This window comes from Zea mays, chromosome 4 (genome assembly GCF_902167145.1).
Source record: "Zea mays cultivar B73 chromosome 4, Zm-B73-REFERENCE-NAM-5.0, whole genome shotgun sequence".
In the NCBI taxonomy this organism is placed as follows: domain Eukaryota; kingdom Viridiplantae; phylum Streptophyta; class Magnoliopsida; order Poales; family Poaceae; genus Zea; species Zea mays.
This window is the reverse complement of record NC_050099.1, coordinates 197,878,880-197,949,472: the sequence shown is the minus strand read 5'-3', so window position 1 is coordinate 197,949,472 and position 70,593 is coordinate 197,878,880. Positions and strand designations below refer to the sequence as shown.

Below are 70,593 nucleotides of genomic sequence, written 5' to 3'. Positions count from 1 at the left end.
GGCGGCGCGAGGTCCGCACGGTGGCGCCATGGCCGACCAACGCCCCAAGCGGCACCTAGTGCGAGAGCTTCAAACGAACGGGTGCTACCCAAGCAGAGAGGTAAGACAAAGTACATGGATGGATTCTCACCTGCCGCGGATTTGTGAAGGAGCTTGGCCACGCCGTGATGCGGCCTTGTGGCCAAATCCAAAGACGGCGAGCAATACCGAGATCCCCCGCCATTGATTTGGCTGACTGAGGTCACGAGCATCTTCCTGGTGATCCAGAGATGATCTAAGGACTCTAGTGAAAGCTCGAGCGATTGCGCAGAGCACATAACGGTGGCGGCGGATCTTATTGTTTCAGTGCGCACATAGCTTCACGACGGGTACTACTTCTGCTATCGGCCCGATTGCTAATGGCGGGAGCGCAGGGTCTTCATTTATCTACTGGCACCGCATCTGTTACCGAGATCGCAGGGGAGAAGATAGGCCCCAGCCGGTAGCCATCACCGGAGGTTGCGCAGGGAAAATCGCGATTTCAGCAACGAGTTGGAGGGGATAAGTCTGACATCATGGCCCCACATGTCCGTGAGAGTAGGACCAGAGCGCGACATTGGAAACCGAGCAGTGGGTCCGTGATTTCCAGAGACTGGCCAGCACGCGGAGGCGAGGGACCTGGCCCCTGGGGCCCGCCTGTCAGCGCCCACCAACAGCAGCCGCGTTGGGTTGGATGGGCCAGCGACGCACGAGGAGAAAACAGGTAATGGGCCAGATTCAGCTTGGCGGCCCACACGACACAGTGACGCAGTGCACCTTACAGAGCGGTCCCACGTGGTCAGTGTTACGGTGCTTGGTGGGCTGTGGGGAAGAGTGGGGGTAGTTGGGCCGGGCGTGAAATTCGGCCCAAAGGGCACAGACTGAGATCTTTTTTTTCTTTTGATTTTCCAATTTCTATTTTAAATTCAAATCAATTTCAAGTTTGAATTCCAAACTTTTACATTTAGATGCACAAAATAAAACACTAGTATGAATGCAAATATATATATATTTATAAAATTATATATTTATTTTAATTATTTTATTCCTTTGTTTAGTTAAAGATGCAAATGTGACATGCACACATTTTATTTCATTTTTATGGAAGAATTTACTTTTGAGTATGTTATCAAATTTCAAGTTAACTAAAATTGATATCCATTACCTTACTTAGAAAAATAATATATTCTCTTTTAGCAAGAGTAACTTAATCTTGAATATATTTTTATTTAAGAGCATTCTTTAAATTTCATGAGAAGAATAACTCATCCTACTAGAGTGAAGATGTTTTTATCTTATGTTTACTCAATTTCTTAGTATTACTTCCTATAAAAGACACAGAAGAAATACAAGAACTCATAACTTATTTTTAGGGTTTACACATGTTATGTTGGCATTGCATACATTGTCTTTATTACATTATAGTAAATGTTTTTTCTGAGTTTATTTGTTTGTGTACAGGGAGGTATTATCTAGTGGATGCTGGCTATTCAATTTACGAAGGTTACTTGCCACCATATCGAAATCAGAGATATCACTTAGAAGATTTTCATCAAAGAGGAGCAGAAACTATGGAGGAAAAAATCAATTTCCACCACTCGAGTCTGCGAAATGTAGTTGAATGGGCTTTTGGACTTCTCAAATAAAGGTGGCATGTGCTACGAGAAGTCTCAATGTACGAAAGAAGCATGCAAGTGAAGATTGTAATTGCTTGTTTTGCTTTGCACAACTATTTGTTGGACCGAGGCCACATAGGATTATTAGGGAGTAGTTTGCATGGCCATGATGATTACGATGTGGCAGATTGGGTGAGTGTTAATGCAAATCAAGAAATGACATTAGTGAGAGATTGGGTCGCTGCTGGAATATCGTTGATGTAGTCAACAATTTTGTGATTCAACAAGTGTGGGTACTGTGATGTTCCTCAGTGGATGTAATGAAGTAGTTAAATGAATCTGATTTGTGTTGTAATGTATTGTGGTACTGAGTACTCTCTAGTACTGTGTTGTAATGTATTGTAGTATTGAAGTTGTTAGATCAATATTTTGCACCATTCGATGACTGTGTTGGTAATTCAACCGAATTGTGTTACATTACTCCTTGTATTTTCATTGGCGGCTCTCTTAACACAACCGCCAGTGGAAATAGCCCCGTTCCACTGGTGGTTGTGTTAAGTGAACCGCCAGTGGACATTTCCACTAGCGGTTCCTTAAGCCAACCACCAGTGTAAATAGCTTCTTTCCACTGGCGGTTGTGTTAAGTGAACCGCCAGTGGAAGTCGGCCCCACCTGCTTATTTTCACTTACACGCGGTAACTGAAACCGTCAGTAAAAATTTATGTGTACCCACTAGTAGAAAAAGGCTCAAAGCCTGCGGTGCGGTATATTTTTATAGGCGGATTCGGTTATCAACCGTCTGTGCTATTTTTAGTGGCGGTTTATTAAGAAAACCGCAACTAGAAATCGTATTTCTAGAGGCGGCTCCTTATGAAAACCGTCTGTAGAAATCCATGGATAGAGCTTATGTACCAGTGACCGCCAGCTTAGAGCTCTTTTTTACTAGTGACACAGGCTCAAACAAATCTCTAAAGCAGTCCCCAACCCCAGTGCTGAAGATCCACTTACAAAATATAAATAGAGTATTTCCTTTTACGCTTTATGCATGGTACTTATCAGATTCAAGCAGACATAAAAAAGATACGCAAATTGCATAACAAAACACACCGCTTAGATTTTCCAGAACTTTAATACAGACATTCCTTCATATAGGGACAATATGATTATTAGCTGCATTCGAGTATGACATATGGTGACTTTGTTCAAATGTACCTGAACCTGATACGGTATAACTCTGAATGTAATATATAACTACTGTTTTTAGCAAAATGTCCATTACAGTTCTAGGACATCCGTAGCAAAAATCGATGCCTTTTGCATGTATATATGTCCATATCTCATGCTACCAAAACAAACGCTTAAATGCTAATAACTACCTTGCAACTGTGGACTAAACTAAGATCTATATATCCCCATATTTTGGTATGATCATATTTCACGTCTTTGTCTAAACATCTGCGTTAAAAATTATGACGTTCAGTGTCAGATTTTACATCTACTGATATCCCCTATGTATGCAAAGCAGCAAAGGTACCATATTTACGCATACATCGTATCTATGATACCTTTTCATACTTTTACATGTATGGCCGCCGTTGATTAAAAATGTGAAACACACCATGGCACAACAACTTAAATATGTTCTGTATAAACTCATACACAATACATAATCTGACCACGCTTATCCATTCGCGACCCGGCCACGAGCTTGTGTACCCAACCAATTAGATTGAATAAGAATATATATATATATATATATATATATATATATATATATATATATATATATATATATATAGAGAGAGAGAGAGAGAGTGAGAGAGAGAGATAGACACACACTAGCAGTCGCAACTATAATATTATTGGATAGTTTACATACTTATTAATTACTATAGATACTATCAATTTGTGTGTGTTTTTAATGAGAAGAAAGATGGGTACTCTTGTCGGAGATAAGATCCTCGGTCCCTAGGACCCATCGGTCAGTGAGGGTACTTGAGAGAGGCATCTGGCAACCAGAGCCCATCGATCAGCAAGAGAAGAAGGGGAACGTCTACCCTGTAAGCACCCGCCTCGGACAAACCTCGAGGCATCGAGTCTAGGATTGAACATGGCGGAGCTAGACAGGGGGTCACACGAGATGCAGGTGTCGGCGTTTCGAGACCGGAGGGTCCCTAAGCCGACCAGTGAGTGTGCTGCGTGCCCCAGCCCAGATGGGTCGAGCGCGTGGGCGAGCGCGAAGGGGGGAGAGGCGAGGTGGCCGGAGATGGGCGTGAGAGAGGTGGAAGTCTCGCGGCCTTCGTGTTCGTCCCGCGCCCAGGTCGGGTGCGCTTGCAGTAGGGGGGTTACAAGCGTCCACGCGGGTGAGGGAAGCGAGCGGCCCCAAGAGAGCGCCTGTCTGAAAGGGAAATGTGCCCTTGGGCCATTTCTAAGTATTTTGGTGATTGAGTGCCAACTCAAGTGCTTAAATGTGAATTTATGCAATGGATGAATAAAGTGCAAATCAAGAGCAAAGGTATGTTTCTAAGTCTTAGTACATTGGTTTTGTGTACTAATATACTTGTCTAAGTATTGGAAACAGGAAGAAAAAGAAAGGGAAAGAGGTGGCTGTGTACAGCCAAGGGGCTGTTTCGGTCTGGGGCACCGGACTGTCCGGTGGTGCACCGGACAGTGTCCGGTGCGCTAGGCTGCCCAGGCCGAAGTAGCCGCTCTCGGGAATTCGCTGACGGCGTACGGCTAAAATTCACCGGACTGTCCGGTGTGCACCGGACTGTCCGGTGAGCCAACGGTCGGCTAGGGCCAACGGTCGGCCGCGGATTCTGCGCGCGACACGTGGCCAAGCCAACGGCCGGAAGGGGGCACCGGACTGTCCGGTGTGCACCGGACATGTCCGGTGCGCCAACGGCTCCCAGATCTGCAACGGTCGACTGCGCTGTTTAAGGAAGGAAATCGGGCACCGGACAGTGTCCGGTGTGCACCGGACTGTCCGGTGCGCCCGACGACAGAAGGCAAGATCAGCCTTCCAGATTTGCTCTCAACGGCTCCTAGCTGCCTTGGGGCTATAAAAGGGACCCCTAGGCGCATGGAGGAGGACCCCCAAGCAACCCTTGAGCATTCTTGATCATCCACACTCAGTCTTTGCGCATTCGTTTGTCATTTTAAGTGATTCGAGCTCCGTTTTAGTGAGAACTTTGAGATAGTCTTTTGAGCTCAATTCTTGGTCGTGTGTGTGCGCATTTTGCTGTGGATTTGTGTGTGTTGCTTCCCTCCCTTACTCCGTATTTCTTTGTGAATCTCAAGTGTAAGGGTGAGAGACTCCAAGTTGTGGAGATTCCTCGCAAACGGGATATTGAAAGGAAAAGCATAACACTGTGGTATTCAAGTTGATCATTGGATCACTTGAGAGGAGTTGAGTGCAACTCTCGTCCGTTGGGACGCCACAACGTGGAGTAGGCAAGTTTTGTACTTGGCCGAACCACGGGATAAATCACTGTGTCTTCTCTGTGTTGAACTCCTTGTGATTATCCTATTGTGCAAGATATTCTCTCTAGCCACTTGGCATTAACTGTGCTAACACTTAATCAAAGTTTTGTGGCTTAAGTTTTGAAGTTTACAGGATCACCTATTCACCCCCCCCCTCTAGGTGCTCTCAATTGGTATCAGAGCCGTTCTCTTCAAGAAAGGGACTAACCGCCCGAAGAGATGGATCCTAAGGGGAAGGGAATCGTGATCAACGACAAGGAAAAGGAGTCCTTCGTCAACGAGCCAAAAGATGACAAATCCAACGACTCTGGCTCGGGCCACAGACGTAAAGATGGGAAGAAGAAGAAGACAAGACGTATCAAGGAGATCGTCTACTACGACAGCGACGAGTCTACTTCTTCCGACAAGGACGACGACTACGACAAACAAAAGACGGTCAATTCAAACTTTTCATTTGATTATTCTCGTATTCCACATAGTTCGAATTCGCATTTGCTTTCCATTCCTCTTGGCAAACCTCCACACTTTGATGGGGAGGACTACGGATTTTGGAGTCACAAAATGCGTAGTCATTTATTCTCTCTCCATCCAAGCATATGGGAGATCGTAGAGAATGGAATGAAATTTGATAGCTCGGATAGCCCTATGTTTATTAATGAACAAATTCATAAAAATGCACAAGCTACTACTGTGTTGCTAGCCTCTTTGTGCAGGGACGAGTACAATAAGGTGAGCGGCTTGGACAATGCCAAGCAGATATGGGACACCCTCAAGATTTCTCACGAGGGGAACGACATCACCATGCTCACCAAAATGGAGTTGGTGGAGGGCGAGCTTGGAAGGTTTGCAATGATAAGGGGCGAGGAGCCAACCCAAACATACAACCGGCTCAAGACCCTTATCAACAAAATAAGGAGCTACGGAAGCACGCGATGGACGGATCACGACGTCGTCCGCCTAATGCTAAGGTCATTTACCGTTCTTGATCCTCATCTCGTGAACAATATTCGTGAGAATCCCAGGTACACGAAGATGACGCCCGAGGAGGTACTCGGAAAATTCGTAAGCGGGCGGATGATGATCAAGGAGGCAAGATACGTGGACGACGCCTTGAATGGACCGATCAACGAGCATCAACCTCTTGCTCTCAAGGCAACAAGAAGCAAGGAGGCGCTACCTAGCAAGGTGGCACAAATTGAGGCAGCCGGACTTAATGATGAAGAGATGGCTCTCATCATCAAACGCTTCAAGACGGTGCTAAAAGGTCACAAGGGGCAGCCAAGCAAGACCAAGACAAAAGGGAAGCGCTCATGCTTCAAGTGCGGTAAGATTGGTCATTTTATCGCTAACTGCCCCGATAACGATAGTGACCAGGAACAGGGGAACAAGAGGGAAAAGAAGAAGAATTACAAGAAGGCCAAGGGCGAGGCACACATCGGAAAGGAGTGGGATTCGGATTGCTCCTCCGACTCCGACAATGAAGGACTCGCCGCCACCGCCTTCAACAAGTCATCCCTCTTCCCCAACGAGCGTCACACATGCCTTATGGCAAGGGAGAAGAAAGTGAGTACTCGAGACTCCACTTATGCTTCTTCTAGTGATAATGAGTCTAGTGATGATGACATAGACTATTCATGCTTATTCAAGGGTTTAGATAGATCTAAGATAGACAAAATCAATGAATTGATTGATGCCTTGAATGATAAGAATGTGCTTTTAGAAAAGCAAGAAGATTTGTTGTATGAAGAACATGACAAATTTGTAGAAGCACAAAAATCACTTGCATTAGAGATTAAGAGAAATGAAATACTTTCGTGTGAGTTGTCTACATGTCATGATTCAATTGCTAGTTTAAAGAGCAAAAATGATGATTTAAATGCTAAACTAGAAAAATCTAGTAAATCAACATCTTGTGTAGAACATGTTGAGATTTGCACTAGGTGTAAAGATTTCGATGTTGATGCCTGTAGTGATCATTTAGTTTCAATTTCCAAACTAACTGAGGAATTGGCTAGTCTTAATGCCCAACTTAAGACTAGCAAGAATGAATTTGATAAACTAAAATTTGCAAGGGATGCCTACACGATCGGTAGACACCCCTCAATTAAGGATGGACTTGGCTTCAAGAGGGAAGCCAAGAACTTAACAAGCCATAAGACTCCCATTCCCGCTAAGGAGAAAGGGAAGGCCCCTATGGCTACTAGTGTTAAAAAGAACCATGCCTTTATGTATCATGATAAAAAAAATTCTAGAAATGCTTATGATTCTTATGCTATGACTGCTTCTAGTTCTCATGTTGTGCATGATAGAAATATTGGTAGAAGGAATGTTGTTCATAATATGCCTAGGAGAAATGTTCCTAGGAAAGTTAATGAGCCTTCTACAATATATCATGCTTTGAATGCCTCCTTTGCAATTTATAGAAAGGATAGAAAGGTAATTGCTAGAAAGTTAGGGGCAAAATGCAAGGGTGATAAAACTTGCATTTGGGTCCCTAAGGATATTTGCACTAACCTTGTAGGACCCAACAAGAGTTGGGTACCTAAGTCCCAAGCCTAAATTTGCCTTGCAGGTTTATGCATCCGGGGGTTCAAGCTGGATTATTGATAGCGGATGCACAAACCATATGACGGGGGAGAAGAAAATGTTCACCTCCTACGTCAAGAATAAGGATTCCCAAGATTCAATTATATTCGGTGATGGGAATCAAGGCAAGGTAAAAGGGTTAGGTAAAATTGCAATCTCAAATGAGCACTCAATTTCTAATGTGTTTTTAGTTGAGTCTTTGGGATATAATTTGCTATCTGTTAGTCAATTATGCAACATGGGGTATAACTGTCTATTTACAAATGTAGATGTGTCTGTCTTTAGAAGAAGTGATGGTTCACTAGCTTTTAAGGGTGTATTAGACGGCAAACTTTATTTAGTTGATTTTGCAAAAGAAGAGGTCGGTCTAGATGCATGCTTAATAGCTAAGACTAGCATAGGCTGGCTGTGGCATCATCGCTTAGCACATGTGGGGATGAAGAACCTTCGCAAGCTTCTAAAGGGAGAACACGTGATAGGTTTGACTAACGTGCATTTCGAAAAAGATAGACCTTGTGCAGCTTGTCAAGCAGGTAAACAAGTGGGAGGAGCGCATCACGGCAAGAATGTGATGACCACTTCAAGACCCCTGGAGCTGCTGCATATGGACCTCTTCGGACCTGTCGCCTATCTGAGCATAGGAGGGAGTAAGTATGGTTTAGTTATTGTTGATGACTTTTCCCGCTTCACTTGGGTGTTCTTTTTGCAGGATAAGTCTGAAACCCAAGGGACCCTCAAGCGCTTCCTCAGGAGAGCTCAAAATGAGTTTGAGCTCAAGGTGAAGAACATAAGGAGCGACAATGGGTCCGAGTTCAAGAATCTTCAAGTGGAGGAGTTCCTTGAGGAGGAAGGGATCAAGCACGAGTTCTCCGCTCCTTATACACCACAGCAAAATGGTGTGGTAGAGAGGAAGAACAGGACGCTAATCGACATGGCGAGGACTATGCTTGGAGAGTTCAAGACCCCCGAGCGGTTTTGGTCGGAAGCAGTGAACACGGCTTGCCACGCCATCAACAGGGTCTACCTTCACCGCCTCCTCAAGAAGACGTCATATGAGCTTCTAACCGGTAACAAACCCAATGTATCGTACTTTCGTGTATTTGGGAGCAAGTGCTACATTCTAGTGAAGAAGGGTAGAAATTCTAAATTTGCTCCCAAAGCTGTAGAAGGGTTTTTGTTAGGTTATGACTCAAATACAAAGGCGTATAGAGTCTTCAACAAATCATCGGGTTTGGTTGAAGTTTCTAGCGACGTTGTATTTGATGAGACTAATGGCTCTCCAAGAGAGCAAGTTGTTGATTGTGATGATGTAGATGAAGAAGATGTTCCGACGGCCGCTATACGAACCATGGCGATTGGAGAAGTGCGGCCACAGGAACAAGATGAACGAGATCAACCATCTTCCTCAACTATGGTGCTACCCCCAACTCAAGACGATGAACAGGTTCACCAACAGGAGGCGGATGATCAAGGGGGAGCACAAGATGATCATGTGATGGAGGAAGATGCGCAACCGGCACCTCCAGCCCAAGTTCGAGCGATGATTCAAAGGGATCATCCCGTCGACCAAATTCTGGGTGATATTAGCAAGGGAGTAACTACTCGATCTCGATTAGTTAATTTTTGTGAGCATTACTCCTTTGTCTCTTCTATTGAGCCTTTCAGGGTAGAGGAGGCCTTGCTAGATCCGGACTGGGTGTTGGCCATGCAGGAGGAGCTCAACAACTTCAAGAGAAATGAAGTTTGGACGCTGGTGCCTCGTCCGAAGCAAAATGTTGTGGGAACCAAGTGGGTGTTCCGCAACAAACAGGACGAGCATGGGGTGGTGACGAGAAACAAGGCTCGACTTGTGGCAAAAGGTTATGCCCAAGTCGCAGGTTTGGATTTCGAGGAGACTTTTGCTCCTGTGGCTAGGCTAGAGTCAATTCGAATCTTGCTAGCATATGCCGCTCACCATTCTTTCAGGTTGTACCAAATGGATGTGAAGAGCGCTTTCCTCAACGGGCCAATCAAGGAGGAGGTGTACGTGGAGCAACCCCCTGGCTTCGAGGATGAACGGTACCCCAACCACGTGTGTAAGCTCTCTAAGGCGCTCTATGGACTTAAGCAAGCCCCAAGAGCATGGTATGAATGCCTTAGAGATTTCTTAATTGCTAATGCTTTCAAGGTTGGGAAAGCCGATCCAACTCTTTTTACTAAGACTTGTAATGGTGATTTGTTTGTGTGCCAAATTTATGTCGATGACATAATATTTGGTTCTACTAACCAAAAGTCTTGTGAAGAGTTTAGCAGGGTGATGACGCAGAAATTCGAGATGTCGATGATGGGCGAGTTGAACTACTTCCTTGGGTTCCAAGTGAAGCAACTCAAGGACGGCACTTTCATCTCCCAAACGAAGTACACGCAAGACTTGCTAAAGAGGTTTGGGATGAAGGACGCCAAGCCCGCAAAGACGCCGATGGGAACCGACGGACACACAGACCTCAACAAAGGAGGTAAGTCTGTCGATCAAAAAGCATACCGGTCAATGATAGGGTCTTTACTTTATTTATGCGCTAGTAGACCGGATATTATGCTTAGCGTATGCATGTGTGCTAGATTTCAATCCGATCCTAAGGAGTGTCACTTAGTGGCGGTAAAGCGAATTCTTAGATATTTGGTTGCTACGCCTTGCTTCGGGCTCTGGTATCCAAAGGGGTCTACCTTTGACTTGGTTGGATACTCAGACTCCGACTATGCTGGATGTAAGGTCGATAGGAAGAGTACATCGGGGACGTGCCAATTCTTAGGAAGGTCCCTGGTGTCTTGGAATTCTAAGAAACAAACCTCCGTTGCCCTATCCACCGCTGAGGCCGAGTATGTTGCCGCAGGACAGTGTTGCGCGCAACTACTTTGGATGAGGCAAACCCTCTGGGACTTTGGCTACAATCTGAGCAAAGTCCCACTCCTATGTGATAATGAGAGTGCTATCCGCATGGCGGAAAATCCTGTTGAACACAGCCGCACAAAGCACATAGACATCCGGCATCACTTTCTGAGAGACCACCAGCAAAAGGGAGATATCGAAGTGTTTCATGTTAGCACCGAGAACCAGCTAGCCGATATCTTTACCAAGCCTCTAGATGAGAAGACCTTTTGCAGGCTGCGTAGTGAGCTAAATGTCTTAGATTCGCGGAACTTGGATTGAGTTGTAGCATACATGTGTTTATGCCTTTGATCAGGTTCATTCTGCATTTTGTTGCTTATTGTGGTGCTCAAGTTGTACAAACACTCCCTGGACCTCACAAGTCCGTTGCAAAGGGATGCACATGTTTAGGGGGAGATGTGTTACAACTTGACCCTTTGAGACTAACCATTTGCTTGAGTTTGCTTGATTTAGTCTCGAAGGTGGATTGAAAGGGAAAGGTGAACTTGGACCATGCAAGACTTCCACTGCACTCCGATGAGAGGGTAACTTATTCCAAGTTCAGCTCTATGATCTTATTGCCTTTGTACTCTTAATTGAAGATTTTGGTGAGGCAATGGGGTTAAAGGGCCAAGATTGATCCCGTTTTGGTGCTTGATGCCAAAGGGGGAGAAAATAAAGGCCAAAGCAATAAATGGATCAGCTACCACTTGAGAGATTTTGAAAATAGAAGAATAGAGTTTTTTGTTTTGTCAAAACTCTTTTATTATGTCTCTTGTTAAAAGTTGGCTTCTTGTGGGGAGAAGTGTTGATTATGGGAAATTTGGGGGAGTTTTTGAAATCTTTGATCAATCTCTTTTGGAATAACTCTCTTTATGCCTCAACATGTGTGTTTGATTTAGAGATAGAGATTTGAGTTTGATTTGCAAAAACAAACCAAGTGGTGGCAAAGGATGATCCATATATGCCAAAAATGAATCAAAAATAAATTTAAGTGTTATTTGAAGTGATTGTGCACTTGTTCTAGTTGCTTTATGTTGTGTTGGCATAAATCACCAAAAAGGGGGAGATTGAAAGGGAAATGTGCCCTTGGGCCATTTCTAAGTATTTTGGTGATTGAGTGCCAACTCAAGTGCTTAAATGTGAATTTATGCAATGGATGAATAAAGTGCAAATCAAGAGCAAAGGTATGTTTCTAAGTCTTAGTACATTGGTTTTGTGTACTAATATACTTGTCTAAGTATTGGAAACAGGAAGAAAAAGAAAGGGAAAGAGGTGGCTGTGTACAGCCAAGGGGCTGTTTCGGTCTGGGGCACCGGACTGTCCGGTGGTGCACCGGACAGTGTCCGGTGCGCCAGGCTGCCCAGGCCGAAGTAGCCGCTCTCGGGAATTCGCTGACGGCGTACGGCTAAAATTCACCGGACTGTCCGGTGTGCACCGGACTGTCCGGTGAGCCAACGGTCGGCTAGGGCCAACGGTCGGCCGCGGATTCTGCGCGCGACACGTGGCCAAGCCAACGGCCGGAAGGGGGCACCGGACTGTCCGGTGTGCACCGGACATGTCCGGTGCGCCAACGGCTCCCAGATCTGCAACGGTTGACTGCGCTGTTTAAGGAAGGAAATCGGGCACCGGACAGTGTCCGGTGTGCACCGGACTGTCCGGTGCGCCCGACGACAGAAGGCAAGATCAGCCTTCCAGATTTGCTCTCAACGGCTCCTAGCTGCCTTGGGGCTATAAAAGGGACCCCTAGGCGCATGGAGGAGGACCCCCAAGCAACCCTTGAGCATTCTTGATCATCCACACTCAGTCTTTGCGCATTCGTTTGTCATTTTAAGTGATTCGAGCTCCGTTTTAGTGAGAACTTTGAGATAGTCTTTTGAGCTCAATTCTTGGCCGTGTGTGTGCGCATTTTGCTGTGGATTTGTGTGTGTTGCTTCCCTCCCTTACTCCGTATTTCTTTGTGAATCTCAAGTGTAAGGGTGAGAGACTCCAAGTTGTGGAGATTCCTCGCAAACGGGATATTGAAAGGAAAAGCATAACACTGTGGTATTCAAGTTGATCATTGGATCACTTGAGAGGAGTTGAGTGCAACTCTCGTCCGTTGGGACGCCACAACGTGGAGTAGGCAAGTTTTGTACTTGGCCGAACCACGGGATAAATCACTGTGTCTTCTCTGTGTTGAACTCCTTGTGATTATCCTATTGTGCAAGATCTTCTCTCTAGCCACTTGGCATTAACTGTGCTAACACTTAATCAAAGTTTTGTGGCTTAAGTTTTGAAGTTTACAGGATCACCTATTCACCCCCCCCCCCTCTAGGTGCTCTCACTGTCCCGTCCTCGGTCCCGCGCGGCCAACCTTTTCTAAGAAGGCCCTGGTCCTTCCTTTTATAGTCGTAAGGAGAGGATCCAGGTGTACAATGGGGGTGTAGCAGAGTGCTACGTGTCTAGCGGAGGGAGAGCTAGTGCCCTAAGTACATGCCAATGTGGCAGCCGGAGAGATCTTGGCACCCTGCTGGTGTGATGGCGTGGCTATCGGAGGAGCAACGGAGCTTGGCGGAAGGACAGCTGTCGGAGCGGTCGAGTCCTTGCTGACGTCCACCTGCTTCCGTAAGAGAGCTGAGAGCCGCCGCCATCATAGAGCTTGGGAGGCGCCATCATTGCCTATCTGGCGTAGCTGGCCAGATGGGACACCGGTCTTGTTCTCTGCGGCCCGAGTCGGCTCAGGGTAGAGTGGTGATGGCGCTCCCTGTTGACGTGGCGGGCCCGCGCCCGAGGCCGGGCGACGTGGGGGCTCCTCCGAAGCTGGGGTCGAATCTGTCTTCCGTTGCCGAGGCCGAGTCCGAGCCCCTGGGTCGGGCGAGGCGGAAGTCGTTCGGCAGAGGCCAGGGCGGAGTCCGAGCCCTGGGGTCGGGCGAGGCGGAGTTCGTCGTCTTCCGGGGCCGAGCCCGAGTCCGAGCCCTGGGGTCGGGCGGAGCGGAGTTCGCCGTCTTCCGGGTCTTAGCCCGAGTCCGAGCCCTGGGGTCGGGCGGAGCGGAGTTCGCCGTCTTCCGGGTCTTAGCCCGAGTCCGAGCCCTGGGGTCGGGCGGAGCGGAGTTCGCCGTCTTCCGGGTCTTAGCCCGAGTCCGAGCCCTGGGGTCGGGCGGAGCGGAGTTCGCCGTCTTCCGGGTCTTAGCCCGAGTCCGAGCCCTGGGGTCGGGCGGAGCGGAGTTCGCCGTCTTCCGGGTCTTAGCCCGAGTCCGAGCCCTGGGGTCGGGCGGAGCGGAGTTCCCTATGGCGCCCCTGGCGAGGCCTGACTGCCTGTCAGACTCACTCTTTCGAGTGGCACCGCAGTCGGAGTGGCGCAGGCGGCGCTGTCCTTCTGTCAGACCGGTCAGTGGAGCAGCGGAGTGACAGCGGTCACTTCGGCTCTACCGGGGGGCGTGCGTCAGGATAGAGGTGTCAGGCCACCTTTGCGTTAAATGCCCCTGCAACTCGGTCAGTCGGTGCGGCGATTTAGTCAGGGTTGCTTCTTAGCGAAGCCAAGGCCTCGGGCGAGCCGGAGATGTGTTCGCCGTTAAAAGGGGGGCCTCGGGCGAGACGGAAGTCCCTCGAGGTCGGCTGCCCGAGTCCGAGGCTAGGCTCGGGTGAAGCGTGATCGAGTCACTCGTATGGACTGATCCCTGACTTAATCGCACCCATCAGGCCTCTGCAGCTTTATGCTGATGGGGGTTACCAGCTGAGAATTAGGCGTCTTGAGGGTACCCCTAATTATGGTCCCTGACAGTAGCCCCCGAGCCTCGAAGGGAGTGTTAGCACTCGCTTGGAGGCTTTCGTCGCACTTTTTTGCAAGGGGACCAGCCTTCCTCGGTTGCATTTCATTCCGGTGGGTGCGCGCGAGCGCACCCGCCGGGTGTAGCCTCCGAGGCCTCGGAGGAGTGGTTTCACTCCTTCAAGGTCTTAATGCCTTGCGTAACGCTTCGGCTGGTCTGGTCGTTCCCTCATGCGAACTGGCCGTAGCCCGGGTGCACGGTCGGGGCCCAAGTTCTCGGGCTGGTATGTTGACGCTGTCAACGGTTCGGCCGGAGCCGGGTTTGCGAGAGCAGCCCCCGAGCCTCCGCACAGGGCGAGAGGACGATCAGGGACAGACTCGACTTTTTGCATACGCCCCTACGTCGCCTTTCCGCAAGGAGGAGGGGGGAGTGCGCCATGTTACCCTCGATGGGCACCGAACATGGTGTCTCCGGTGAGCTGCAAGCGGGTAATCCGAGTGGACGTCCGTGCCCCGTTCGTTGGGGGTCGGCTAGGGGCCCAGAGGCATGCCCAAAAGTACCTGCGGGTGATCTGCCGGACCCGGTCCCCTGGCGACGGGGTCCGAGGGCTCGATGCCTCCCTCCGATGGGATTCCGTTACAAGATCGCTCCCGCTGGTCTCGGAAATGTCCTAGGGTACCTCGGGAGCGCAGCCCGAGCCTCGGTTATGTATCGAACGTACCCCTGGTCATCCCTCGCTCGGCGTCTGAGGCGACTGTGAACCCTTTGGGGGCCAGCCTTCGAACCTCTGATCAGTAATGGGCGCGGAGCCCGAGTAGCCTGAGGCGGCCATGGAGCCCTTCGGGGGGCCGACCTTCGAACCCCTGACCAGTAGTGGGTGTCGGGCCCACGCGATCTGAGGCGACTGTTGAACCCTTCGGAGGGCCAGCCTTCGAACCTCTGATCAGTAGGGGGGCTCGGAGCCCGGTTCCTTCACAGGGAAGGATCCTTTTCGGGGTATCCCCCTTTCCGGGTCCCTGTTGCAAGAGATAGAGAAAGAGGAAAAAGGGAAAAGGATACGAAATCGAACGACGTGGCGTACCTTTTTTGGCGCGGTTATTACGGCGAAGGCGAAGCGTCGTCCGCTTCTCCTGCCAGAAGCGCCGCCTGTCCTGCCGCGGAGTTAATGCGACGGGGCGAGTGGTTGGCGGGGCGGCCGTTGCGCGTGCGCGAGCCGTTCGAGGAACGGATCACGGGCGCACCGTCTTCACGTCGTGGGAGGAGGCTCTCTTGCTGTCCCTGGATGGGACGTGAGCCTGGCTGACGACGTGACTGCTGCTCCCGTCCGCCTGCCACCGTCATTACTGCCGGCCCACTTTCGGCCGCATTGACCGTCGCGCCAGGCTGGCGCCGCTGGGTCGTGCGCTGGGTCGCCTCGAGTCGCGGCATAGGCTCCGCAACCGAAGAGGCGCGACGGTGGCACAAGTGGTGGCGCGGTTGCTTGCATGCAGCAACAGGCGCGCTGGTTGCGTGACGCGTGGGCCCGGGCCTCCAGGCTGGCGTGTCAGAAGTCGGAGAAGCGCGTCCACCTGGCGCGGTTGCATGCCGCCTGCATGGCTACCCGCCCCTCCCGCCCGTTGGTCTGGGCAAAAGTGGGGGGTCGCTTGTAACCGCTGGGCGGTTGTGCGCACCACGCGCGGTGGTTCGGCTTCTTCTGCTCGGAGCCGGTCTGCATGACATGCGGGACCCAGCCCCCGAGTTGCAGGGGTGAGCCTTGGAGCGTGTTGGAGAAGACTCAGCCCGCGGCGTTTGGGGGCGCACGTAGGGAGAGTTGCCTTTAAAAGGAGGGCGACCCCTTTCGGAAGGCAACCACATCTTCTTCCTCCCTCATGCGTCGTGTCTTTCCATCTTCCAAGCCCCGGATGGGGGGTACCCACCGTCTTTCTGCCTCCTCGTTGGAGGAACGCAACTCCGTGGGAGTTGGTACCTTTCAGCCATCGTTCGGCTTCAAGGATTTTCATCAGCCGGCCCGGCTGCACCCCCACGCCGGCGGTCACCCAGGAAGATGACCACCAGTTCCTGGGTGGGGAAGAGCAAGTCGGGCTGCGATCTTGGTCCCACCCTCAGTTTCAAGGATGTTCATCATCCTTGCTGGGGTGGGGGCCAGGCTGAGCCGGCGCTCAACCTCCCGTGCGGGTCTGCGGGTCACCTTCTCCCACAGCGTTCGGGGGAGGAGGCGCTCACTGGCCTTGCGGGCGGCGCGGACTCAGACAACGTGGGGCTGACCGACTGCGGGCGTCGTCACCTCCAGCGTGTCGGAGTCGTCGGCTGGGCTCCCGGCGGCCCCTCCTGCCAGAGGGCGGCTGCCGCGCCGTGTGCACGGGAGGACCACCCACGATGCCGCGCGCTGCTAGGGCGGCGTTCGTGTTCTGGGGTGGCCCTGCTTTTGCACTGGGATGGCGCCCTCGCGCAGAGGCCGGTGCCCCACTCGTCTAGGAGGATTTGAGTGGGGATCTGCCGGGGGGGCTGGTGGCCCCCGCCATCAGCGCCGAGGCGGAGGCGGCTCGAGAAGTCCTCGTCGCCGACGGGATCACCGCCACCATCCGCGCCCCGGGCCTCCGGTTCTTCGTACTTGTCCTCGCCCCTCGAGCGTCGGCGTGGGCGAGGGCAAGATTGCAGCAGCGCCCACCCTGAGGGCTGCACTGCTGCGGCTCGGCGGTCCGGAGCGGGGGTTGTTGTCGCCGTAGTTGGAACGGGCGGCGGCGAGCCGCTCGTCAGTCTTCTGTTGCTCCGCAGGCCTTCCCCCATGGAGTGGGGTTGTTCGTACCTGCGGAGGGGGAACCGGAGTTCCGTTTGTAACGGCATTTCGATTGCCAGGGTTTTTGTTCATTGTGGCTGTCGAGGCCTGAACATGTATGTAATTTCGGCACGGAGCCGTGTTTTTTCCTCATTTTCGAGCACTAAGTCTTGCATGTTGATTATCTGTACCGCTTCACCAAGCATGAGTCGCCCCGTGTCAAGGTGACGAGTGAGGTATCCGTATCCCGGAGGCGTAGGAATCCCTCGGCTCGATCGGCCTTGTTGTCTGAGGCTCCTCTAGCTTAGTTAAAGAGACCCCTCGGTCGCTCTTCGACGAGCCGAGGCCAGGGGTAGCGATATCAGTACGAACAGAGGCGGAGTTGGCTCGAAAATGGGAACCTGGTTGGCCGGAGCCTAGCCGGGTTGTCCGTCAGCGGATCCGACGCCGGAGTCGATCAGCCGAGGCCTCGGGTCGGGCTAGCGCCCTTGGAAGATGGTTGGCCGAGGCCCCGGGGGTAGCCGGCCGAGCCGCCTGCTCGGGCCGGATTCCCGGAGAAGTCCCTGGACCGCGCCGCCGTCCGAGGCTGGGTCGGACCTTGCTGAAGACGTCGTCGACGCCGAGGGTGCTACGGCCCCCTTCAGCGTGAAGACCCGAGCCTGCAGGATCAGATCGTCTTGTAGCGCGTGCCTTCTGCGGCCGTTGAGGCCAGAAAACACACCCTCGCTGCGCTTGTAAAGCTGCGTCTCTTTTCCCCTTATTCCGAGCATCTGGACTTTCCGTCGGTAACAGGGATGTTTGTGCGGGCGAGAGTTGCTTCTCGCGGAAGGTGATGAGTGAGGTATCCGTATCCCGGAGGCGTAGGAGTCCCTCGGCTCGGTCGGCCTTGCCGCTTACGCGTACCTTCACCCGTCCATGAGGCCCTGTCTCCGACTTAGTCGAGGAAGCTTGAAGGACCACTTTGGCAGAAGAGCTTCCGAACGTGAAGACTTGTCCGGTCCACGGAGTCGCTTTATCCGAACGCGAGTTACTTATCGCAGAAGGTGATGAGTGAGGTATCCGTATCCCGGAGGCGTAGGAGTCCCTCGGCTCGGTCAGCCTTGGCTGCTTACGTGTACTCCGTCGTTTCCAGGATCCGCTTTTCGAAGTAGTCAAAAAGCACGAAAGAAATTCTGCTAAAAAGAGATCTTTTTTCGAGGGAAAAATTCGACGCAGAGGGGGTCTCCCCCCTTTTAGCCCCCGAGGGAGGGTCGGGCTTTGCCGAGGCGAGGCCAACCCTTCCTTGATGACTAAACTTTTGTGTGGGTGCGAGGTATATGAACAACTTGAAAACATCTTAATGGTAGAAGCGACGTAGCTGTTTGATGTTCCAAGCGTTGCCGTAGACCTCGCCTTGATTGTTGGCCAGCTTGTATGTTCCGGGCTTCAGGACTTTGGCGATGACGAATGGCCCCTCCCAGGGGGGCGTGAGCTTGTGCCTCCCTCAGGCGTCCTGCCGCAGCCGAAGCACCAGATCGCCCACCTGGAGGTCTCGGGACCGGACCCCTCGGGCGTGGTAGCGTCGCAGGGACTGCTGGTACCGCGCCGAGTGTAGTAAGGCCTTGTCCCGAGCCTCCTCCAGCTGGTCCAGCGAGTCTTCTCGGCTAGCTTGGTTGCTTTGTTCGTTGTAGGCCTTCGCCCTCGGGGAGCCGTATTCCAGGTCAGTGGGCAAGATGGCCTCGGCCCCATAGACCAGGAAGAACGGCGTGAAACCCGTGGCTCGGCTTGGCGTTGTCCTCAGGCTCCAGACCACCGAGGGGAGTTCCTTCATCCATCGCTTGCCGAACTTGTTGAGGCCGTTGTAGATCCGGGGCTTGAGCCCTTGTAGAATCATGCCGTTGGCACGCTCCACTTGCCCATTCGACATGGGATGAGCCACGGCGGCCTAGTCCACCCGGATGTGGTGATCTTCGCAAAAATCCAAGAATTTTTTGCCGGTGAACTGGGTACCGTTGTCGGTGATGATGGAGTTTGGGACCCCGAAGCGATGGATGATGTTGGTGAAGAACGCCACCGCCTGCTCGGACCTGATGCTGTTCAGGGGTCGGACCTCGATCCACTTGGAGAATTTGTCGATGGCGACCAGCAGGTGCGCGTAGCCCCCGGGCGCCTTCTGCAAGGGACCGACGAGGTCCAGACCCCATACAGCAAAGGGCCAGGTGATGGGTATCGTCTGCAGAGCCTGAGCGGGCAGGCGGGTCTGCTTCGCATAGAATTGGCACCCTTCGCAGGTGCGGACAATTCTAGTGGCGTGAGCCACCGCCGTTGGCCAGTAGAAGCCTTGCCGGAAAGCATTCCCGACAAGGGCTCGGGGTGCTGCATGATGGCCGCAAGCCCCCGAGTGTATTTCTTGCAGGAGTTCCTGACCTTCGGCGATGGAGATGCATCGCTGGAGGACGCCCGAGGGGCTGCGGTGGTAGAGCTCCCCCTCATCGCCCAGCAAGACGAACGACTTGGCGCGTCGCGCTACCCGCCGAGCCTCGGCTTGGTCGAGGGGTAGCTCTCCTCGGCGGAGATATTGCAGGTACGGGGCCTGCCAATCTTGATCAGGCGTGGCCCCGCTCTGCCCTTCCTCGACGTCCAGTGCCTCGCCCTCGGGGGCCGAGGGTACCTCGGGCTGTGCCGAGGGTGCCTCGGGCTGTGCCGAGGGTACCTCGGGCTGTGCCGAGGGTGCCTCGGGCTCGGGAGCGTCGTCGATCTTGACAGAGGGTTGATGCAGATCCCGGGAGAAGACGTCTGGGGGGACCGTCGTTCGCCCCGAGGCTATTTTAGCCATCTCGTCTGCAGTCTCGTTGTAGCGCCGAGCGATGTGGTTGAGCTCGAGCCCGAAGAACTTGTCTTCTAGGCGCCGAACCTCATCGCAGTAGGCCTCCATCTTCGGGTCGCGGCAGTGGGAGTTCTTCATGACTTGGTCGATGACGAGCTGCGAGTCACCGCGAGCGTCGAGGCGTCTGACCCCTAGCTCGATGGTGATCCGCAACCCGTTGACCAGAGCCTCGAACTCGGCCACATTGTTGGACGCCGGGAAATGGAGGCGGAGCACGTAGCGTAGGTGCTTCCCAAGGGGCGAGATGAAGAGCAGGCCCGCGCCGGCTCCCGTCTTCATCAGCGACCCGTCGAAAAACATGGTCTAGAGCTCCGGTTGGATCAGAGCTGTCGGCAGCTGGGTGTCGACCCATTCGGCCACGAAGTCCGCCAACACCTGGGACTTGATGGCCTTCCGAGGGGCGAACGAGATTGTTTCGCCCATGATTTCCACCGCCCACTTTGCGATCCTGCCCGAGGCCTCTCGGCACTGGATGATCTCCCCCAGGGGGAAGGATGTCACCATAGTTACCGGATGAGACTCGAAGTAGTGTCGTAACTTCCGCCTTGTCAGGATCACAGCATACAACAGCTTCTGAACTTGTGGGTAGCGGATCTTGGTCTCGGACAGTACTTCGCTGACGAAGTAGACTGGCCTCTGAACGGGCAATGCATGCCCTTCCTCTTGCCTCTCGACCACAATCGCGGCGCTAACCACCTGAGTGGTTGCGGCGACGTAGACCAAGAGGGCTTCTCCATCAGCTGGGGGCACCAAGACAGGCGCCTTCGTAAGGAGCGCCTTCAGGTTCCCAAGGGCTTCCTCGGCCTCAGGGGTCCAAGCGAAACACTCGGCCTTCCTTAAGAGGCGGTACAGAGGCAGACCTCTTTCGCCGAGGCGTGAGATGAAGCGGCTCAGGGCCGCAAGACATCCCATGACCCTCTGTATGCCTTTTAAGTCCTTGATGGGTCCCATGCTGGTGATGGTTGCGATCTTCTCCGGGTTGGCTTCGATGCCTCGCTCGGAGACGATGAACCCCAGGAGCATGCCTCGGGGCACCCCGAAGACACACTTCTCAGGATTGAGCTTGACTCCTTTCGCCTTGAGACATCGGAATGTCACTTCAAGGTCGGAGAGGAGGTCGGAAGCCTTCCTTGTCTTGACTACGATGTCATCGACGTAGGCCTCGACTGTGCAACCGATGTGTTCGCCGAACACATGGTTCATGCACCGCTGGTACGTCGCGCCCGCATTCCTCAAACCGAACGGCATGGTGACATAGCAGTACATGCCGAACGGCGTGATGAAAGAAGTCGCGAGCTGGTCGGACTCTTTCATTCGGATTTGGTGATACCCTAAGTAGGCATCGAGGAAGGACAGGGTTTCGCACCCAGCAGTGGAATCCACGATTTGATCGATGCGGGGCAGAGGGTAGGGAACCTTCGGACATGCTTTGTTGAGACCAGTGTAGTCTACGCACATCCGCCATTTCCCCCCTTTCTTCCTCACAAGCACAGGGTTGGCAAGCCATTCGGGATGGAATACCTCTTTGATGAACCCTGCTGCCATTAGCTTGTGGATCTCCTCGCCTATCGCTCTGCGCTTCTCCTCGTCGAATCGGCGCAGAGGCTGCCTGACCGGTCGGGCTCCGGCCCGAATATCCAGCGAGTGCTCGGCGACATCCCTCGGTATGCTGGGCATGTCCGAGGGACTCCACGCAAAGACGTCGGCGTTTGCGCGGAGAAAGTCGACAAGCACTGCTTCCTATTTGGGGTCGAGCCCGGAACCGATCCGGATCTGCTTGGAGGTGTCGCCACGGGGGTCGAGAGGGACGGCCTTAACCGTCTCCGCTGGCTCGAAGTTGCCGGCATGACGTTTCACATCTGGCACCTCTTTGGAGAGGTTCTCCAGGTCGGCGATGAGGGCCTCGGACTCGGCGAGGGCCTCGGCGTACTCCACGCACTCCACGTCGCATTCGAATGCGTGTTTGTACGTGGGCCGACGGTGATGACCCCGTTGGGGCCCGGCATCTTCAGCTTCAGGTAGGTGTAGTTGGGGACGGCCATGAACTTCACGTAGCATGGCCTTCCCAGTACCGCGTGGTAGGTTCCTCGGAACCCGACCACCTCGAACGTCAAGGTCTCCCTTCGGAAGTTGGAGGGTGTTCCGAAGCAGACGGAGAGGTCGAGTTGTCCGAGGGGCTGGACGCGCTTCCCAGGGATGATCCCGTGGAAGGGCGCAGCGCCTGCTCGGACGGAGGACAGATCGACGCGCAGGAGCTTGAGGGTCTCGGCGTAGATGATGTTGAGGCAGCTGCCCCCATCCATCAGGACCTTGGTGAGCCTGACCGTCGCCGATGACGGGGTCGACGACGAGCGGGTATTTCCCCGGGCTCGGCACGTGGTCGGGGTGGTCAGCCTGGTCGAAGGTGATGGGCTTGTCGGACCAGTCTAGGTAGACTGGCGCCGCCACCTTCACCGAGCAGACCTCCCGGCGCTCTTGCTTGCGATGCCGAGCCGAGGCATTCGCCGCATGCCCACCGTAGATCATGAAGCAGTTGCGGACCTCGGGGTATTCTCCTGCTTGGTGATCTTCCTTCTTGTCGTCGTCATGGGCCCTGCCACCCTCCGCGGGTGGCCCGACCCTATGGAAGTGGCGCCGAAGCATGGCGCACTCCTCGAGAGTGTGCTTGACGGGCCCCTGATGATAGGGGCACGGCTCCTTGAGCATCTTGTCGAAGAGGTTTGCACCTCCGGGGAGCTTCCGAGGGTTCTTGTACTCGGCGGCGGCGACAAGGTCCGCGTCGGCGGCGTCGCGTTTCGATTGCGACTTCTTCTTGCCCTTCTTCTTGGCGCCGCGCGGAGTAGATGCCTCGGGAGCCTCTTCCGATGGGCGGCCCTGGGGCTGCTTGTCCTTTCGGAAGATAGCCTCGACCGCCTCCTGGCCAGAGGCGAACTTGGTGGCGATGTCCATCAGCTCGCTCGCCCTGGTGGGGGTCTTGCGACCCAACTTACTCACCAGATCGCGGCAGGTGGTGCCGGCGAGGAACGCGCCGATGACATCCGAGTCGGTGATGTTGGGCAGCTCGGTGCGCTGCTTCGAGAATCGCCGGATGTAGTCCCGGAGCGACTCTCCCGGCTGTTGCCGGCAGCTTCGAAGGTCCCAGGAATTCCCGGGGCGCACGTATGTGCCCTGGAAATTGCCGGCGGAGGCTTGGACCAAGTCGTCCCAACTGGAGATCTGCCCCGGAGGCAGGTGCTCCAACCAGGCGCGAGCAGTGTCGGAGAGGAACAGGGGGAGGTTTCGGATGATGAGGTTGTCGTCGTCCGTTCCACCCAGTTGGCAGGCCAGGCGGTAGTCCGCGAGCCACAGTTCCGGTCTCGTTTCCCCCGAGTACTTTGTGATGGTAGTCGGGGGTCGGAACCGGGTCGGGAACGGCGCCCGTCGGATGGCCCGACTGAAGGCCTACGGACCGGGTGGTTCGGGCGAGGGACTCCGATCCTCCCCGCTGTCGTAGCGCCCCCCACGCCTGGGGTGGTAGCCTCGGCGCACCCTTTCGTCGAGGTGGGCCCGACGGTCGCGTCGATGGTGCTCGTTGCCGAGGTGGCCCGGGGCCGCAGGCGCGGTGTTGCGCGTGCGCCCGGTGTAGACCGAGGCTTCCCGCATGAATCGGGAAGTCGCGGCATAAGGTTCCGAGGGGTATCCCTGCCTTCGGGAGGCAGTGCTCTCGGCCCGTCGGGCCGCAGCGCCTTCCAGGAGATTTTTGAGCTCTCCCTGGATCCGCCGACCCTCGGTAGTTGATGGCTCCGGCATCGCGCGGAGGAGCATCGCTGCGGCTGCCAGGTTCTGACCAACCCCGCTGGATGCGGGCAGTGGCCTGACCCTGACATCGTTGGCGACGCAGTGCTGGAGACCTTGGGGCAGGTGACGTATTTCTCCGGCCGGGGGTTGGCCCGCCCATACCTGTCCGACGTCCCGACGGATCGGCTCAAGCGCTCCTGTTCCCTCGTTGAGCCTGGCCTGCGCCCCGCGGACTTGCTCGAGTTGTGGGTCGTGACCCCCCGCCGGAACGGGGACCACAGCTAGCTCCCGCGGGATGTCGGCGCGAGGCACCGGCCTAGGAAGATCACCGTCCTCCGGCATGCCGAGATGGTTGCCTTCGGAGGGATCCCCTAGCTCGATGTGGAAACATTCGCGGCTTGGGCCGCAGCCCTCGTCGTTAAGGCTGCGGCTTCCGTCGGAACAGTCGGAGAGGCAGTAGTTACATGCGGTCATGAAGTCCCGCATGGCACCGGGGTTGCCAAGTCCAGAGAAATCCCAACAGATGCTGGAATCGTCATCTTCCTCGGACCCAGAGGGCCCGTAGGTTGAGACGTCCGTCAACCGGTCCCAAGGCGACCGCATACGAAACCCCAGTGGGGTTGCACTCGCCTCAATGAGGGCGCCCGCCAGAGCAAGGTTGCTAGGCGGGTTGAGGCCGAGTCGAAATGACGTAAGATGGGGATTAGTCAGTACCTTTTGGTCGACGCGGAGCGACGTAGTCACATCGGGGACTGGTTGCGCCATCATCTCAGGTACAAGGGCGACGTCCTGCAAGCTTTCCGCGAGCGCGCTGGCGTCGTCTTCTTGCTCGAGATCAGCGTGTCGTGGGGGGACGGCGCTTGCCTTCGTCTCGAACGCGAGGTCGACGCCCGGCGTGCCTTCCGTCTGGGCGTCGGGGGCGTCGATTCGCTCGACGGCCGACGAAGCGCGGCCTCCCGCTTGGCCTTGGTTGCCCCGCCTCCTCCTCCGTTGGCGGGGGAGAGGACGGAGCGAGCTCGAATGTTGTTCTTCCACCACGCGAGGAAGATGTCGTCGATTCCGCCGCCGGTGGGCGGGTTGTCGGCCGCCATTGTCGTTGTCGCACGGCGGTGGAAGGAGTATCATGTCGTAGCTGCCGTCGAAGGACATGAACTCAAGACTCCCGAAACGGAGCACCGTCCCGGGCCGGAGAGGTTGCTGGAGACCGCCCATCTGGAGCTTGACGGGAAGCTGTTCGTCAACACGCAGCAGGCCCCTACCTGGCGCGCCAACTGTCGGCGTTTCGAGACCGGGGGGTCCCTAAGCCGACCAGTGAGTGTGCTGCGTGCCCCAGCCCAGATGGGTCGAGCGCGTGGGCGAGCGCGAAGGGGGGAGAGGCGAGGTGGCCGGAGACGGGCGTGAGAGAGGTGGAAGTCCCGCGGCCTTCGTGTTCGTTCCGCGCCCAGGTCGGGTGCGCTTGCAGTAGGGGGGTTACAAGCGTCCACGCGGGTGAGGGAAGCGAGCGGCCCCAAGAGAGCGCCTGTCCCGTCCTCGGTCCCGCGCGGCCAACCTTTTCTAAGAAGGCCCTGGTCCTTCCTTTTATAGTCGTAAGGAGAGGATCCAGGTGTACAATGGGGGTGTAGCAGAGTGCTACGTGTCTAGCGGAGGGAGAGCTAGTGCCCTAAGTACATGCCAATGTGGCAGCCGGAGAGATCTTGGCACCCTGCTGGTGTGATGTCGTGGCTGTCGGAGGAGCAACGGAGCTTGGCGGAAGGACAGCTGTCGGAGCGGTCGAGTCCTTGCTGACGTCCACCTGCTTCCGTAAGAGAGCTGAGAGCCGCCGCCGTCATAGAGCTTGGGAGGCGCCATCATTGCCTATCTGGCGGAGCTGGCCAGATGGGACACCGGTCTTGTTCTCTGCGGCCCGAGTCGGCTCGGGGTAGAGTGGTGATGGCGCTCCCTGTTGACGTGGCGGGCCCGCGCCCGAGGCCGGGCGACGTGGGGGCTCCTCCGAAGCTGGGGTCGAATCTGTCTTCCGTTGCCGAGGCCGAGTCCGAGCCCCTAGGTCGGGCGAGGCGGAAGTCGTTCGGCAGAGGCCAGGGCGGAGTCCGAGCCCTGGGGTCGGGCGAGGCGGAGTTCGTCGTCTTCCGGGGCCGAGCCCGAGTCCGAGCCCTGGGGTCGGGCGGAGCGGAGTTCGCCGTCTTCCGGGTCTTAGCCCGAGTCCGAGCCCTGGGGTCGGGCGGAGCGGAGTTCGCCGTCTTCCGGGTCTTAGCCCGAGTCCGAGCCCTGGGGTCGGGCGGAGCGGAGTTCGCCGTCTTCCGGGTCTTAGCCCGAGTCCGAGCCCTGGGGTCGGGCGGAGCGGAGTTCGCCGTCTTCCGGGTCTTAGCCCGAGTCCGAGCCCTGGGGTCGGGCGGAGCGGAGTTCGCCGTCTTCCGGGTCTTAGCCCGAGTCCGAGCCCTGGGGTCGGGCGGAGCGGAGTTCCCTATGGCGCCCCTGGCGAGGCCTGACTGCCTGTCAGACTCACTCTTTCGAGTGGCACCGCAGTCGGAGTGGCGCAGGCGGCGCTGTCCTTTTGTCAGACCGGTCAGTGGAGCAGCGGAGTGACAGCGGTCACTTCGGCTCTGCCGGGGGGCGTGCGTCAGGATAGAGGTGTCAGGCCACCTTTGCGTTAAATGCCCCTGCAACTCGGTCAGTCGGTGCGGCGATTTAGTCAGGGTTGCTTCTTAGCGAAGCCAAGGCCTCGGGCGAGCCGGAGATGTGTTCGCCGTTAAAAGGGGGGCCTCGGGCGAGACGGAAGTCCCTCGAGGTCGGCTGCCCGAGTCCGAGGCTAGGCTCGGGTGAAGCGTGATCGAGTCACTCGTATGGACTGATCCCTGACTTAATCGCACCCATCAGGCCTCTGCAGCTTTATGCTAATGGGGGTTACCAGCTGAGAATTAGGCGTCTTGAGGGTACCCCTAATTATGGTCCCCGACAGCAGGGAAACCACTCGAGTGGATCCCTTGCCCGGCTCGAGACCAATCCGCCAAAAATGATCGGTACCATTAACTACGCCTGGCGCCGAGCTATGACAAAGGCAACGGTTCGCCTCCCACTCATGGCCAACGAGCCCCTTGGGTATAGGTGTACATTTGTGTTGTGCCTAATAGGTCGGCCCAAAGCACACAATTTCTGGCACGACCTAGATCTGGTAAGGCCCAACCTAATTGTGGCCCTGGGCTAGCACGACCCAATATGTGGGCCGTGTCTAGGCCTCAAGTCAAGCCCATGAGCCGGCTTGTCACAACCCATTTAACTTAGGCCCATCGAGGCCCACTAAATATAGACTTAGTATTTAACTAAGGCTCGTCAAAGCCCACATGACCAGCACAATTTGGAGAATCTAGAGCTTCAATAGGCCTTCGAGAACCAATACCTAGATAGGGATAGTAAATAGTGATGATGATCATTGTATATGTATTCTGTATGATTGTATAGTGCTCAATTAAACACTGAACAGAGAACTGAATATTATTTCTAAGCTAGTTGTAATATTTTTCTTTCTGACCAAAGGTTTTTAATGTGCGTCCACAAAACATCTTAGTTTTATTTTAGTTATATATATTCTATACTTTTTGTTTATGTATTACTGTTGTACGTATATGGGTCGGTCTAGCACATTAAGACATTTTGGGCTATTTGGCCCGGCCTGGCACACATAACTAATTGTGGGTCGTGTCGTGGGCCGATGACAGGGCACACATGCTGGCATGACACGACCCATAATTAGATATGTGCTTTTGTGTGTCGTGCCTTTGTGGGCCGTGTTTTTGTGGGCCTGTGCCGTACCGGGCCAGACCGGCCCACATGTACAGGTATACCCTCGGGTTGCAGCACACTCAAGATCTACAAACCCCTCGGACTGTGGCGCATTTATGGCCTGCTCGCCCCCCGGCCTGCACGCTCACTCATGACCTATCGAGGCTAGGCCTGAGTGCGCAGGCCGCCTGCAGGGCACAACGAGACAAGCCGCACCGAGACTCGGGCTATGAAGACTAGGGGTCGGCCTAGCTCAAATAAAGGTGCTCGGGCCCCACACTACTTGCGTCTTCCGCCATAAAGAATACAAGACGTCGAGGCGACCCAGGTGCTCACGCACGCACACAACTTCACCAGGTAGAACGCTCAATTTTACTATCTCCCGGTGATTCCTTCTCTAGGAAGCCACCGATGGCCACCCCCTCCTTGGCCTATAAAAGGAAGAAGTCGGCCACCAGACGAAGAGGACACAAGGAGACACACAGACAGAAGACAAACGGACAGACCGACGAAAGGAGGACGAAGATCAAAGCCCCGTGACCAAGGCAAGCCAAGCCAAGACGAAAGGAGGAGAAGCCCAGGACTCTAGTTTTGTAGCACTTAGCTCCACCTCCTCCGCATAATAGACTTGGGAGCCTCTCCTCCCTCTCTCGCCCGCTTATAACTCATACTACGAGCATTGATCAGCAAAGGTGTCGGTAGCGCGAGCCACTGAATATTGGATGTAAGGACGTTCTGCCCGAATTAGTATAAATCTTGTGCCCACCGTGGACACCGTCTAGAGCCCAGAACGCGCACAAAAAATTACTTATCAGATCTAGGTTTGAAACACCGACAACTCTTGAGTTCCAATGGATCTTCAAACGGAAGCTGAAGGTGGATGACTCCCTGGACCAGTACAAGGCTCATTGGGTCCTACGGAGCTTCACCTAGCGTATCAGGGTGGACTACGACGAGACCTTCGCCATGTGGTGAAGTCTGCTACCATTTGGACTATTCTGCTTATGGCTCTCTCACAAGCCTAGCCAATGCATTAGCTCGACGTCAAAAATGCCTTTCTCCATGGCATTCTGACAGAGACGGTGTATTGCACTCAGTCGGTCGACGAGTTAGATAAAAAAATGCAGGACCAACTTTGTTGGTTCTAGTTTTTTTTGCATTGATGTACCAAGTTGTATGGAACCAACAATCTTAGAGTGTGTTTGGTTTGGCTTTGGCTTCTGCCCCCTAAAAGCCAAAAGCCAACCAAAAGGGCTGGATACAGAAAGCATTTTTTTCTAAACTGTGACTTTCTCACAGTGCAAAACTGAAAGCACATCTGGACATGATTTTGGTGACTTTTGGATGGAACTGTGAAAATATATATAGAAGAATTTTTAGCGGCTTTTAATGGTTTCCATCAAACGGTCTTTAACTTTTTAGCAGTTCACACCCCACAACAACTTTTTCATAGCTTACAGCTCACAACAGTTTTTTTTCACAACCACAATCTAACCAAACAAACCCTTAGAACTCTAGCTCATTTTGTCTATTATAAATCATAGAGACCAATTGAAATTGCATCTCTCGGTCACACAGATGAATGCCTTGGTCATACAGATGATCAACAGTTCTAACCTAGTAGGCTTTCGCATGAACTTATTATTACCATATCCTGTAGCCTATATATACAGTTGCTTCAACCATTTTTTACGAAGGCTTTGACCAATAGATGATTTAAATGTACTAACTAGTTTCTATGAAATTTTGGTGAAACTTATACGTTCCAAACAGTCATAAATAGAAAGTGGACCTTCACAGAACTAACATCTCTAAGGCCGACTCCAGCAGTTCACCCAAAGTTTACCCATAAGAACTGTTTTGCACTATTCTGAACTATAGACTGTACTGTTTGCAGAGTGTAGTTTAAATATGGGTATGTGTATGGGCAAGTTGCTAGAGATAGTCTAATAGTTTCAAAAAATACATCCTATATTTTAGTTTGGAGAATATTAATAAAAAAGTTGCCTAAACAGTTCTTTAAATCAAGTTCCTAAAATTACAAAGTTTCTATTTATACATATTTCCTCCTCAAATGTAGCAAAGTATCTCTACACTCATTATGTCTTTAGTGTAGGTGTCCACAGCCGCACGGTTGCCATCGCACGACTCCTCCACCCGCGATTCCCCTCCCCGCGCCCGCAGCCCCCGCCGCCGTCCTCGCGGCCGCAGCCGAGCACAGCCGCCACGCCCGCAAATCACGCGACTCCCGCTTCCATGTCCTCGTGTCCTCCATTGCAGTCGCATACATGGCGTCACCCCTTCCATCGATGGCAGCCAGCCGCGCCCGCAAATCACACGACTCCCCCTTCCATGGTGTCGCCCCCTTCCATCCATGGCAGGTCCGCGCCCCTGCGCCCCAAATCGCGCGGATGGAAGGTACGCGCCTCCTCTCCCCATTGCTCAGTGTAGGCAATCCCCAAATCCGCGCGTCCACGCCACCTCCTACTCTACACTCCTCGTTCCATGTCACGCGCACCTACTCCCGCACCAGAGAACCCACCGCAAACCGGCCTCGTCCCGAGATGGCGGTGGCGCTACGCTTCCCATGGGTCGCGAGGGAGTCTCTCTCTGGACGCGCCCGTCGCCGCCTCCAAGCTCGGGAGGGAGCGGCGCCCGGCCCCCGCGAGCGCGAACCTGGGGCCGCAATGCTTGAGGCGAGGAGGGGCCTAGCGGTTCGCTGCCAGACGAGGTCCACCGCAGTGCCCTTCCTCAGGACGGAGGAGGCCTCCGCGGCTGCGGCGGGGGCAAGGAATGCCCAGGCGGGGTTCACCTTCGTGTTAGCCACATCAGTGAATCAGCTGAAGATGGTGAAGCTGGAGAAGTGCCAGGCGGGCTACGCCAAGACAGTAAAAGGCCCAGGAAGCAGAATATGCGCGTATTCGGGCCCAACTGGGTGAACTAGTGAGCAGCTACCGTATTAATACTTGTGAGGACTGTATGAGAGGGCATGAAATGTAATAACCTAAAACTTCCACTTGTTCTAGCCGTCACGGCGCTACCAGTTCTCTGCCGCATCTCTCTGTTCCTCTGTTTCTTCCTCTTCTCTAATACATTCCACTAGTAATCTGTTAACAATTGGTATCAGATTCAGTTGTTCTGGTCTCTGTGGAGTTCGCCGATCTGGATCCTCTGCCCAACCACGACTACGACACCTGTTTTCGTCGCCGTCAAGTCATGGTGAATCCGGATACTCAAATCATTCTGGATGAGATGTCCCGACGATTTGCGGAGCAGGATGCCAAGTGGGATCGTCGCACCGCCGATCAGGAAAGTCGCTGGGAAGCCGTCTTATCGAGCCACACGGCTGCTCAGGACGCGCGCGTTCGTACTCTGGAGCAAGCCACGGGAGCGTTGGAAGAATGGAAGATGAGTATCGAAGGTGTGGTGGACGACCTACGCATGGAGGTTGGCAAAGTAGCCAAACACTGCGAGCGCACGCTGGTGGAGAAGCCGGCTACGCTCGCGGGCGTCCTCGCGCCTTCTCCAACGCCTGCCGTGCGTCTATCTGCTGGATCTCCAGCCGTCTCGCCCCATGGGCTCCGCCTCGACTCAAGTACACGGGAGAATGGTTTTGGGTCCGTCACGACCCTTCTCCATTCCCCGGCAAAGGGTATGTGTTCATCTGCTGCTCTTCAATTTGTGCCTTCTGTGCGTGATGGCTGTTTTCCGGAAAATACGGGACAACTGAGTGATATGGGTATGTGTGGTGCTATGCGGGGTCGGTTGCCGCAGCTGAATTTTCCAGTATTTGATGGGGATAATCCGAAGTTGTGGATCAGGCGTAGTCAGGATTATTTTGATATGTACTCGGTGGATCCACACATGTGGATTAAGGTTGCTACTATGCATCTGACGGGGGCGGCTGCTCGTTGGTTTTCTTCTAGAGCTGACGAGTGTCGCGGATCTACTTGGCCAGTTTTCTGTCAGGAATTGTTAGAGCGCTTTGGCAAGGATGAGCATGAAGTTTTTATTCGTCGTTTGTTTCGAATTAAACAAACATCTACAGTGGCAGAATATGTTGAAAGATTTTCAAATTTGGTGGATAATTTGGTAGCTTATGGACGTCCTCTGGATCCCTTGTATTTTGTTCAACGTTTTGTGGATGGTTTGCATGATGAGATCCGTGCTGCTGTGTTTGTCCAGCGCCCTACTTCCTTGGATTCTGCCTGTGTGTTGGCCTTGTTGCAGGAAGAGGTGTCGTCGGCGCCCAAACGCGTGGATGGACGCCGATTGGAGTTTTCCATGTCAAGCAGAATTCCTGTGCCACATAATACTGAGAAGCTGGTGGGTCCGGTGGTGACTGGCAATCGGACGGATCTTCCTCGTCCTCGAGCTGTTGACGATAAATTGGCTGCGCTTCGTGCGTATCGACGGGCTCGCGGTCTCTGTCATCGGTGTGCTGAAAAATGGTCGCGCGACCATCAGTGTCCTTCTTCAGTACAGCTTCACGTGCTTCAAGAAGTTCTAGACCTCCATATCGATGAGGAAGAGGCTGCACCTGCAGATACTGTTATGGAGCCAACTGTGTCTGAACAAGTTTTTGTGATGTTGTCTGTGGCTGCTGTTTCAGGAGGAGAATCAGTTAATACTATGAAGTTTCACGGCTGTATTCAAGGTGTGGAGGTGTTGATTTTGGTGGATTCCGGAAGTTCCCATTCTTTCTTGTCGACGACAGTGGCTGATCAATTGTCAGGAATTACACCAATGACAACTCCTGTTCAAGTGCAAGTAGCCGATGGGGGCAGATTGTCATGTTCTCGTCAATTATTGGGCGCGCATTGGACGGTGCAGCAGTGTTCCTTTGCCACTGATTTTCGTCTTTTGGCCCTATCTTCTTATGGTATGATTATTGGGATGGATTGGCTTTCGCAGCATAGCCCGATGAAGATCCATTGGCTCGAAAAGTGGATGGTCATTCCTTATCGATCAGCAACTGTTTTATTATATGGAATATCTGCTGTGTGTCCAGCCGGATCCGTAGTTGAAGTTACTACATTGCAGTCTGTTCCTCCATCACTGTTGGATTTGCAGCTGCCAGAACCGCTGTCTACGTTGTTAGCTGAATTTGCCTTGTTGTTTGATCCTCCAACAGGACTGCCACCTTCACGTAATTGTAACCATGCTATTCCTCTCATTAGTGGAGCTTCTCCAGTGAAGGTACGACCATACCGTTATCCACCAGCCATCAAGGACGAAATTGAACGTCAAGTTTCTGTTATGCTGCAAACATGCATTATCCAACATAGTGACAGTCCCTACTCCTCGTCAGTACTTTTGGTCAAAAAGAAGGATCAATCATGGCGATTCTGTGTTGATTTCAGACACTTGAATGCAATTACAGTAAAGTCTAATTATCCGGTACCTGTCATTGAAGAGCTTTTAGATGAGTTGGTCCAAGCGTCCTGGTTTACTAGTCTAGATCTCACAGCAGGGTATCATCAGATACTGCTACAACCTGAAGACACTCACAAGACAGCTTTTCAGACACACTCGGGCCACTATGAGTTTCGTGTGATGGCTTTTGGATTGACAGGAGCTCCTGCAACTTTTCAACGAGCAATGAATGCCACCTTGGCTCCCTTGCTTCGTCGTTGTGTGCTCGTATTCTTCGACGATATATTGATTTATAGCACCACATTTGAAGAGCATGTGCAACACATTCGGGCAGTATTGGAACTGTTGGCCCGGGATCAATGGCAACTGAAACTGTCCAAGTGTTCTTTTGCTAAGTCACAGCTGTCCTACTTGGGTCATCTCATTTCAGCATCTGGGGTGGCAACTGACCCGGCCAAGATACAGGCGGTGGCAGCCTGGACATCGCCCACATCAGTGAAGGAGCTTCGTAGTTTCTTGGGGTTGGCAGGGTACTACCGTCGATTTGTGAAGCATTTTGGCCTCATCGCTAAGCCCTTAACAACACTACTTAAGAAAGGGGTCTTGTATGTCTGGACCAATGCTCATGAGGAAGCATTTCAGGCTTTGAAGCAGTCTCTTGTCACCGCTCCAGTGCTTGCCTTGCCCAATTTCTCATTAACCTTTTGTCTCGAGACAGATGCAAGTGCCTTGGGAGTGGGTGCTGTGTTAATGCAGTCTGGGCACCCAATAGCTTATTTGAGCAAGGCTTTGGGAACTAAATCTCAAGGGTTGTCCACCTATGAGAAAGAATATCTGGCAATTCTGGTTGCTGTAGATCATTGGCGTCATTATTTGCAGTTGAAGGAGTTTCACATTTACACGGATCATCGCAGCTTGGTTCAATTGGATGAGCAGCGTTTGCACACTCCATGGCAACAGAAAATGTTTACTCGCTTATTGGGATTGCAGTACAAAATTATATACAAGAAAGGGGTCGAAAATAGTGCAGCTGATGCTTTGTCTCGACATCCGGAGGTTCAGCTCTCCTGTTCAGCATTGTCTACCTGCACTCCACAATGGATAACAGATATTGCTGCTTCTTATCAACAGGATGATATGGCTTCATCTATAATTGCCAAGTTAGCCATTGATGCTAAAGCAGTACCATCTTATTCATGGCACAATGGAATTCTTCGCTATAAAAACCGAATTTGGGTGGGACAGTCTCTGGCACTGCAACAAAGGTTATTATCAGCTTTTCATGAGTCTGCAGTGGGTGGTCATTCAGGCATTCCAGTTACTTATGCACGATTGAAACAATTGTTCGCTTGGAAGGGTATGAAGAAATCAGTTTATGAGTTTGTGTGCCACTGTCGTATATGCCAACAGGCCAAAGCAGACCGGGCACGTTTGCCAGGACTTCTACAACCACTTCCGGTACCTACAACTTTATGGGAAATGATTTCTATGGATTTTATCGAAGCCCTACCACGTTCCCAGTCATTTACATGCATTTTGGTTATTGTGGACACCTTCACCAAATATGCAAATTTTTTACCCCTCAAACATCCATTTACTGCCCTATCTGTTGCTCGGCTGTTTCATGACCAGGTATACAAACACCATGGGCTGCCCAAATCCATCATTTCTGATCGGGACAAAATATTTGTGAGTCAATTATGGCGGGAGTTGTTTCGTTTGGCAGATGTTCAGTTGCGCATGAGCTCATCTTATCATCCACAGTCCGATGGCCAAACGGAGCGTGTAAATCAAAGTTTGGAAACATTCTTGCGTTGTTTCGTTCATGCTTGTCCTCACCAATGGAGTCAGTGGTTACCGGTGGCGCAGTTTTGGTTTAACTCTTCACCTCATTCCGCTACTGGACATACACCATTTGAACTCATGTATGGCTGTCAGCCACGCCAGTTTGGTATTGGAGACGATGCTGTGATCAGTTCAGCCGACCTCTCTTCGTGGTTGCAGGAGCGACAATTAATGGCCAACTTGGTTCGCCAGCATTTGGAGCGAGCTAAACTGCGCATGAAACGGCAAGCGGACAAAGGGCGTTCTGAGCGCGTGTTTGATGTGGGGGATTTAGTTTTTCTGAAATTGCAGCCATATGTGCAATCTTCGGTGGCTTCGCGAGCTCACCAGAAATTGGCTTTCAAATTCTTTGGTCCTTACCGTGTGGTGCAACGCATTGGTTCAGTGGCGTATAAATTATTGTTGCCAGACACATCCAAGATTCATCCGGTTTTCCATGTTTCTCAACTTAAAAGGGCATTGGGTGCCGGTTTGGTGGCTTCCCCAACTCTACCAACGACCAACTATTCATTCAGTGTGCCAGAAACAATATTGCAGCGCCGAACTGTGATGAATGGTGTCAATCCTGGTGCTCAAATTTTGGTCAAGTGGACTCACATGCCTGAGGAACTTGCCACTTGGGAGGATGTTGAGGATCTTCGTCAGCAGTTTCCTCGTGCAGCTGTTTGGGGACAACCAGCATTTTTAGGAGGGAGGAATGTTAGCCACATCAGTGAATCAGCTGAAGATGGTGAAGCTGGAGAAGTGCCAAGCGGGCTACGCCAAGACAGTAAAAGGCCCAGGAAGCAGAATATGCGCGTATTCGGGTCCAACTGGGTGAACTAGTGAGTAGCTACCGTATTAATACTTGTGAGGACTGTATGAGAGGGCATGAAATGTAATAACCTAAAACTTCCACTTGTTCTAGCCGTCACGGCGCTACCAGTTCTCTGCCGCATCTCTCTGTTCCTCTGTTTCTTCCTCTTCTCTAATACATTCCACTAGTAATCTGTTAACACTTCGTCATGAAGTTCGGCGGCTCGTCGCTCGCGTCAGCCGAGCGGATGCAGGAGGTGGCCGACCTCATCCTTAGCTTCCTCGGCGAGATGCCCGTCGTCGTCCTCTCCGCCATGGGGAAGACCACCAATAACCTCCTCCTAGGACCCTCCATTTCTAGCTCTCAGCGCCTGGGTCGGGGTGCTCGATTCTTTCGCTTACTAGCTAACAAGGCTAGATGTGCGTGTGCCTGATTCGTTGTCTGTGTAGGCCGGAGAGAAGGCAGTGAGCTGCGGTGGAGGAGGGGCGTCCGAAATCCCTGAGCTCGCTGTCATCAGGGAGCTGAATCTTAGGTGTGTCTCGGTCTCAATTTGCCTTTTGGCCGCCTCTGATTGATCATGTTTCTCCAGCATCTAGACCTGACCATGCGTTGTTTTGTTGTTGCCAGGACAATTGATGAGCTCGGTTTAGATAAGTCGATAGTTTCAGGTATGTTGTTGTTTGCTCCACTCTGCTCTTGGAACGCCTCAGCTGTTCCTCTTGCTCTATCATGAATGCTTCTGTTATACAATGGGATGTCGTTCTCTTGGATGTGCCAAAGTTTTCTCTCCCCTTAGTCTGAATAACAATTCCTGGTGGATGTATGTATGTATGTATTCTCTTGGATGTGCGAAAGTTTTCCCCTTGGATGTGCGAAACACATTTACTCCTCACTGCAATCCACGCCTCCACTCTCGACCCCTCCTCCTTCCTCCTCTCCCTAGGGACCGTTCTCCCCAACACGCAGGGGTAGCGTAGGAGGTGTTGTGGCGGCATTATCTAGGAAGCGGTCTGTGGACGTGAGGCGGATCAACCCGAAGGTGCCTAAGGAGGAGGCTGTCACCATCTCCGGTCGACTCGTCCAGATCCTCTCCGACCATGGGCCCCTCACCATCGGCAACACCTGGAACAACACCAAGGTACGATAAACACACTGATGCCCCTACAAACCTGTATATATCCAACACACTGATGCTCTAACTCTGCTGCTGCTGCTACAACAACAACAAAAAGCAGCCTATTGCCTTTCTGCGTACCAGTCGTAGTGGTAGTAAGACAGACTAGGCAGGTTCTTCTGGTTATGGAAAACCACGAAAGATGAATTAAATCGTAGCCCATCCTAGCTACTATCCATTGTGGTATTTGGTACATTTGCAACTGCATTGTTTCCCTTCTGTTCCAAATTTTCAATCCACGGTACCTTTGCTCATTTTGTTCTACCCCCACTAGGGTGCCTATTTTGCTCTTTTTTCTATGTGAACTTGAAATTAAATGGGATCACATTTCTAGGGAACTGAAAATGGGATTACTTTCTTCGTCGTGTATGAATTTAGGTACCCAATCAACCAGTCAGTCAAGCAGAGTGGCAAAAGCCGGGGAGCGATGCAGGCGTCGGAGCAGCAACAACGGAGGAGTAAGGCGCGATCGTTGAGTTCTTATCATTTTTCGTTGTATAAGTTCAGTGTATTCACATGAAATCAATCAATTAACGAAATATCATTTATTGATTTAGCTCTGCTGGTGTAGATGAGAAGGAAACACACAAAGAGCATCAAAAGCAAGTTCAACGATCTTATGTCAACCCATCCACCTCTGAATGAGGCATATTCAGATGTGTGTGTATTCAGGTTGGAACCAACTATGCATTAGATTTTTATGCTCATTCTGGATAATGTACAACCTATGACCCTTTTCCATTAATTTATGTTTTTTTGTTAAACATTAAATTCATCCATCAAAATTTAGAGAGGAGTATAGGACACCAAAAATTGTGTAGTATTTTTTCTGAGCTAATAAGTAGTCGAGTCTGGTATGGTAGGATAGGGTATCTAGCTCGATCCTTTTCTTTTTACAAAATTCATTGATTTTGTTCAGTGCTATTTGTTTCTGATTTTCTAAGTAAAAATGCTTTAAATTAGAGAACTTTTCTAGATGGAACAAACTGAAGGCTGCATGAGTGCTAGGAACACAAAAGCTTTGATGATTCTGTTGCATGTTCTTTTGCCCCCAAACCCCCCACCCCACACAATATTTTTCCCTTTTCTATACAGACACATGAAATTCTATAAACAAATGTCTTTATGTTCCTAGCACTCATGCTGCCTTCAGTTTACGGAGCTCAATATGTTACATCGACCTTTCCAACCTGCCGGCAGAACTCAAGAAGCTCAAGCACAAGAAGTGCCTCGTCCAGTCCCCCCAACTCCTTCATGGTACTTGTTATTATCCCTAACATTCTCCCGTTTCTGTGGTGGGTGTAAGCTAGGTTGTTTTCTGTTCCACTTTTCACTATCCCCATGTATTAGTTGTCAAAATCTTATCTTTTTGTTGCAGGATGTCAAGTGCCAACGATGCTTTAGCATGTAAGTTTTCCTATCGCTCAGATTTCATCCAAGGTTTAGATTGGTCTACTTCTCACCATTAATTCATTGTGGTTTACCATTGAACATGGTCGGGTTCATGTGTTTGGCCTAAACTGAGGTTCTTTAGAATTGGAATAATTTTCCTGTCAATAAATAATTTATCCAAAGATTGTAGCCATGTACTATAGCATCTGTAAACAGTAATATTGTGCATATTCATACATAAAAATGACATTAGCCAACGATGTGAACTTGAAAGAGTTTGTTATGGCCAAATGAGTTTTCGAGCGCTGATATTAAGGCCATCTGCACGGAGGCTAGATGGAGTTTTTTTAGTAGCCAGTTCATTTGTGTTGGTTTCTGTTTCCATGGGTGAATTAGGAGGTGAATGTGCCTGCAATACATGCGGGTGTAATCTAACGTTTTAGCGGATTCTAGGTTTCCATGGCGTGAGATTCCTCTATGCGTTTTATTCGATTTCTTTGTCTGTTTGTTCTTTCTGTTTTTTAATTCAGTAACGAGATCACAAATTGATTTCCCAATTTGCAGGTCCAATTCGCTTGTGGCATAGGAATCCCATCCTAGATTCAATAGAGGGGTTGCAATGCCGGCATCGCCATAGCTGGAAATCGAGCACTGACGGACACCGAGCGCCGAGATGGGCCGTCTTGTCCACCGCCGCAAGAACCGCATGCGTTGGATCCATCCTTACACCTGCTCCTACTTCCGCGCCAGCAGCCCAACACTCCGACGACACGAGCTCCTCCCTATAAAAGTGACATCTTTACTGTATAGATAACGAATGGTTATAGTTATTTATTCTTATGTCCAAGTGGTATTGGATTTTTTTAGCTTGGGATTAAAGAAAAGACAATCATGTACTTTGCATCTTTTTTGTATTTATGTTTTATGCTAAATTGTGGAATAACACTATATTAGTTGTTAGCAAAGAATTTGTGAGATATTAAGGTTGATGATAATATATGTTGTTATTTCATTTAATCATTGTGTATTAATATTTTATCGAATAATTTGTGTACCGTCGCAACGCACGGGCACTATACTAGTAGAGTCCTAAAATCCATCCACCTGCCATTTTCATCGCCAAAGTATAGAGTGGTTCCTGAAGTCTCCATATGAGAATTTAACATAAATAGTTATGCTCCCATTTCACCAAAACGACTGGATGCGAGCACTATCCCGGACGCGAATGCTCTCCTCCCTCTCCTCCAAGCTATATTCATATGTATCTCCAACCAAACAAAGAACGTAGCGGTTCCGCTCTCTTATACTCTTCAACCAAACAACAAAATAAATAGAGTGACTCTTTTCTACTATCCAAACACATAATATAATATCTACATTCTTAAAAACTGGAATGAAGACGCTACATTATAGTTGACTCTCCAACCAAGCGCACCCTTATAGTGTATTTGGTTGAGAGAATGGAGCCGCTTCATTCCTATTTTCTAGATATTTGGTTTTCAACGAAAGAGGAGCAAAACATCTCATAAAGACTCCATATAAAAATATATTATAAATAGTTATGATTCACCAAAACGATAGGATACGAGCGCTCTGCTCTCTTTTCTCACCTCCACACTCATATAACTTTTCAACTAAACAATGAACTATAGATGGCCAATAAACACGAGGCATGTGTCGGGCCCAATCCGTGTCCGGCACGATCCGGTTCTATGCGGGCTCAGACAGGAAACTAGGCATGGTGGGCTAGCCCGGCACGACCCGTTTACCCCTAAGCCTATTAAGCCTGTTTTTTCACTAAACTGTGCTTACCGGCACGCTTAGCCCGCTTTTTCCATGCTAAGTCCCGTTTAGGCCTGATGCAGGCCAGACTCAGATAGAAAAACGAGTCCACGATCTTAGACGACCCGGTCCGATTTTCTAACCGTGACTAACGGGCCAAGCCTAAATTGAGCCTGGGCCGGACCGGGCCGGGACCATGAAAAGAGCGACTTCACATTTCCATTTGACTCTCAACCAAACTCACCCTGTATTCCTTTTCCGCCGCACGGCGTCGCCGTGGGCTCGGTCTCGCTCGCCGCTCGCCGCATACGGCCGCAGCCAGACAGCCAACGTACTCGGGGCGGTTGCCGGGCCGGGGTCCGCGATCGATGGCTGCGCGGCGGAGCAGGGGCTGGGCGCGCGGCGCGGCGGCGTTCGCGGCCGTGGCGCTGGCGGTGGGCGCGGGGCGGAGGTACGGGTGGGACGGTGCCTCCGCGGTGGCGGCGTTCCGCGAGGCCCAGGGCGCGCTGGGGCACTGGGCGGCGCCGGCCTACGTGGCCGCGCACGCGCTCACGCTTGCGCTCTGTCCGCCTTACGCCATCTTCTTCGAGGGCGGCGCCGCGCTCATCTTCGGCTTCCTGCCAGGCGTCGCATGCGTCTTCTCCGCCAAGGTCCTCGGGGCCTCGCTCTCCTTCTGGATCGGCAGGTAGAGACCACGCCCCCCTCCTTCTTCTTCCTGCTTCTCGTGTCCGGGCTCTGCTGTCTTCTTGCTGCTCCTTTTGGCTGCTCATAGGAGACGAGATCTGGGAACGCTCTACACTCACGCGATCAGGATCTGGGAGAAAAAAAGTTCGCGCAACTGCTTTTGCGTGATACTGATTTAGAGGGGCGGCAGTGAAAGAGTGGTAGCAAGAAAAACAGATTTACTAGGTTGTTCTAGTTAACAAACAAGTTAAAGTCGCAACTTTTCTCTGTTGGGTTGCCAGTTTTTTTGTCTTCCTGCCGCCCATGGAATTTGCTGCGTCTAATTGAGTGTGAAGTCTAGAATTTAGTTTTGTTCAGCTGTGCTGTATTTGGGTTACATAATTGTGACCTGATGCAATGAAGGCTACTCCTTGATATTAGGAGCAAGATTCATTCTTTCACCAGCAATACTGACTATTTTGCACCAATAAGGGCCCGCTCGGTTTTTCCGAAATGGGCGTCTAGAATAATTCCCAGTCGGATTGCTTGTCTAATTTATATGAGATTTGATTAGCTGGAACGATTCCGGGTCCATTCCAACAATACCTAAGTCGAACCTGAGTTCAAATAGCATGAGAATAGAATGGATGTTATGATTGAGGGCAATAGCTTTGGTTAGAACTGGAAAAACTGCAAAAGAATGTTATTGTCGTTGAACAATAATGTTTATTAATGTCGGTCTATACCAGACTTCACTTTGTAGTCGCTCTGCCTCTGATACAGCAAGTTCATTCCATCACACTTGTAATCTTAATAAGGCGGTGTATAGATTATTGTCCACTAAGTAATTGATTTTCCTTTACAGTTTTGAAATATTTAGTTAGATTCTACATATGGTTAATGCATTTGTCTTTTTTATGCAAGTTCTGTTTAAGTGTTTAGGTAATGTTTGAATGCACTAGGGCTAATAGTTTAGCTAAAAGTTTAGCTATTAGCTAGTTTTAGTAAATTAGCTAATAGTTAGCTAGCTAATTCCTCTAGTAATTTTTTAGCCAACTAAGAGCATCTCCAAGAGACTAGTTAAATGGCTCGCTAAGCCAAATTTTGGCTACTCGACAGCAAAATAACTCTCCAACATACTAACTATCTGACTCGCCAAGCTATCTGACTCTCCAAATTGACTCTCTCATTAGTCAAATTTGGCTAGCCACCTGGCTAGCAAAACTAGATAGATAGTTTGTTGGAACGAGATGCTACATTTAGAGTATAATCTTTATGAAAAGGTAAATAGAGAGTCAAATAGAGAGCCAAAAATAAAGAGTTTCTTGGAGATGCTCTAACTATTAGCTCTAGTCCATTTAAACACCCCCTTAGTTCCATTTCATGCATACATATATACATGACACATTGGCCAAGTTATGTAGCATAATGAACAATATATTTTATTTTAGCTAACATGTGTCAGCAGTGAGCTATTAGGATGCTAAAGTTTATCTAAATATAGCAATAGATGATGTTAGATAAATAATAATGGTCTAAGTTACTTATGCAGTTATGCTCATACTCAAACATTTGGTGATGGCTTAACGCAAGTCTGCAATAACAGTGCAGTGTTGAAGTCATATTAGATTTCATTGTTGGTCCTGGATTGGTTTTCCTGTTTTCAAGGAAAAAGGTTGACCCGTTTCATTAATGATATTGCAATACAAAGTGCAATAAATCATTAAACTTGATGAATGAAATTCATTCATAAAGTCATGTATAACAAATTTCATGCATAAACTCACGTAAAACAATTTTATTTATGAAACTCGCTGTATGCAAACAGCAATTGGAAACCTTTTAAGCTTACATACAAGATGCAAAACCTTAGGTAATCAGATAGGAATAATGTCTACTAGATTCTGCTTTTGTTTACTTGTTTTTTCTCGACTGAATGCTATTGCCATACAAGCTGGTTGAATGGTGGTCAGAATCCATCTTCTTGAGGATGCAAAACATTTGTTTGGGTGTTGCCCAATATTGAGATAGGCTATAGGGTTGTGCACATCCGGACAACTTAAATCATACCTTATTCTAGATGCCTATGTGGCCCTGGGACGACTGTAAAATGTTCAATTCAGAAGATATCGTTACTTACACCAAGCTCAGCCTTGGATAGTATACAAGTACTCAAGATGAATGGCAACAGCCACAGTAATATAGTATTTAATTTAGCCCATGAAAATTACCCAGTACAGATATTTCTATCGGAAGTTTTCATGTTATTATTATTCACAGAGCATTTTTCCCTTCCTGTTTCGCACTTTTGCTTGTATTCATAGAATGGTAATTGTTGGTCTGTATATTCTGTTCTAACATTCTTTCCTAATAAATCTTTTTGTGAATTTCCTCAGGGCAATTTTCAGATACTTCACTTCAGCAATGGAATGGCTACAGAGGAACAAGTACTTCCATGTTGTGGTTAAGGGGGTTGAGCGTGACGGCTGGAAATTTGTATTGCTTGCTAGATTCTCTCCTTTGCCTTCCTACATCATCAACTACGCGCTATCAGCCACGGACGTTGGTTTTTTCAGAGATTTTCTCTTTCCCACAGTTATCGGCTGCTTACCAATGATACTACAGAATGTTTCCATCGTAAGCCTTGCTGGTGCAGCAGTGGCGTCGACCACAGGATCAAATAAGTCCCATATATACTCTTACCTGTTTCCAGCAATAGGCATTGTGTCCAGTGTTCTCATTTCATGGAGGATTAAGCAGTATTCCTCAGCCCTTGCTGTTCCTGAAGAGCTGCAAAGTTCACCTACTAATGGAGATCACAATGGTGACGCTAAGCTGGCTTCCGCGCCATCTAAAAATACCGGATCTGGGAAAACTAGGAAGAGAAGGTAACTGACAGTATCCCCCTGTATTCACTATTTATTACATTGTGATACCAAGTACCAAGCAGCTACAGCCAATGCTAGTCAAACATTTGGATTTCCACATTGGTTTACCACTACAGTAAGCTGTCTTGTCTGTTCCATGCCATGATCTTTTGGGGGGGTATTTAACAGATGCGCAGGCAGCTACCTTCTTGTTTGTCAATTGTCAATGAGCTTCTGTTCTTGTGGCAGATAATATCATAAAATGTTGTAACAGATGCGCAGGCTCACATAGTCACATGTTGTACACCCGAATAACCTGGTGGTTTAGATTTGGATCGTCCTGAGTTCAATTGTATTCTGGGGATCAATATTGGTTTTCCCTCCCTAATTATTGAACTTGACATGTGCACGGTGTAGTCCAACCAGTTTATGTTCTTTGGTGTAACAATTTAATTCAGAACTGTGTTTGCTTTTGTGTGGTTGTAGATAGAGATGGCAATGGGTAAAAATCCGCTGGGTATTACTTGCCCAAACTCATACCCGCGAAAGAAAAATACGCCCGCTAAAAAACTCATACCCATGACGGGTATAAAGTTTTGTCCAAACCCATACCCATGCGGGTTTCGGATATCCAACGGGTTTCCCATACCCACTAACATCAACATAAAAAATAATTTATCATGTAAATGACAATCAATACATTAATAAGCTAGCATAAAAGGAACAAGTGATAACTAATTTTAGCCTAAAATTTATTACATGAAGTAATTTCAATTAGAACATATTCAATTAATAATATTATGAGACATATTTATAAGGAATGTTGATTTTAAGGCGGGTTTTAAAAATCCATGGGTTTGCGGGTATGGGTAGTGGAAGAACAAACTGATGCCCACGTACCCGTTGGGTTTCCATTTGAACCCATTAACAAACCCATGGGTAGAGAAATTGACCCAAACTCATATCCTAATAGAGCAAAAACCCACCGGGTTTCGGGTAGCGGGTACCCATTGCCATCTCTAGTTGTAGAGCTGTGGTGACATTTGTATGCTCTTCGTACACAATCCAAAGCAAATAATGCAATGAACTCCAAAAGTTGTATATTTTGTTTAGATATCGAATTCGAATACAATATGTCTGATATCTGTCGGATATTGAATATCTGGATATCTTCTCGATAAATCTTCTCGGATATCCGGATATCTTATTCGGATAGTTGTGTGCATTTTGTTGTTATTTTATATGCATTTTGTTGTTATTTTATAGAAAGAAATTAATAATACACAAATAGCCTCATAAATTCATAAAATTTTATGGAGACGTAACATATGTTTCTCAGATATCCGGATATCTTATTCGGATAGCTGTGTGCATTTTATTATTAAAATTTTATGGAGGCATAACATATGTTCATATAATCCTCCAAAATATTTGGACCATAAAATCCACAATATACTAGTGTTTCTTTCATTTCACTTTTTGCGTGAATTACACGTGAAATCACTCTAAGTATCTAAGGTTCAACATAAGCAATACTTCATTTTATCATTTTCATGTGGAGACTTGAGGTTATATTTTTATAGAATGTTTATTAGTCTTGGTAACTTATTTACATTTTGATGATTTTATACAAAATAAATTAATAATACACACATAGCCTAAAAATTCATGATTTTTTTTACAAAAACGCGATATATGTACACATATAATGCTGAAAATGTTGGACTCAAGGAGTGGATAAATGATTACAACCATGATATGTGTGGAATGATGTCTTACACGGTATCCGACAAAAAATTTGTTACTGACAATATCTGTGTCCGACTAGTTCCGTATTTGACACATAGCTATCTGTATTTGTATCCGAGAACATTTGTATCCGAAGCCATCCGTATTCAAATTCGAATCTGAATAAAAATATAAGACAAATATGGTTTCAGTGATATTCGTCCGTATTCGATCCAATTACCTCTCTACACCTAATTCCGTATTCGATACATAGATATCTGTATTTGTATCTGAGAACATTTGTATCCGAAGCTATCCGTATTCAAATTCGAATCCGAAAAAATATAAGACAAATAAGGTTTCAGTGATATCCGTCCGTATTCGATCTAATTACCTCTCTACACCTAATTACCTGCTCTAGCAAATTTATGCCTAAGTCTAAAAGACGTTAAAAAATGGTAAGAAAGTTGTGTGCGTTGTGCAGCCGTGGTGATATCCTCTATAAGCAGAGGTCTACTCTTTGCCCACAATCCAAAGCAAAAAATGCAGTGAACTCCAAGAATCGTACACAGTATGCACCACCTTTGGATGCACTCCTTTCCCATCTCTTTATTTAACCCATGCTCTGCTCCTCTGTTCCCGTCTCAAAAATTCCAAGAGATGAACACCTTGTTGAGTCACTTGTGTTGCTGCATTCTTATTCTATGCATCTACGCTCCGACATCCGCCACATCAGACAATCCTCCTCTGCAGGATGTATGCCCCATGGCTCCCCAGGGCGAGCGGCGAGAGTTGTCCATGAACGGGTTCCTCTGCAAGCATCCCAGCACCATCCTGGCGTCCGACTTCAAGACCCTGCTGCTAAACCACGCCGGAGACCTGGACAGCATAGCTCGGTCGTCGGTGAGCATGGTGACCGCTGCCGAGTTCCCAGGCCTGAACACCCTGGGCCTGTCGATGGCGCGCACCGACATCGCCCCCTACGGGGTGGTGCTCCCGCACTCCCACCCGCGGGCGTCGGAGATGATGTTCGTACACGGTGGCAGCGTGGTGGTCGGCTTCCTGGACACCGAGGGCAGGCTGTTCCAGAAGCGTCTCGGTGAGGGAGAGGTGTTCGTCTTCCCCCGCGGCTTGCTTCACTACGTCATGAACTACGGTTTCGGCCTCGCGACGGCGTTCTCCGTGCTGAACAGCCAGAACCCCGGCGTGGTCGGTGTCGCCCACGCTATGTTTTTTGCGAGTGATTCGGACGTAGTCGAAGGTCTAATGGCCAGGATGCTCAAGTTTGGAGAGATGGAGGTGACTGGTGACAACAACATCACTGCTGGTTTCCCATGGGCATTCTGATCTGAGTAGGTGCAATTCAAGATCGTTGGTTGTTTAAGTTCCCAGTAACGAATAATGTGTACACTGTGATGTATCTGATTGACCGAAGCTAAGTTTGTAGTCTGAACTACTTGCAGGACGAATCACAATCACCCCTTGGGATCATTACGCTGTTGCGATCCGGCCCTGGTCTCTTTTCGTTCGCACAGTTCTTTCCAGTCTCTGCTCTCTGTCACCCCTTTTGTTTTGCTTGCACAGTCCTACTTCACATCACATCGCAATCTTATGGCAATGGTGACTCCCAGGTCACGTCACGCAACTGCAGCTTCAGCATCGGCAAGTTTGATGAGTATTCCTTGGACGACACAGTGTTTTGTCTTTTGCTTTACCCAGTGGATCTCTACACCTTCTGTTGTTTAGCATTATCTCCAGGCTCCACCTCCATCTCCTTGACGGTGAGAGATCTCCTTCTTTTCCGCGCCTTCTCTTTCACACTGAAAGCTCCTGCACCTGATCAAGGTAGACTCCCAGCACCAGGACAAATAAATACTATCATACTCACGCTGTTTTTGAGAGATGCTCTTGTAACGGGTGTTGTTAATGGCGATCCACAATCTAACTGGATAGCTTGCTGGGGGACAGACAGAAAGCGCCGGATGAGGAGGAAAAAAAAGAAAGGGCGGAGCCCTGCTCCCACCGCGTATTCCTCCTGTGCTTCGTCGGCCCGTATCGTCGCGCCCGTGGTTCTTGGGCCGCCCCCCTCGCAATTCCCCTGCATTGGTCGGTCTTCAGAGGAATCGGCTTCGCTCGGTCCAGAGCGACGTGTAGACGCGTCGGCGTGCGGTGGAGGTTTGTCTTCAGGTAAGCGGCTAGGGTTTCCGCCCGACTTCGTTGGTTCGCATTCTTTCCCCCATTTCGCGTCGCGTCTCTCTCGGCTCTGGTCTCTCCCGTGTTCGTCGCGTTCTAGTTTCTGCGGTGGTTGGTTTTCTTCTCCGTTTCGTCCGCCAGCGATCGTCGAGGAGTGGCCCCTCCCGGGTCTCTCTGCTGCTCCGCTCCGGATGGATCCGAAGAACCGTAACCCTAACTGGGACCGTTGGGGGCCGAAAGAAGCGCCTCAGGGATCCCAATCCTGGGGAAAAAACCGGAGCCTTAGCTGGCGCTTGAAGCCGGGGTCTGGAAAGCCTGAGAACAAAGATGATATCCCTATCTCGTCTTCCGGCGATGGCGGCCAGACAGGTATTCTTAAAACCCCTCCTCCTCCCATTCTGAAGTTAGAGAATGAAATGGTGCGTAGAGTTTTCTGTCAAAAATGCGGTATGGATGGCCATCATGCTAGGGAGTGCTTCAAATCTTTGTGGCATGAGATCTGTCGCAAGGAAACACATAATACCGCTCGGTGCGTTCTCCCCAAACAAAACAAGCCTAGCATGCCTATTGTTGGGATGGCGGCGGATGGATTAGGGTTTTACTCCTCTCATTTCTCCAAACCGCTGTCGAATAAACCGAAGCGCAGTTTTATTGGTTTGGTTAAAATTGTTGAGGGCTTGATCTTGGCTGAGGATCTTGAGAAGGATTTCGGTTTTCATTTCCCCTGGGGCCGTACTTGGAAAGCCATCAAGTGTCACTCTGGTTTCCTGATGCAATTTTCTTCTCAAGAGAGGCTTGATGAGATGATTAATTTCCCTGAACTGAAGATGAAATTGTCTGGTGCAAAAATCTTTGTATCTTCGTGGAGCTCTCAGGCTAAGCCAAAACCCAAACTCCACTCTGTTTGGATTGTGGCTGAAAATGTGTCTGAGATTGTGGCTGAAAATGTGCCTGAAGAACTTCAGAATTACCAGGCTATCTGTGAATTGGGCTCTACAATTGGGGCTGTGGAGGAAGTGGATATTTTATCTTTAAACTCTAAAGAAATTGTAAGATTTAAAGTTCATGTTAAGAGTGTGGCCATGATTCCCCCTATCATTGAAGTTGGTGTCAAACCTTTTCTGTATGACACCTTCTTTAAATTTGATAATATTACTGATGAAGGGTGGAATGATGAATCTATAAATCTGGGCAAGAGGGCTTCTGTTGATAGACAAGGCTTTGGTGACCTCTCTTTTGAGAAATCTGGTAAAAAAGCCAAAAGTGGTGATGAAGAATCTGGCAGGGATGTTAAGGGAAAATCTCCCTTAAAGGTTTCTTCAGTTCATGTCAATGTAGCTGGGTCCCTGTCTGAACATTCTGATAGTATGAAGATTGGGAAAAGTTCTTAAGGAACCAAAGGATACCTTGACAGTCAGGGTAATGAAGATGATGTGAAAGTGAGGATGATTTGTTGGATTCTCAAGATCTGGAGGAATTCATCAAGGATGACGAACTTGTTCCTTCTCCTCCTCAAGAGAAAAAGAAAATGAATACAAATGCGTCTGTCTCTGAAGATGTTGGTAAGAATGTTGGAGTTAAGAAAGGAGGATCCATGGAAGGAGAGCTGGTAGAAGGAGTTAGGAGGAGCAGCAGATTGGAGTCTACGGAGGAAATGAAGATTGCAGATAAGGCAGCAGCAAGAGCGATGGCTAAAGATGCATTCATCAACAAAGGTACGTCATACAATCCTTTTTCTGTTCTTAATACTGATAATGCTGTTCTTATGGATGTTGCTCAAAAAATAGGGGTTGAATTAGGTTCTTCTTTTAATGATGCTGTGAAAAATTTAAACCTGATTAAATCCTTAGAGCTTTCCAGAAAAAAATTGGTTGTTCAATCTGTTAAGTTTAATGTTGACAATTCCAAGGTAGACATTCTTGATTCTAATGTGGATAATAATAGTCATAATGAAAGTGTGGATAATGCTTTGTCTGATCTTGATGATGTTATGGTTCTCAGAAAAGGCCGTAAAATTCGTCATAGGAAAAAACTGTGAGGAAGAAAAAAAGGATAGTAAATCTCCCAATAATAGGAACATCCCTATTAAATGGAGAGGTCAGAATGAGGGGCATACCCAAAATTGTTCAGAATAATTGGTTTAATTTGGAACTGTCAGGGTCTGGGTAAAGAAGTGAAAAGTGAGTTCCTTCGTGATATTATTAGGAGAGAGAGAGAATTGATTTTATTGGTTTGCAAGAAACCAACAAGAAAAACTTTGATGACTCTTGGTTGAACTTCATTGGTGGTAACAGGAATTTTGCTTGGGTCTGGTCTCCCCCCAATGGTAGGTCTGGAGGCTTGCTGATAGGGTTTGATGCTGACATTTTTGATGTTAGAGAGAAAGAATTGGGAGAATTTATGATTCGTATTCTGGTGATTCAAAAGGAATCAGGATTTATTTGGAATTTTATTAATGTTTATGGGGCTGCTCAAAATGATCAAAAACAGAAATTCCTGAGTGAGTTATCCTCTTTTTGCTCCAAATGCTCTCATCCAATGTTGATTGGTGGCAACTTTAACATTCTTAGAAAAGAATCAGATAAAAACAAACCTGGTGGCACCAATAAGTGGAGTTCCTTATTTAACTCTATTATTGATGTACATGATTTGATTGAATTGGAGCTTAGTGGTAGGCTTTTTACTTGGTCTAATAATAGAAATCCCCCCACTTATGAAAAGTTGGACAAATTTCTTGTTAGCCCGGAGTGGGATCTGCATTATAATAATGTGAATGTTTCTTGTCTTAATAGATCTTTTTCTGATCATGTGCCTTTATGTCTCAAAACTGATTTTTCTCCCCCTACTGTGAGAGATTTTAGATACGAGTTATGTTGGAGGCTTAGACCTGATTTTAGGACTTTGGTTGAAAATAATTGGGCTCTGCCCCTGTTAGAGGAAAAAGAGTATTGAGATTTGGAAAGAAAAAACAAAGCGTCTCAAGAAGATGTTGAAAGGTTAGAATATTAACGTTGAAGGTAGATATTTGAAATTAAAAAAAGAGTTGATGAAGAAAATTGACATTTTAGATAAAAAATGCGAAGTTATGGGTATTTCGGATGCTGAAAGAATTGAAAAGCTCGATTTGGAGTGGAATTTGAAAAAAATCATGGAAGAAGAAAATTGCAAAAAAAACAAACGGTGAGAGAAAAATTCATCAATGAGGGTGATGAGAATACTAAATTCTTTCACCTTTTAGCGAAAGGTCGGAAGCGACGTGTTAAAATCCCCTTTTTGTGTCATGATGGTGTTTCTGTGAATGATTCTGAAGGTATCAATAAAATTGCTTCTTCTTATTATAAAGATCTTTTTGGCCCTTCTGTTCTATCTAGTATTAATATTTCTAATCTTAATATGAATGAGTTGTCGGACAATGACAGATCATTTCTGACGGCTCCTTTTTCCATTAATGAGATTTAAAAAGTGATTTTCGAGATGAAGCATAATAGTGCTCCTGGTCCAGATGGTTTTCCTGCGGAATTCTTTCAAAATTTTTGGGATTTGATTCAAATGGATATTTTGAACTTATTCAAGGATTTTTATGTTGGAAATCTTAATATTGAAAGACTGAATTATGGGATGGTTACTTTGTTACCAAAGGTTGATAATGCAGTTGACATGAAGAATTTCAGACCTATCTGTCTTTTGAATGTGTGTTATAAAATTATATCCAAAGTTTTGAATAACAGGCTGGCGAGTTGTATCACAAAGGTGATAAGTGACTCACAATACGGTTTCATTAAAAACAGATACATTATGGATGGGGTCATCTCCCTTAACGAAATTCTTCATGAGGTTAAGAGGAAAAATCAAAGCGGTGTGGTCCTTAAAATTGATTTTGAAAAAGCCTATGACAAAGTAAATTGGCATTTCCTCTATACCATGATGGAAAAAGGCTTTGGGAGTACTTGGTGTGATTGGGTAATGAGAATTGTGCGAGGTGGCAAAGTAGCCATTAAAACTAATGATACATTAGGGCCTTACTTCACCACTCATAAAGGGGTTAGGCAAGGGGATCCTTTTTCTCCTCTCTTGTTCAATTTGGTTGTTGATGGCTTGGCGTGCATGATTCATAAAGCTCAAGTTGAGGGTTTGATTCCTCATATCATTCACAATGGTTGTTGCTGCTTACAATATGCTGACGATATCATTTTTCTTATTCAAGATTGTTTAGAAGGTGCCATAAATCTTAAATTCATTTTGTGTTTGTTTGAAAGCATGTCGGGGTTGAAAATAAACTTTCACAAAAGTGAAATTTTGTGTTTTGGAAAAACTAAGGAAATTCATTATTTGTATGCTGATATCTTCACCTGTCCTATTGGTAGTCTCCCTATGAAATATCTTGGGGTGCCCATGATTGAAAAATTGGAAAAAGGCTCGTTGGGTGGCAGGGCAGATTTTTGAGTCTAGGTGGTAGGCTAACTCTTTTAAACAGCTGCTTATCCAATGTTCTGTTATATATGCTTTCGATTTATCCTGCCCCTAAGTCGGTTATCAGAAAAATCGATATTCTTAGGAGGCGTCTTCTTTGGCAAGGGGGTCGTTAGTCCAAAAAATTTCATTTAGTTGATTGGTTGTCGGTGTGCTCTCCCAAATGTCAGGGAGGTCTGGGTGTTCTGAATCTCGATTTTATGAATGATTCCTTAATGTCTAAATGGCTTTGGAATATTGAAACTTCGAATGGCTTATGGCAAAAAATTATTGCCAGTAAATATATTAAGGGAAATCCCCTTATTTGATCAAGCAAAAACAAGGTGATTCACACTTCTGGAAAAAAAAAATCTGAGTCTGCGTGATAATTTTTACAAATTTTGTAAATCTGGGGTGGGAAACGGTTTGAAGACTAGCTTTTGGAAGAGTATCTGGCTTGGAAATCTGCCCTTGTCTGTTCAGTTTCCTGTTCTATTTGACTTGGCTTATGACAAAGACATTACGGTTAATGATGTCTTAGTTTCTAATTTTGAGGTTCTTACATTTAGAAGAAGGATTGTTGGTAATCTGAGGGTTCTATTGGATGAGTTGGTGAGTTGTTGCAATCAGGTGATCTTGTCTGATCAGGAGGACATAATTGTGTGGAGTTTGGGGAGAAAAGGCTTTCTGTTAATTCTATTTACAAAAAGAAAATGGCAGATCAAGTTTTGATTCCATATAAGTTCTTGTGGAAATCCAAGTTGCCACAGAAAATCAAGATTTTCATGTGGTTGGTTGTGAGAAATAAAATTCTTACTAAAGACAATCTGAAGAAGAGGAACTGGAATGGTTCTTTGGAATGTTGTTTCTGTGGAGTGGATGAATCCATTGATCATTTATTCTTTCATTGTCCCATTGCGAGATATATGTGGAGAGTGATTCAAGTGGCCTTGAATCTAAGGATGATTCCGAGTAGTATTAGCAACCTTTATGACAACTGGTTATGTAGACCAAAAGACAAGATTACTAATCTGGTTTTGTTTGGTTGAGGAGCTATGTTCTGGGCAATTTGGTTTTCTTTGCTGCTTCTGGCTGGATTCCTGGGCTATTTGTCAGAGAAAGAAGGAGCAAAAAATGGTGATCCAAGGAAGCAAGCTAATCCGAAAGACAGCAAGTGAAGCGTTCGGCCGTGCGTTTGGATGGTGCCCGATAGACAGGCGTATTTCGGGTTGATCTTAAGCTGGAACTTGAATGATGGGGCTGGTGCTATCCTTTCTTTTGGTGCTTACCTTGGTTCAGTATCTTTTGTTGCTCCAGTCTGTCATGTTATGGTCTGTAAAATAAGAAAGAGTTATGTGGTTAATCGTAGGTCAAACTTCATCTGTTATCATAGGCTCTCCACCGATCTAGTTTGATAGTGTTAGGAGTCTAGATAAAGATATGACCTTGTTCGATCCTTTTGGTTTGTTGGACGCGTGGATGTTATTGTTTCAAACTTTCCTATTTCTTAATGAAATAGGAGGCTTCGTCCCTTTGTAAAAAAAAACTGGATAGCTTGCTTGCTTGCTAGGCGATCCGTTTCGAATTTGCATCCTTGGCGTTCTTGTCAGACGTATACGTTCCTTTCTGTTGGTCTATTGCACCACGAGTGACGTACGAGCGAGCCTGTTGACGACGACCCGTTCTAAAAAGAACTTGTGGAGCTATGCACGCGCTTGCTTTTGGACTTAGCAGACTCGGTTGCTCCATCGTTTTTCATTCATCGGGGTGTTGCAGATTTTGAGAGGCTTCGAAACGTCAATTCTTCTCCAGCGACATTTGTCCTCACTGATAGCGGCCCATCGAAACGGCTTTTCGTACAAGGAAACACTTGAGGCTTAGTTTGGATACTCTTGGATTGGAGTGTTTTGAAGGGATTGAAGAGTGTTTAAATCCTCAATATATCAAAAACTCTCACAATACATCTCAATCCACTCCAATCCCTCTAATTCCTAGAGTATCCAAACTAGACCTGAGGAAATTTGATTGGAAGGCGGTTTTGTTTTTAATATTTAACGAACTGGATGATAGCAGGACTGGGATCATTAAATAATCTGAGTTGATCCTGTGGTTCGATATGATCTCATCTGACCAAGAATTTGTCGACAAGTCAAGATTTCTTCAAGGGCTTACCATGGCACTTGTAATTTCTAAATTCTTTCTATGGGCGCAGTACAGATAAAGACGTAGGCCCCTAGCGGAAGCACTCACTAATTATTTCTTGCTCATCACCAGGAACAAGAAACTGGACGGTTTTTTTTGTCGGTTTTCGAATTTGTCGGCCGGTTTTTATTTTCAAATTAAAACGAGAAATGCTGTTTTCCGGCCAGTTTTTGTAGTTGTTTTTTTTTCACGGAGAAATGTTGTTTGTCGGATTTTCGGCCAAAATTCGTTGTTCGCAATGTCTATAGACTTTGAAATTTAAAAAACAAATTTTGGATTTCTTATCCGAGATCTCATGTTTTCTTTCTTCGCAAAAATCGTTGTTTTTTTAACCAAAAATGATGCTTATTTTTTTAAAAAAAAATTAAAACTAAATACGGGATATGCCATAATTTGTATATAGTTTTATCATTATATATATACATATATATATATATATTCAAAATCTTAACGAAATTTAGTTAAATTGGTCGGGAAATTGTTTCCTGGTTTGGACCGGTAATGCCGGGCCGAAAACCGTGGTGGTCGGATTTTAAACTAGCTTGTTTAGATACTCTAGCATTCATCCCATTACATATGGTTTGAGGGGGAGGGGGTTGTGGCGTAAATTAAACTAATTTACTTCACAATCCCACTCAACACAATATGTATTGGGGTAAATACTAGAGTATCCAAACATAGTCTGAAAAGGCTTGCTATTGAACCGATAATCTCAGTCTTATTGGTAAACAAGCTCATGCTCCTTGAAGTCACACTCAGAGGAAGATTTAGTTACATGCCTTTCCAGAATTCAAGTATCATCATCATCAAGGTATTGTGTTAGAAATTGGCTCCTAACTGGGTCATATATGCTGGGAAGCATGTTCAGGTTGTAGAGAAAGAGAGACTGAAAAGAGAAACTGCAACCGCACATGGGGAAGAAGGAACACCTCATTTTGTTATTCAAGAGTGTGCATGACCTCCACCCACCATTGCACAAGTTTTTTTTTTGTGTGCTTTATGTAGTGCTCTTCTTGCTCCGCACCATCGATGTATGTACAATGCGATAAAGCAATCAGAAGGCACATACTAATTAATAAACAAACGAAGAGCTAATATATACATATATACCGACAACAAAACAAAACAAAAAAAACCCCGACTACGCTGGGTTGCTATGTGGGCCAGTCATGCGTATGCAATCATGCATGCTCATCGCCCTCTAGAACCCTGAAACATGTCATTCATTGGGTGAGGCCGTTCATGCATGGTTGTTGCCCACCGTACGTGTATCAGGGATGATGATGAGAGTAGGAGAATGTGTGGCCTAGAGCACCTCAGCTATGGCAGCCACACAAGATGCGTGCGCTTTCTTTGCGTGATGCACGCACTGCTGGCTGTGGCTGAGAACGACCAGAGACATGCATTTTGACGCTTTTGATCTGATCTGACTAAGGCCATCAAACCCTCAACTCTGCTTGCATGCATGCTCATCGAACTGCCTAGCTATAGTCTAAGTGAGAGAGAGAGAGGATCTGTACAAATAATGGCATTTCGATCATTAGTTCTTCTCTAGAGCAAATGAAGAAGAAGAAGAATAATAATAATAATTAAAAAAAAAAACTGTTGGGGTTTTGACCCACCCAACCCAACTGGTCAAGCAAATACCTACTTTGCGCTACTCCGATCCCCTCTCTACACCCATCCATATCCTTACATATATATAGAGAGAGAGAGAGCTAGAAGTTCTCCTTGTGGAACTCGAACTTGGTGTTGGTCTTCCGCGAGAAGTCCTGCGCCAGCTCGCGCAGCTCCTTGGTCAGCACCGGGGCGCCGCAGTAGAACACTCCTGCAATTAATTAATTAATATCAAGTCTCAGCAACAATGATTAGCTATATCCTCTAATGCATGTGTCTGTCTGTCTTCTATAACGAAAGTTAGGCCAGCCGCATTGCACTACTACTGCTACTCCCCGCACGCGCATCACACCTGTCCACCACCGGCCTGTCATGCATATCGGGTTTGGTAGAAAGCTTCTTTCACCGCCGGGTCATGAGAGAAGCAAGTAGTAATGCATGCCACGTGTTCGACGAATGGACCGAAGTAGAATGGCGACCGGTCGAGGAATGCACAACAAAGAAGAAGAAGAAGAACAACAACAACAACAACTCACCGACGCGCTGGTTCTGGTGGTTGAGCGCGATGCGCTTGTAGACGTTGCGCCAGTTAGGCCTGGCGAAGTGGGTCTTGACGCGGGTGCCGGACACCACGTCGACGCCGTGCTTGGCGTGGTTGAGCGACTGGAGCATGGCGATGAGCGCGGACCGGGCGTCCCCTTCCTCGTACACGCTGGTGCAGTAGTTGTGCAGCTCGATGACGCCCTTCCTGTCCGTCTCCGCCACCTCGTCCATCACGCCGCGGAACCACTCGAAGGACCCCTGCTCCCGGGTCACCCAGTAGAAGTAGGCACGCCGGGTGCGGAACGAGGCCATCGACGACGACGACGCCGACGCGTCCGAGGCCTCCAGGTCGCCGCCGCCGTCCAGCTGCCTCATGTTGTTGATGATGTCCTTGATGATGGAGATCATGGGCGTGGCGCCGATGCCTAGCCCCACCAGCAGCACGATGTCGTACTGCTTGTAGTCCTGCGCCGGCGCGCCGTACGGCCCGTCGATCAGCACCTTGGGGAAGCTGCACACGACACACGACAGGTGGTTTAGTTATTTAGTCCGAACTAATAATAATGGTCAATAGCTTCCCCCGTACAGTCGCAGCCACTGTCTGTCCGTCGTCGTGCAGACATGCATGGCCGGCCGTGGCCCACGGATAAAAACCAGGACCAACAGTCGCAGCTCGTGTTCCGATCCGCCGCCGGGAATATCACCGGCCAGCGGTCACCGCCGTTGGTTGTGGTTGGTTCGCCGAGCTCATCATGCCCAACGGCCAAACTGAACGCAATAATAAGTCAGCTAGCCACCTACCGTGCCACTAAGTACTAGTAGTATTTGGTGGCAGAAATTCCGCACAGGGGTCAAGGTCAACAAATGCTACCACACGGAAGAAGAAGAAGAACCCCTGCCTGCCTGCATAGGCATCTTCTTGCTCCGACCTCCCACCCAACTACGACGCCACCGCCACGTTTTTGTCATGGAGACGTACGCCAGCGCATTCCATCGGTCAAGGGACAGATTTCTCACCTCGGGTTGGCCACGGCGCTGCCGTCGCGGTCGTACTCGGCGCGGAGCAGCCCGCTCTTGCCCTCCGTCGGCGGCCGGCACACCTGCGCATCGGTCACCAATAGATCAGCACGCGCGCGTTAATCTGCGAGCGAATCGGTCATCAGCGCGTGCGTACGTACCCTTGAGAAGACGTTCTTGAGCTCGCGGGTCCAGTCGCCCAGCGTCCTGATGTGGACGCTCACGTAGTCGTCCTGCGGGGCCGACGTGATGGAGAACGGGTGCCTGCAACCAACAAATTAGCTAGTCTACCTTAGCCATCCCATCGTTGATCCATCTATCCAGCGCCATTAGCGCAAGCATCTGTGCCTTGCTTCCTCCCAGCAAACTAGCTAGTCCTAGTCTAGCTAAAGCAGCAGCATGGACCTCAACAAATTAAGACGATGCTTGCTTAATTACCACTGGAACGGCGACACGGCGGCGCAGTTGACGAAGATGTACTGCCCGCTCTTGTAGCGGAAGCCCTGCGGCTTGGAGAAGTGGAGCGAGAGGACGTTGCCCGGGTACACGGCCACCTTGAGGATCCTGACGGGCCTGACGCTGGAGCGCAGCGCCCTGGTGAGGCGCTCGCACGCGTACAGCACCATGGGCACGGCCAGGTACATCCACGTCGACTTCTTGTACCACTTGTGCGTCAGGTACAGGTAGTGCCCGTGCACGATCAGCAGCGCGTACACCACCACGAAGCAGTGGTGCGAGTACCAGAACGCGTTGAACCCCGTCAGCCGCCGCAGCGGGCCAGGCAGCGCGATGCGGCCCCGCCGGAACCACGGCGTCGCCAGGGTGAACGCCACGGCCATGAGCACCAGCATCACCAGCCCCGTCCACCCCTCCGTGCCGCGCACGAACCACCAGTAGTTGGGCGGGCGGGGCACCCCGAAGTACTGCCCCAGCGGCGCGTACTCGGCGTCCGTGGCGTGGAGCAGCCGCGGGAAGTCGCACGTCAGGTGGGAGATGATGTGCAGCCCGGCCCCGACCGCGATGCCCACCGCCACCACCTTGTGGAAGTTGAGGTTGTCGTCGAAGGGCACCACGCGCCCCACGCCGGCGGTGCGGTTGCGGATCCAGGTGATGGTGTTCCGGCACACCGGGAGCAGGATCAGCGCCATGTTGAACTTGAGCGTCTCCGCGCCGCCCTTGGCCACGCACACGCAGTACCCCATCACCTGGAACACGTAGCGCTGCCGGTACTGGATGAACTTCCAGGCGAACAGCCCCGCGCAGATGCACAGCCACAGAAGCATCACCCACACGCGCCGCCAGTTGTCCTCCAGGAAGTACTGCGCGCGCCGGTACCACCGCCGGAGAGGGTTCGGCTCCGCCGTCGGACGGAGGCTCTGGCTCAGCATCTGGCTCAGGTTCCGGCTGTTGGTCGTGCCGATGCGCACCGACTGGCTCGGCGCCTGCAGGAGCAGCATCTCCAGGTTGTACAGCTCGATGTAGCCCAGGTTGCCCGGGTCCAGCTCCTCCATGATCAGCCGGGCGTACTCCTCCGCCTGATCCGTGATCTTCGAAAGCTTGTTCGCCGACGCGCTCAGCGTGATGATCTGCGGCCGGGAGAGGAAGAAGCATTTGGTTATTTGGATTTCTGTTCTAGCTTGGGGCCACGGCGACGGCGACGGCGACGGCTTAACCAACTGGAGAAAGGCTGTTGACGGAGTTACCTCTTTGACCTCCTCCTCGGTGATCCTTCCGTCGGCGTCCTTGTCCACCCTGCAGGGGCAAACCGATCGATGGTATTATTACTTGCTGTGTGTGGTGGAGAAAGGCTAGTAGCAGCAACATGCAGTGAATCAATCGTACATGTCGAAGAACGTCTGCAGCCGGCCGTCGAAGCTGGTGTCGGAGATTTGGTCCCAGAACTCGAGCAGCTCCGCCTTGCTGATGCTGTCGCCGGAGATGTTGCGGCGCCGCGACAGCGCGTCGAACAGCTCGCCGGCGAACTCCGGCTCCTTCATCCCTGTAGACAGACAGTGGTGTTCATATACCCATCATATATCGTAATCAACACGCGACAAAGACAAAAAGCCGATGGAAACGCTCGATCGAAAGATGCTCGCTCGACCAATTCTCCTGGCTCCGACCACTCAGGCACTCACTCACCGATGCACTGGCCGAACTTGGACCGGTGGAGGAGGCCGTTCTCGGCGAGCTTGTCGAAGCGCCTCTCGACGGCCTCCCATCCGGCGGCGCCCTCGGCCTTGCTGATGAACTTGAGCCCCTTGAGCGCGTGCGCGGCGGCGGACTTGGAGCGGTCGATCCGGGGCCCCGCGGCGCCGCGGCGGTTGATGGAGGCGATGCGGCGGAGCTCCTGCGACACCTGCTTGATCCGCGACGAGGCGTTCCGGATGACGGAGTGGCCGTAGGACGAGGAGCGCCGGCTCTCGAGCGTGCGCGCCAGCAGCGTCACGTCCGGGTCGTCGCCGCCCGCGCCGGCGCCGGCGCCGGCGCCGCCGCCGTGGGCGGGCTTGACGCTGTGCACCGCCACCGAGTCGTCGCGCACGTCGAGGGTGATCTCCACGTAGTCGTCGTCGTCGTTGTTGTTGTTGTTGTTGGCGGAGGCGCGCGGCGGCGGCGCGGACAGCGGCGCCGACACGGACTCCGCGAACCGCGCGCTCTTCCGGGCGCCCGACTTCTTGCTCAGCGGGCCGCTGTGCGGGATCACCCGCCCCTCGGCGGTGGCGGACGACGACATCTCGACGATGTCCCCGCCGCCCGGCCTGGGGTTATGCATGGCGACCGGCACACCGGCAGCTCTAGCTCTTTGCGTCAGCTGCTGATACGGAGGTTACGAAGGAACGAACGAAACGCTTGTGCGGAGGGGGGCCGGTGCAGCGTGGGAGGGAGTCAGGGAGGAGGAACGGGGAACGGGAGGCCCAGGGACGGACGTTGCGTTTGCGAGGAGGGGACGGAGGGGCGGTGAGCTTTATAGCCCGTATCGGGACTGGGTCAGGGCGCGCGTTACGTTTTACTAGTCGTCGTCGCTGGCGCTGGCGCCGCCGCCGCCGAGCAGTGTGGTGGGGACGGGACGGAATGGGGCGAGGTTGTTGTGGGAAACTGGGAACAGAGGTGTGGTGTGCTCTTGGTGACGGAGCACGGGAGAAAAATCGCGGGGTCAAGAGACGGCTGACGCGGAAAACATTGCGGCTGCTGCTTCCTCCAAAAGTCCAAATCCTCCTCGCCTCGTCTTCGCCCAACCCAATATCCCCCGTGGCCGGTTCGGGCGCTGGGGCCCCGCCGGCCGGCCTCCGTCTCGACAGGGTCCGCCGTTGTACGCACGCGGTGTGTCGTATGCGGCGCGGTGCGTATCTAGTAGTAACGTACGTGTCCGCGTCCGACGTGAGCGCGTGCCTGCTGGCTGGCTGGCTGCTGCTCACCTCTCCGCTGCCCTGTCTCTGCTGCGTATGGACACGGAACCAGACCTCCGACTTTTGTCTTGCCTCCGATGGATTAACGGCTCTGCCTGCATTTGGGCACGGAAAGGAAAATGCGATTTCCACGGAAAAAAAAACCCGGCCTTAATAGTGTCTACGTTCATACCCTGTAAACATTGACGTTGGTGACGGCTTAACCACATACGTTATACATAAGACCCTCCTCTCCTTGCAAAGTCCAACGATTACGATCATGTTTGTGTCCACACGTAATTTTCTCTTACAATATAATGTCTCATTTGTTGAGTATCAAAATTGTCCGGATTATTCGCCGTAGCGACACGGACCGTCCACACGTGTGCAGAATCAGTCGTTTGGTTGGTTTCCCTGGACCTGCAATTACATCCATCCATCCGTAAACCAGTGTTTGTTTGGTTAGTTGCGTTCCGAGAATCTGGTCAGATCGAAACTCAAAGCGCGCGAGCCAAGCCAGCGGGAAACATCCCCGTTTTTTGTTTACAATTTAGCCATTTTTTGTGTTTTTTTGCACAGATATGTCCTTTGCAGTTTCATTTTTAAAAATGGACTCCAACCTCGATGTCATCATCATTGGCGTCGAGCTAACGCAAAGCGGCGCAACTAACATTGGCGCCAAGCCGCCAAACATGCCTACGTGGCAGGCGGATGTGGCAGAGGTTTAGGGGTGAGCGTCGACCCCTGAACGACGTTGACACGTGTCAGGGGGTCGGCGGCAAGATCTATGGCGCCGACCCCCTTTAAACCGGCGTCCAGCAATTTTCTCAGTCTCTTCTTCCTCGTCATCTCCGCCCACGCCGCGCCTCCCCCGCCGCACCCGGTCGGCCCGGCCGCCTCTCCACCGCCTCCCCCTTCGCCGCCTCTCCCTCCGCCCCGCTCCCGGTCGGCCCGCGCCGCCCATTCGCCGGCCCACCGCCTCCGCACCCGGCCTGCCCGACCGAGGCCGCCCTGCCCCGCCCCCGGCAGTCGAGGTATTAAATTTGTCATTTTAAGTATAATTAGTTCTTTGTTATTAATTAATAGTTATTTAGCAGTTAGTTATTAGGTGGTTGCAAAAGGTAAACGATACTATAGCAGTGACCGGCATACCACGTATGCCCAACAATAATTTGTTGAATGACTCGGCCGTGTTACTACATTGGAACTCATATCTCCATCCACCTAAGTCGTGAGCTCTCGTCCACTTCTCCAAATCTGGTATCAATCGAGTCAACCAATCTCTGCCTTCGACATTTGTTGCGACTTTGAGCTTATCTAACTTTTCCCTAAAGAACTTGTCTTCCAGCTGGTGACATGTCTTCTGGAAAAGCTCAAAGTTATCCTTCACACCATCCTTGTGCAGAAGATTCTCAGCAAGGTGTCGAGTACACCAGCGGTGATGCAAAGGAGGGTACCCATCGATCTGCTCACGGACCGCATTGAGTATTCCCTGGTGCTGATCTGATATTACACCAACTTCCTGTCCTGGACCAACCACATGTATCCGGACCATTCGCAAAAACCACCCCAAACTATCTTTGTTCTCTTTCTCAACCAGAGCAAATGCCAGGGGAACTAGCTTGTTGTTCGCATCACCGGATATGGCAATTAGAAGCGTGCCCTGGTACTTGCCAAGAAGAAACATGTCATCAATTGAAAAGATAGGACGACAATGCCTGAAGGCATCCACACACTGGGGAAAGCACTAGAACGCACGGAAGAATATATGCCTCCCATCAATCCATGCATTTGGTTTAGGGATGTACTCATAATGCATGCTTGGATTAACCGCCTTCATTGCATATAGAAGAACAGGTAGTTGCTTGTACCCAGACTCCCAGTCCCCATATATCATCTTCCATGCACACTGCTTAGCCATCCAAGCTTTACCATATGTTATCTTATACCCATCATACACATTCTCCATAATCCTCATGATTGTCCTAACCTTCATATTTGATTCCGACTGCAGTATTCCCATAAGCTGCTTCCCAATGAGGGTAGATGTCAATTGGCGACGTTTCATCGTTAACTCATGTTCAACACAGGTGTGTAGCCCCACTACTTTTGTTATCTTCCACTTTGCGGTGATCTTTTGTATCATAGCATAGACCCTCCATGCACAGTTATCCTTGTCGCATACAACCGTGTAACGACGTTTCTCGTACGAATGAAGTACTCTATACGGCCTCTTACGTAAGACTGCATAATGCTGCAACCACCTCTACAAGGCAGGCAGGTCCTTGAAGACCCTACCCTTTTCAATCATCATGCTAGGACCGACCTCAGGAGCATCTAGCAGCACATCATCCCTTCCTTCTGCATTTGCCTGATGAGAAAGACTAAGATCGCTGAACTCATGCACTCTTGGATCCCGGTCGTCTGGAAAAACACGTTTCAACATCTCAATATCACTCTGTGAGTTCACCAACCGGACGATCATCATCTAAATCAGCAGCCATATCAAAGGCATATGGCTCCTCTTCATTCCTAAACTCAGGACTGTTCGAGGCAATAAATCTATCACCGAAGCAACCACATGCCACGGTCTGAGGATCAACCACAAGAGCAGCGGTCTCTCCTGCAACATTTACCGATTTACAAGATCATCAGTCCCACGACAATGGAATGAACAAAGTGCTCGTGGTCCAAAAAGAAGATGTGATGCCAATGAAACTTACTACAATTCGTCTGTGCCAAAGGGATACACCCAAGTGAATCTATCTGCAGGTCATCTCCTGGCTGACTTAATGGGATCAAATTGGGGCTAGATTGAGCATCAGGCACAGCTGGCACGTCATCCACAACACGATCATAGTCTTCGGGGGGCGGTCTACTACAACCTGCCACACCACAACCTCCATGAGTTGCAACTGGGTATTCATAATCGAAGTAACATAATTCTCCCAATCCAGTTGAGAATCAATTGGGATGACTCGTCTTATGACATTTGGTGGATGACCAATGTTAAGCACTCTGTCAACCGCAATGTCATCATCTTCATGGTAACCTAGCTTTTGTTTAGCCTTAGTAAACACATCACTTAAGGATGGTCTACCAACGAATAGCATGGGAACGTGTCGCATGTCAATGAACTTGACATTTCCATAGGGATCTTCTTCCACATTGCCTCCATGATATAAACTCAAAAAATTGCCCTTCTATTTGGAGCACGAATTAAACATTCAATGTCCACTATGGATGGTTATTGTCTAACCACAACCCACTAATAACTAGCTAGATACTAATAACTAAATACTAACAACCTAATAACTAACTACTAAATAACTATTAATTAATAACAAATAACTAATTATACTTAAAATGGCAAATTTAATACCTCGACGGCTGGGGGCGGGGCGACCTCGGCTGGGCAGGCCGGGCGCGGCGGCGGCGGCCCGATGAATGGGCAGCGCGGGGCGGTGGGGAGTGGGGCAGAGGGAGAGGCGGCGAAGGGATAGGCGGCGGAGGGAGAGGCGGTCGGGCTGACCGGGTGCGGCTGGGGAGGCACGACGGGCGCTGAGGCGGCGCGGCGTGGGGCGGAGGAGGAGGAGGCGGCACGGCGTGGGCGGAGATGATGAGGAAGAAGAGATTGAGAAAATTGCTAGGCGCCAGTTTAAAGGGGGTCGGCGTCATAGATCTTGACACCGACCCCCTGACACGTGTCAGCGCCGTTCAGGGATCGACGCTAAAATCTATGGTGCCGACCCAAAACCCCTACCACGCCTGCCTGCCACGTAGGCCTATTTGGCACCAATTTTATTGTCACCGCTTTGCGTTAGCTCGACGCCAATGATGATGGTGCCGAGGTTGGGGTCCATTTTTTGAAATGAAACTGCAAAGGACATATCTGTGCAAAAAAACACAAAAGGGCTAAATTGTAAAAAAACGGGAAACATCCGATGAGGGTGTTACCACGCGTGCAGGCGCTGAGCGGATGGTGGGCGAGTAGCTATCTGCTCATGCATGGAAACCGAGATTTGTTTCTATTTTTTGTTATAGCATCTAATTAAATGATTTAATCAGCGGACCGATTTCATATTTGTGTTCTTGACATTTTTCGAATGAAACTAGACTACACATGCTATGTATATTTCAAATAAAAAAACACATTATTAAGATTAACATGTAATTAGGGTCTATTAACATGTAATTAGTGTGTATTAAATAATTTTCCCACATAATTAGTGTTTATTAATTCATTTTTTATTTTTTTAACATTTTTTAACTCATGTGTCAAGTATTTATACAGGAAACCAAACAATATCTCTTGTGAACCAGGCTCAACACAAACAAACAACCAAACACGTTGTGTCATATGCACTCAGCCAGGCCAAATGTAGCCTGGATAAGCTAGTATGAGCCAGGCACGACTGGGAAGCAAACCAAACGGTTCCAGATTTCTTATGGGATTTGTTAGCTAAATCTGTAAAATTAACTCGATAACCGACTTGCATCTGGAGCACTAGGACGAACCGCGTGAGGACGTGAAGGTCACCGGCGACTGCACAACACTGCTCAACGCGTTTGTCTACATCGAGACGTCTTTTGCTGCCCTGCGTGTCTAGTGGTAATTCTATGATCTATAACCGCGGTAGTTTCTGGTTTTATGGGGTCGAAAATTTTGTTTCGCGCTAGTGTAGCCTCCCCATAATCCATCACCTTCCTCTCGGAGCAGGTGGTTGGAATGTGCTTTGCGAAGACTGGTGCTAAGAGCTTGCCTGCTATCCTGATTGACCCTATGACCGAGTCATTCTTTCCTCACCTTGTGATGGGTTATGGATGCTTTGGGCATGCATTGGATGAAATCTTCCTCCGAAGCCCAAGGTGACTTTGGTGTACCCGTGAAACTCTTGCCTCCTTTGACGAAAATCATTATCAGTTCTTATGTACTCGTCCATCTTCTACAATTACTTTTCAAGAGAATGAGAAGGATTCCTTGCAAAATACTGAGCTATTGATCCTGGCCTGAGCCCCTTAACCATTGCTTCAATGACGATGTCATCCTGAACAGCCGGAGCCTTAGCCCGAAGCATGAGGAACCTTTGGACAAATGATTAAAGATATTCATCTGACTTCTATGTACATTGAAAAAGAGCTTGCGCAGTGACAGGCTTGGATTGAAAACCCTGGAAGCTTGTAAGGATCATCTCTTTAAGCTTTGGCCATGAGTTAACAATCCTTGTTCGAAGCGATGACTTCCAAGTTTGAGCGACACTTCAGACCACCATTACAAAGGACTTCGCCATGACTGCTGAGTTTCCACCGTACGATGATATGGTGGCTTCGTAGTTCATGAGGAACTGCTTCAGGTCTGTCAGGCCATCATAGATAGGTAGTGTGGGAGACATGTACAGTGGTGGCCATGGTATAGCTTGCAGCTCTGGTGTAGAGATGGTAATGGGTAAAAACCCGTTGGGTATTACTTGCCCAAACCCATACCCGCGAAGAAAAAATATGCCCGCTAAAGAACCCATACCCATGACGGGTATAAAATTTTGCCCAAACCCATGCCCATGCGGGTTTCGGGTACCCAAGTCCCAATGGGTTTCCCATACCCAATAACATCAACACAAAAAATAATTCATCATGTAAATGATAGTCAATGTATTAATAAGCCAGAATAAAAGGAACAAGTGATAACTAATTTTAGCTTAAACTTTGTCACATGGAGCTTATTTCAATTAGAACATATTCAATTAATAATATGAGACATATTTATAAGATATGTTGATTTTAAGATGGGTTTTGAAAACCCATGGGTTTGCGGGTATGGGTAGTGGAAAATCAAACCCATGCTCACGTACCCGTTGGATTTCCATTTGAACTCATTAATAAACCCATGGGTAGAGAAATTGACCCAAACCCATACCCTAATAGAGCAAAAACCCACCGGGTTTCGGGTAGCGGGTACCCATTGCCATCTCTACTTTGGTGTAAGTGGTGAAGCTTCATCATAGAGGAAATCTTGGGTATTGTACACCTCATGACGATTGTCATGGTCTCCCCCATCATAGTCTTGATCCCTCAAGTTGTTCAGATTATCATGCACTTTGATATTGTGAATTTCTTCAGTCGCTTCGTCAATCTTTCTTTTGAGTTCTAAGAGACGAAGCATCTTCTCCCTACGCTTCTCTACTTATTGGTGAATAGATTCGAGATTGCTGATCAAGCTCTTCTTCCCGAGGGGGCGTGATGATGGCCTTCTTTTTCTAGATCCTTGCCTCTCTGATGAGAGCTTCATTCCCTTAATTAGGATCGATTGGTGCAAGGATGGAGCTGGTTGCCACTACTTTCTTCGCGCGGCATGGTGTGTGTTGGTGTGGTCGTGAAATCACCGGAGGTGGGCGCCAATGTTGGTCACTTGTTTTCAATTGCTGTATGGAATAAAAACCAATGCAACACAATGTTAAAAAGTAGAGACCTTCGTCCTCGAAGTGTTATCTCTTTGGAATAACAACTCAATGACGAAGGTAGAGTGTAATTGAATGGAATACACGGAATATGACGAAGATATGAGAACTCATCTCATGTGCCTTAGCATTTTATTTCTCGTCTCATACAAGTTTACAATCATACCTTCGGCTTCTTGATGCAAGATAGAACGAGGGTGTTTCGGAGGCTGAGCTATACGAAGTTGTAGCACCTGGCTAAACGTACTTTATGCAGTGTACTATTCATCTATTTATAAGGGAGACGAACCAACCTCGTACAAATTCACAATAATGTCCATCTATTTTTACATACGTTATTTACAAATGGTACTAGAGTAGTAGTGTAATTTTCTTCGTTCTTGACTCCACGAGTTTCAGCCTTCGTCACCCAGCTACTTCTTCCTTTCGGCTTGTGACCGGAGTCGCTACCTGAGAGCACCTAGAGGGGGGGTGAATAGGTGATCCTGTTCCCAGTTAAACTTATAGCCACAAAAACTTGTTAAGTGTTAGCACAGTAGTTGCCAAGTGGCTAGAGATGAGTCCAAAACACAATAACCACAAGAAATCAAACACAGAGATGGCACGGTGTTTATCCCGTGGTTCGGCCAAGTACAAAACTTGCCTACTCCACGTTGTGGCGTCCCAACGGACGAGAGTTGCACTCAACTCCTCTCAAGTGATCCAATGATCAACTTGAATACCACGGTGTTCTTCTTTACTTTGATCTTTTCCCGTTTGCAAGGAATCTCCACAACTTGGAGTCTCTCGCCCTTACAATTGAGTTTCACAAAGAAGTACGAAGTAAGGGAGGGAAGCAACACACACAAATCCACAGCAAAATGCGCACACACACGGCCAAGAATCGAGCTCAAAAGACTATCTCAAAGTTCTCACTAGAACGGAGCTTGAATCACTGAGAATGACAAACGAATGCGCAAAGAATGAGTGTGGATGATCAAGAATGCTCTAAGGTTGCTTGGTTTTCTCCTCCATGCGCCTAGGGGTCCCTTTTATAGCCCCAAGGCAGCTACGAGCCGTTGAGAGCAAATCTGGAAGGCCAATCTTGCCTTCTGTCGTCGGGTGCACCGGACAGTCCGGTGCACACCGGACACTGTCCGGTGCCCGATCTCCTTCCTAAAATGGCGCAGCCGACCGTTGCAGATCTGGGAGCCGTTGGCGCACCGGACAGTCCGGTGCCCCCTTCCGACCGTTGGCCCGGCCACGTGTCGCGCGCAGATTCCGCTGCCGACCGTTGGCTCGGCCGACCGTTGGCTCACCGGACAGTCCGTTGCACACTGGACAGTCCGGTGAATTTTAGCCGTACGCCGTCGGCGAATTCCCGAGAGCGGCCACTTCACACGAGTCAGCCTGGCGCACCGGACACTGTCCGGTGCACCACCGGACAGTCCGGTGTGCCAGACTGAGCTGAGTCTTGGCTGTACACAGCCAAGCCTTTTCCACCTCTTTTCTTTTCTTCTTCTTTGTGTTTCTAACACTTAGACAAGTATATTAGTACACATAACCAATGTACTAAGGCTTAGAAACATACCTTTACTCGTGATTTGCACTTTGTTCATCCATGGGCATAAAAGCACTTGTGTTTGCACTCAATCACCAAAATACTTAGAAATGGCCCAAGGGCACATTTCCCTTTCAATCTCCCCCTTTTTGGTGATTTATGCCAACACAACATAAAGCAACAAGAACAAGTGCAATATCACTTCAAATAAAACTCAAATTTGTTTTGATTCATTTTTGGCATATATGTATCATCCTTTGCCACCACTTGGTTTGTTTTTGCAAATCAAACTCAAATCTCTATCTCTAAGTCAAACACACATGTTGAAGCATAAACAGAGTCATTCCAAATGAGATTGATCAAAGATTTCAAAAATTCCCCCTTTTTCCCATAATCACTACTTCTCCCCACAAGAAGCCAACTTTTGACAAAAGAGACAACAAAGGAGTTTAAACAAAAAGCTCTACTCTACTATTTTCAAATCTCTCAAGTGGTAGCTGATCCATTTATTGCTTTGGCCTTTATTTTCTCCCCCTTTGGCATCAAACACCAAAACGGGATCAATCTTGGCCTTTTAACCCCATTGCCTCACCAAAATCTTCAATTAAGAGCAATTGGCAATAAGAGTTCATGAGATGAACTTGGAATAAGTTACCCTCTCATCGGAGTGCAGTGGAAGTCTTTCATGGTCCAAGTCCACCTTTTCCCTTTCAATTCTCCTTCGAGACTAGATCAAGCAAACTCAAGCATATGGTTAGTCTCAAAGGGTCAAGTTGTAACACAACTCCCCCTCAAAATGTGCGTCACTTACATAAGGACTTGTTAGGTCCAGGGAATGTTTGTACAACTTGAGCACCACAATAAGCAACAAGATGCAGAATGAACATGATCAAAGGCATAAACACATGTATGCTACAATTCAATCCAAGTTCCGCGAATCTAAGACATTTAGCTCACTACGCAGCCTGCAAAAGGTCTTCTCATCTAGAGGCTTGGTAAAGATATCGGCTAGCTGGTTCTCGGTGCTAACATGAAACACTTCGATATCTCCCTTTTGCTGGTGGTCTCTCAGAAAGTGATGCCGGATGTCTATGTGCTTTGTGCGGCTGTGCTCAACAGGATTTTCCGCCATGCGGATAGCACTCTCATTATCACATAGGAGTGGGACTTTGCTCAGATTGTAGCCAAAGTCCCTGAGGGTTTGCCTCATCCAAAGTAGTTGCGCGCAACACTGTCCTGCGGCAACATACTCGGCCTCAGCGGTGGATAGGGCAACGGAGGTTTGTTTCTTAGAATTCCATGACACCAGGGACCTTCCTAAGAATTGGCACGTCCCCGATGTACTCTTACTATCGACCTTACATCCAGCATAATCGGAGTCTGAATATCCAATTAAGTCAAAGGTAGACCCCTTTGGATACCAGAGCCCGAAGCAAGGCGTAGCAACTAAATATCTAAGAATCCGCTTCACTGCCACTAAGTGACATTCCTTAGGATCGGATTGAAATCTAGCACACATGCATACGCTAAGCATAATATCCGGTCTACTAGCACATAAGTAAAGTAATGACCCTATCATTGACCGGTATGCCTTTTGATCAACAGACTTACCTCCTTTGTTGAGGTCGGTGTGTCCGTCGGTCCCCATCGGCGTCTTTGCGGGCTTGGCGTCCTTCATCCCAAACCGCTTCAGCAGGTCTTGCGTGTACTTCGTTTGAGAGATGAAGGTGCCGTCCTTGAGTTGCTTCACTTGGAACCCAAGAAAGTAGTTCAACTCGCCCATCATTGACATCTCGAATTTCTGCGTCATCACCCTGCTAAACTCTTCACAAGACTTTTTATTAGTAGAACCAAATATTATGTCATCGACATAAATTTGGCACACAAACAAATCACCATCACATGTCTTAGTGAAAAGAGTTGGATCGACTTTCCCAACCTTGAAAGCATTAGCAATTAAGAAATCTCTAAGGCATTCATACCATGCTCTTGGGGCTTGCTTAAGTCCATAGAGC

General features: G+C 49.5%; 4 protein-coding genes across 4 annotated transcripts; 3 read left to right on the top strand and 1 right to left on the bottom strand.

Annotated features, from left to right (window-relative positions):
* Positions 1–35,764: 35,764 nt before the first annotated feature.
* LOC100217314 (uncharacterized) lies at positions 35,765–39,124 on the top strand. The gene is made up of 7 exons (NM_001143660.1): positions 35,765–36,102; positions 36,198–36,708; positions 37,123–37,202; positions 37,302–37,416; positions 37,945–38,001; positions 38,123–38,151; positions 38,701–39,124. Exons 4-7 carry the CDS (start codon positions 37,316–37,318, stop codon positions 38,922–38,924), a joined length of 411 nt encoding a protein of 136 aa, NP_001137132.1. The 5' UTR covers positions 35,765–36,102; positions 36,198–36,708; positions 37,123–37,202; positions 37,302–37,315; the 3' UTR covers positions 38,925–39,124.
* Positions 39,125–40,172: 1,048 nt separating this feature from the next.
* On the top strand, positions 40,173–43,921 carry LOC100193976 (uncharacterized). Its single transcript, NM_001139044.1, has 2 exons — positions 40,173–40,603; positions 42,978–43,921. Exons 1-2 carry the CDS (start codon positions 40,287–40,289, stop codon positions 43,471–43,473), a joined length of 813 nt encoding a protein of 270 aa, NP_001132516.1. The 5' UTR covers positions 40,173–40,286; the 3' UTR covers positions 43,474–43,921.
* A 1,792-nt stretch (positions 43,922–45,713) lies between these two features.
* On the top strand, positions 45,714–46,670 carry LOC103654400 (germin-like protein 11-1). Its single transcript, XM_008681238.4, has one exon. The coding sequence runs from the start codon at positions 45,750–45,752 to the stop codon at positions 46,521–46,523; it is 774 nt and encodes a 257-aa protein (XP_008679460.1). The 5' UTR covers positions 45,714–45,749; the 3' UTR covers positions 46,524–46,670.
* An 8,971-nt stretch (positions 46,671–55,641) lies between these two features.
* Positions 55,642–60,046, bottom strand: LOC100136880 (respiratory burst oxidase-like protein D). The gene is given in 8 exon segments (NM_001164287.1): positions 55,642–55,848; positions 56,174–56,691; positions 57,198–57,280; positions 57,359–57,461; positions 57,636–58,783; positions 58,901–58,949; positions 59,040–59,196; positions 59,340–60,046. Coding segments are annotated over 8 exon segments (2,799 nt in total). The 5' UTR covers positions 59,971–60,046; the 3' UTR covers positions 55,642–55,738.
* Positions 60,047–70,593: the final 10,547 nt, after the last annotated feature.

Bases quoted from the DNA above. Each gene is read 5' to 3' on its own strand.
- LOC100217314 (NM_001143660.1), top strand. From the start codon at position 37,316: ATGAGAAGGAAACACACAAAGAGCATCAAAAGCAAGTTCAACGATCTT. The intron at 37,417-37,944 runs GTTGGAACCAAC...ACCTGCCGGCAG, and splicing joins TCAGATGTGTGTGTATTCAG to AACTCAAGAAGCTCAAGCAC. The intron at 38,152-38,700 runs GTAAGTTTTCCT...CCCAATTTGCAG, and splicing joins TGCCAACGATGCTTTAGCAT to GTCCAATTCGCTTGTGGCAT.
- LOC100193976 (NM_001139044.1), top strand. From the start codon at position 40,287: ATGGCTGCGCGGCGGAGCAGGGGCTGGGCGCGCGGCGCGGCGGCGTTC. The intron at 40,604-42,977 runs GTAGAGACCACG...GAATTTCCTCAG, and splicing joins CTCTCCTTCTGGATCGGCAG to GGCAATTTTCAGATACTTCA.
- LOC103654400 (XM_008681238.4), top strand. From the start codon at position 45,750: ATGCACCACCTTTGGATGCACTCCTTTCCCATCTCTTTATTTAACCCA.